Source organism: Fukomys damarensis, unplaced genomic scaffold (genome assembly GCF_012274545.1).
Source record: "Fukomys damarensis isolate Sample0158 unplaced genomic scaffold, DMR_v1.0_HiC HiC_scaffold_24, whole genome shotgun sequence".
NCBI classification, from domain to species: Eukaryota; Metazoa; Chordata; class Mammalia; order Rodentia; family Bathyergidae; genus Fukomys; species Fukomys damarensis.
In genome coordinates, this window is record NW_022900936.1 from 5,090,118 (window position 1) to 5,155,294 (window position 65,177).

The following is a 65,177-nucleotide window of genomic DNA, read 5'->3' on the forward strand; positions in this document are numbered from 1 at the left end:
AGCGGTTCAGTCAGCTCCCCTAACTGTGAGCAGTGATGGGCAGCGGCGCTGCTCTGAGCTCTGGGAACAGAGGTCGCGCTCCGAAAGAGGGGCCGCGATTTCTGACCAGTGAGCGGGCGCTCGGCACTGCTCCCGCCACCGTGGAGGGCGGCGCTACACTCACGAGGAAGGACACACTCATTTTCAGCTACACGTCAGAGGCAGTAAGTGTCATTGTTTTTCTTGAATTCTGTTCCCCAGAGTCTGTATGTTCCCGATTACCGGCCCTGGACTGAATGAAGTTGCCTGGCTGCCACAGCCGTGTTAAACTGTCCTTTCTTCTTTTCTTCCCCCTGTCCTCCCCACCTTCCTTCCCTCCTCCTTTTCTCTGTCCCTTTGTTTTGTTTTGTTTTGTTTTTTCCAGTACCAGGGATTGAACTCAGGACCTTGCACTCGGGAGGCAGGTGCGGTGCCACTGACTCTCTGTGTCTCTGCCACGTAAGCCCGACCTTGAGGCAGCATTTGCTATGCAGCAGCCCTTGACAAGTATTTCTTGAAGCAACAAATACAATCCTGCAGTCTTGGGCATGGTGGGCACCCTCCACTGTGGGTCCGGTCCTGTGCACCGTGTTGATAAAGAAGAATCCAGCCAATGCCCTCACCGTCTCAACCTGCTGGGGAGACCACCATACCTGTGCAAAGCAGGGCGGGGTGTGGGCCTCAGCACTTCCGGTGTCTCCCCTGTGGCTGTGCACTTTGGAGGGCTGTAGGGGGACACATGCCCTCTAGGCCGCAGGGCCTCCGTTCCATGCCCCGGGATGACCAGACACTCCCTACTGCACGGCCAAGTTCTCACTCCTCACTTTCCCTCCCCGGCTCGTGTTTCCTTTCTAAGCTTTGGGCCGGTCCACAAGCAGATGCAGGAAGGGATCTTTAGTTAGTTTCTTTAGTTAACTATGCCTTTCTTGCTTCCTGGACAAGGCCTAAGGTTTCGGGGTGCAGAAGGATGGGTCCTGGGTGGGCTTGGGCTGGCTCAACTCTTCCCCTTTTGCTTTCAGGTCTGAGAACTCAGCATACTTTTATTAGTCACTCTCCTTCACTGGGACAAAATAGCCCAACACACACAATTTAAGGAGGAAAGCTTCGTTCTGCTTATGGTTTCAGTTCACGGCTAGCTGGCTGCAATGGCAGAAAGGCACAGCGGAACACTGCACGACCCATGCATCCAGGAAGCTGAGAGGAGCGAGGATCTGCGGCCCCGACTGCGCCCTGCCAGGCCCCGTCCGAGCGACCACCTCCTCCAGCCCGGCCTCCCTTCCAGGAGCACATTCAGCTGGGAGACCTCAGTGGATTCATCCACCAGTGAGCACGGCGTCCGTGATCCAGTTGCTTTCCAAAGATTCTATCTCTGAGCACACGAGAGTCTTGGTGGACATTTTAGATCTAAACCTTCACAGTGCCGAGCTAGGGGAGCAACCTGGGCAGTGGGCCCCCCCTCCTAGAACAGACCGCTTTGCAGTGTTGAGCTCAGTGGACCGGGTGGTACCCAGGACCAACATTCCTAGGTCCTCTCAGCGGGTGGTGAGTAGGGCCCCTGCAGACAAGACACCATCTGCCCTGTGCTGTTTGCCTGAGCTACGGGGATCTTATGTAGATCAAGAATGTCCCCCAAAAGGCTTCATGTGCTCATAGATGGGACCTTTGGAAGGTGGTTGATTATTAGCTGTAGCTAATTTCCTGTCAGAAGGTGGGAAACGGTTCAGAAGAGGCAGTCACTGGGGGTGTGGCCTGAAAGGGTTTCTCCTCCTCCTGGCTCCTCCCTTCTCCCCCTGCTTCCTGTTCACCATGACCTAGGCAGCTTTCCCACCAGAGCCCTTTCTGCGCCACGCCTGGAAGCCATCCCTGAAAGCATGAGTCAAAGTAAACCTCTCTCTGCTCATTCAAGTCATGAGTATTAGATATTTTGTCCCAGCGAAGAAGAAAACGACTAAAACAGGGACTGTCTCACACTTTTGCATTCTCACGCCGTACTCTGAAAGCTTCTTTAGGGGCCTCGTTACAGGATGGAGGGAAGAGAAAAACTTGTGGTGAGGGGAGGCGGCCGTTTCTCAATGTCCACAGGAGTGCAGGTGGTTGACAGGCCCTTGGGATAAGTGCCGGAGGCTCTGGCTGTTCTGATGAGGGTCTATGGCTTGGCCTCAGCAGAATATCATGGGGGGGGCATCTTGGACTTGGTACCACCAGGTCTCCTGAGGTTTTTAAAGGAAGAAGAAAAATTTTGCATCCGTACCACATCTCCAGAACTTTAAATGTTGGCAACTGACTAAAATATATTTTATTATTTTTTTAACCATGGTAATCTTGAGCAGACCCAGATGAGCTGATCTCCCTTCTGAACACTCAGGAAATGTTAGTGTGTGTCAGCTTTCCATCTCTGTAACATATGCCCAAGATGATTAGTTTGTGAAGAGAGGAGACTTACTTGGCTGACAGATTCGGAGGTCTTAGTCCATGGTCCATTGGCCCAGCAGCTTTGGGCCTGTGGTGAGAACCAAAGGTAGAGCAGAAGAAGCTGGTGTCCCACAATCCTCCTGGAGGCCACGCCCCTAATAACCTAAACACCTCCCGCTAGGGTCCACCTCCCTGAAGTTCCACTACCTCTAATAGCTGGGGACCAAACCTTTAACACCTGGCCTTGTGGGGGACATTCTGGATGCAAACTGTAGCCATCATATTGGATTTCCTAGCCATCAGAGTGGAGGAGGAGGAGGAAGAGGGTTGTTGTCAAGGAGTGGGAGACTCCAAGCCTGAACTTCAAGGGCACATAGCACCCTGGGAAATTTAGATTTTCTAACAGTTAACTTTGTGAGTGACCATGGGAAAAATCGAATGCTGATTAAAAAAAAAAAAAAGACATAAAGGTCCAAACCACAGGACTCCAGCAAGAAGGATGGATTGGAACTGAGGGGGAGCTGTTGTTGTCACTGCCACCGGACCCCACTTTACCATAGTGCTTCCTGGTCACACATGGGTCAGTGGTGGCACCTGCCTAGGGGCTATGGGGCTTGGACAGTTTGCTGTAACGAGCTGTTTGGTGACTTGAGCTTTCTTTGAAATATAAACCTAAATGTTTTGGGATCTTATTGTAGTGTTGTACAATAAAGGCTCTATTCTCTGGGCTGGTATTTCTCGGAATTTGCTGCAGTTGGCAGCCCCCGAGGTGTTGCTATTTGTGTGCAGTGCTAGTAGACTCGATACTGTAACCTTTGCTTCCTGAGAGAACACGGGACTTTCTCAGGTACAAGCTTTGGGTACACGTTTTGCACAGGAGGCTGAGGGAACTCTTAGGGATGGAAAGAGGCAGTAGTTGGTACTTATGAGAGCCCCCTTTTTACATGTGATTGATTTAACCAGAATTGAATTATTGTGGTTAGGATTAATTTCATCTCTGTGTCTCCCCAGGAAATGAGTTAACTTCCCATTGCTTTCCGCACATAAAATATTTGGTGACTGGCTCTGCCTTGTGCTTCTACATCCCTGTCAACTCTCCTGTCCCTGTCAGTGGCTCCAAGATCCCCAAGGAGATCTTCCTGAAGGATGCTCCAGCTGTCTTCTGTCAAGCACACCAAGAATCCCACTCCTTGGGGTGTGTGCATGAGGGTGTGTTCATAACCATGTAAGTGAACCAAGAAGAGTTTAGTGAAATGGGTGCACACCTGCAGAAGATGAATGATGGAGAAATATAGAAAGTGTTTTAATTAAAAATGATTACAGTGAAACCACATTGCCGCGAATCATCCTTAATATATTTTCTCTCACCGTGAACACCCTCATCCCATCGTCCTCTCCTGCAGCAGCTCTGGAGCCCTCTTTCCTGAGTTTCTTTGGTTGCACTGTCCTGGCTGCCTTGATGTCCTGAATTGATTCAAAATATTTGTCTTTCACAGTCATTTTGGCTGTGGGGAAGAGCCAGAGGTTGCACAATGCCAGATCCGGTGAATGAGGTGGATGAGGACCCAGCACCATGTGTTTATGAGCTGCCTTTCCGTTGCGTGGCACCTGGCAACTGCATTTGTTAGGTAAGAGGTGGTGACCCAGTGAAAGAACACAGCGGGCCGGAAGGTGGCTGGGCCTCTCCCCCTTTCCCCCTGGCCCTGACCTCTGCCTGCCTCCAGTCTTTCCTCTTTGTAGCCAAATCCTCTGCCCTTCTGGGCTCCTCTGAGCAGGGTCCCCATGGGGCTTCCTCCACCTGGCTGGTTCGGTCCTTTCTGTGCCTGCAAGAGCGCAGGCGTGGGAAACCCTTTGGCTGACACGGTACTGTAGCTGGCCCGGGGAAGCCCCTGTGCCTGGATGGCAGGACAGCACATCCTCTGTCTCTCAGCCACCCTTGAGGCCGGGACTCTTGTCACCTTGCTTTACAGTTGAAGGCACTGCTTCCTCTATGAAGTGGCAGCCTGGTTCTGCAGCTGCTGGGGACAGCACAGCCTTGAGTCTCCTTTCCTGTGCTGCAGACCAGGGCTCAGGGCAGAGTTCGGATAACTGCTCTGGAGGAGGATGGTTCAGCGAGGTGCTGTGGAATTTCACTGTCAACTTGGCCCAAGTTTGGGGACTTTTCAGGATGTCATTAAATGTAAAAATCAATGTTATTTGGCTTCTTCAAAATGCCAGAAATGCTCAAGACCGTGGTGGCATTCCTGTATCGCTTGCTGTCCTCTTGTTTTCTTGCCTGTTCTCTTTGTCTCTGCATGTGGCAGGGGTGCTTGTGCTTATCTGACCAGTGGAAGGAGGTGTATAAGTGTGCTGGTGAGGTGTGGGCGTTTCTGAGGAATCAAAGCTCTCTTCTAGTCATCCACATTTACAGGTGGTGAGGTCTCCATTATTGGGTGTAACCAAGTGCACTTCACCAAGAAAACCTCCTGAATGTATCATTTTAAACACTCAGGCTGTAGTGAGGGACTTGCATACAGTAAGGGCTCACAGAGTACTCGCTGTGTGAGTGAGCTTTTGGGTTTTTCACTTTTGAGGAATCTCAGGCAGGGTGATTGTTAGTTAGGAAGAACAGTGAGGGGCTGGCCTGAGTTCTCACAGCTGCTCCCTCCCCAAAGCCCCCACACACTCCCGAGTCCGCAGAGCACAGCATGGGCCCTCACCCCAGAAACAGGTCCCTGCCTGTCACAGCTGCAACTCCCCAGATGCCCATGGGCGCTGTGCCAGCTCCCTCTGGGGCATATGGAAGAGGCTGTGTCCTCCTGGGCTGTCCAACGGTTGGGACTGGCATCCTGCAGCCCCGGGCCACATCTGGCCGCTTGATTTTGCAAGTGACCTTCTGCTGGAGCCCGATGGCCTTTATAGGACGTGTGTGGTTGACCCAAACCACACAGACAGAGCTGACAAGTTGCAACAGAGACCATCAGCCACGAGCCTGAAATGTTCACCGGCTCCTGTGAGCAAGGAACAGTTTTCTCGTTCTGTGCAGTATGAGTGAAAAATACCATGAGTGGATGAGGTTTAAATTTTAAAAAGGTGTCACATTTCCATTTTTTCATTTTGTCATATTTTTTTTCCTTTCCCTTATTCCCTTTCCCCTACCCTTCCCACTTTCCCTACACCATTAGCCCTTTTCTTCCTATTTCACATTGTCCATTATACCATTAGGATCTTATGTACTATTATAGTTTATTCACACCAGAGAAACTATTTGGTATTACACATGTGTAACTTATTTATTTCACTTAGGAGTATATCCTCAATACGTATCCATTTTCCTATGAATGAATCTACTTTCTCATTCTTTATGGCTGAGTAATATTCCATTTTATAGAAAAACCACATCTTCTTTATCCAATTTCCAACTGATGGGCACATGGGCTGTTTCCAAGTTTTAGCTATTACAAACTGTGCCGCTCTAAACACAGGTGCGCATATATCTCTGTGATATGATTCCTTTAATTCTTTTGTAAATGGGGAGGGGAGGAGGGGTGAAGGGAGGGCAGGGACAAGGGGAAAAAATGAGAACCAAGACCTGTCATGTAGAGGTACAAGATCCCATGATGAGTGTAACTGTACTGTATACCTAAAATTTACCAATAAACTCAATGAGGAAAAAAAAATGTGCCACAGTAAAAGACGCATTGCTACCAATCTCCCTTCAAATCCACCTGCTCATTTCCAACACCCTCCTCCCGTGGTCCCGGCCCCTTCCTGCAGCAGCTCTGGAGCCCTCTTTCCTGAGTGTCTTTAGCTGCGCTGTCCTGATTGGATTCAAAATGTTTCCCTTTCCTGGTCATTTTGACTTTCGGGAGGAGCCAGAAGTCGCACAGTGCCAGGTCCAGTGAGGAAGGTGGACGAGGACCTGGCGTCATGGTTTTAGGAGCTGCCTTTCTGTTGGGTGGCGTCGGCAGCGGCGGTCACCTCTTGCATCACTGATCACACCTCTGAAGACTCACATCAGAGGGCTCCAGAGCCGCTTCAGAAAGTGGCCATAACGATGGGATGAGTGTATGTGAAGCCAGAGGAAAGATTTTGAGGGTTATTGGCAGCAAAGTGGCTTCTCCTTGCAATACATTTGAAAGTGTTAAATATTCACTGTGTATCGATCAGCCCTCCTATGACCGAAAGGATTAGGAGAAAGCTTGAAATACGAGCAGATACTGCGATGTTCAGCGATGCTTTGCCTAGATTCAAATCCAGGAGACTGGAAACAAAGACCGAGCATGGGACTGTCCGCGAGGCTTTGCCGCAGTACTCTTCACAGAGCCGGGAAATGGGAACCACCCGGGCGCCCCTGGATGGGATAAACCACACGTTCGACTTCGACACTGCACTCTTACTCACACAGAAGTCGCTATGAAAGATGCCACACTGTGTGAGGCCACGGAGAGGAGACGTCCAGGACAGGGGACTCCAGAGCAACAGGAAGCAGACTGGTAGTGGCCAGAGGTGGGGTGGTGGCGAGGCAGGAGAGGGGACTGCTTGATGGGCACGGGGTTTTACTTTGGGGTGCTGAGAATGTTTTGGGACTGGACAGAGGCGGCGGGTATACAACATGGCGAATGTCCCAGATGCTGTTGAATTGTTCACTCAAATATGATTGCTTTTATATGACGTGAGTTTCAACTCCTTTTTAAAAAGTAGTGCCGATGCTAGCAGAGTGACAGCCTGCAGGGGTCACCTAGGGCCACAGGGGACTTCAGGTGCTGGCCTCTCACACCGGTGCCCATCTGCGGTCATCTGGGGCAGTCCGGGACTATTTTGATGGTGTTTGGAGAAAATCCCAATTCAATCCACAACTAGCAATGTAAATTCATCTGTAATTCAGAGGATTTGGGAGCCGGGTGTGGTGGAAAGTGGTTTCCCTCCGCCGTTCTTCCTTTCCTTCTGGCCCTTGCCACAGCTTTCCTGGGCTGAGTCTTCCTGTTGACCCCCAGGTCTCAGACGTGGCCACAGCCTTGCTTTGGCTGAAGGCTGGGGGGCTGATGTGACAGAGGCCACACCTATGCTGTGTGGTGGGCCCTCGGTGCCATGTATCCAAGAGGAGCATGCCAGGTAGTGGCTGGCAGGTTGGCCCGGTCCCAGAATAAGAGACATATGGAGCCCACCTGGGCCAAATCTGCAGTCCAAAGCAGAGCAGCCCCAGCCAGCCAACATGCAGAAATGGGCTGAGCAGGGGCTGGGGATTTAGCTCGGTGGTTCTGCCGCCTGCTTCACAGGCACAAGGTTCTGAGTTTGATCCCCAGTACCAAAAAAAAAAAAAAAAGAAAAAAAGAAATAGGCTGAGCAAGAAGTTATGTGTTTGCTGTTTTAAAGCCACAGAACTTGAGACTGTTTGTTATGAAGCATCATCCCCATAACTGCTGACAAATACAGTGCACTATGACTCAGTAGAAATGCCAGCTGTACTTTGTGGAATAACGAATGGTGATATCTCTGTAGACTCCTAGGAGATCATCATCTAATCAGCACTTAGCTTACAGATGAAGAAGCCAGGACACTTAGAGGTAAGTGACTAACCTGAAGCTGCGGAGAGTGGTAACCAGCCAGAATCCTGTCCTGTCCTTCAGAGGCTTTTAGTGTGGGGTGGTTATTTATTTATTTATTTATTTATTTTTAGTCTTTTTTTGAGACAGGGTCTCACTATGTAGTCGAGACTGACCTGGAACTCACTATGTAGCCCAGGCTGGTCTCGAACCCACAGCGATCCTCCTGCCTCAGCTTCCCGATTACAGGTGTGAGCCACCACGCCCGGCTGTGGGGTGGTTATTGATGAGGTCGGTGTAGAAGTGGAACTGAACTGGGAAACTAATCTGCAAAATCTCTTCCCTTCAGTGTTGGCTTCTGCACCCATAAAAAGGATGTTAAAAAGCAGCAATACGAGTGTGAATTTCACCTTTTGATTCTTCCCCAGAGGAAGATGGGAGGAAGAAATGGGACAGCTCGGGGCTCATGGAGCAACAGAAGGCTACAGACAGGGAGAGGACAGGGAAAGGGGCACCCGACACAGGCAGGAAAATTGAGAAGAAGAGGCTCAGAGGCAGGAAAAGAAAACTGTGCTCAAGAAAGGAGGAAAAAGTGGAGACTGGAAAAGAAATACAGCTGCTTGCAGAGACTGGTTCCACACAAACACAGCCTGGGAATCAGCTACTGGTCGGGGACCAAGTAGCCCCAGATCTATTCAAGGAGAGGCGCAGGAAAACCTCCTCCTGGCCTCCAAGTCATGGAGAGCAACAATTGTCCCCCAAACCACAGCTCCGTTGGAGCCAAAGACAGCAGATCCTACACTGGATGTTCCAAGGCCAAGTTGGAAGGAGGCTCAGACAGCAGCTCACAGCTCACAACAATCTTTTGAACCAGCCAGATGCTAATTAAACCAGAGCTGTGCTGCAGATGCCAGTGTGTGGCTGAGAAGGGGTTTCAGAGTGCAGCCATCTTACAGCGACTCAGCAAAGAGCACACCTAGGAGGGACCTGCTAGTTTTCCGTGACGAAAGCATTTTTCCTCGCAGCAGCTTTTGTGTGGCTGGGTACACCTGTGCTGGGGCCAGCTGCATCCTTTGTAGCACCTCATGCAAAAGAAAAATGCAGGGCTCCTTGCTCAAAAATGATTAAGAAGTTCAAGATGGCAACATCAGTGATTTGACTCAAACTTGGACTTCCTGAGTGCAGGCCCCTGTGTATCCTAGAAACGTGTCCTGTGTGTTCCAAACCGGCTCAGACGATGACACTATTTCAGGTGGCTGCAGGTGCATCTGGGTGCCCACTGCATTTGGAGCTATGATGTAAATATCACGCACACTGCAATAACAGAAATACTTCATCTGCCTAGAGAGAGCCAGAATCAGGGTTCCTCCTGGGGCAGTTCGGTTTCTCTTCCTCATTGTGGGCAGGACCAGCATTGCTCCAAGAACAGAAAATGAACTCTGCCTTTTGGCCCGGCCTCCTGGAGACTCTCCCAGCCCAGCTCGTGGCACCCAAGTGCTTTTTCCCGGAGTTTAACACACTCCAAACAGGCGCTCAGTCTAGGTTGCTAGGAAATGCGCAGAATGCCAGTTCAGGGTGAATTTCCGATATGTAACCAGCATTTTCAGTATGTCCTGTGCAACATTTGGGATATATTATCCTGGACAAAGGACGTGTTATGTATGTGAAATTCAAATTGGATTTGGTATCCTCCATTCTTATTTGCCAACTCTTGCATCTCGATACAAAATGCCTTCATAAGGTTCTGGGACTGGCAGTTGTGGCCACCAAATCTTGGACACAGATTGGGAGACCGAGCTGGGCTGCTTTGCTGGGGAGGTAGAAGTAGACCAAGGGTGGGACCCTTAGCGATTCAGGTCAGTGTAAGAGTCCTGGGGCTGCTGCAGTCAAGTGGCACAAGCGAGGGGGCTCCTAACAACAGAATTTTATTCTTTCTAAATTCTGGAGAACAGAGGTCTCCATCCAAGGTGCGGGTGGGACTGAGCCCCTGGGTGCTGTGCAGGATGCATCCCAGGTCTCTCCCTGGTTTCTGGCAGCTCCAAGTGCTCCTCGGCAGGGCCAGCATAATCCCAGTCTTCTCATGGGTTCTCTGTGCCACCCGGGTGATCGGTTCTCTGTGTGAGACTGGGACACCAGCCCACTGGCTTCAGCTCACCCCGAGGACCTCAGCCAAGACCCCGTCTCTAAACCAGGTCACGTTCTGAGGTGTTAGGAGTTAGGACTTGAACTTAGCTTCTCGGGGGACAAAATCCGAACCATCAACGCGGCTGCAGGACAGTCCGGGGTCTTTTTCGTTCTTCAGTTTTGTGGGACAACCTGTGTGTGCCCGGTCTTTGTGAGGTCAGCCCTGATGGTAACAACTTGGAGTGGCGACAGTCACCCCAAACCCGGAGACATCGGAGAACAAGGCGGGCGGCTCCTGAGGAGAGGCGCTGTGGGCGAAACCAGGGCCCTCCAAGGAGAGGTGACCATGTGTCTGTGTCTCCCTCCAGCCACTGAGTGGACGTGTGGAAACTTTCAAACAGCGGGCAGCACGCAGGCTCACTTCTGCAAAGCAAACATTCCTGGAATCGCTTGCTTCACGTGGGGGCGGACCGCGCGTTCTACACAAGCGTTACACAAGCAGCCTTCGCTTTGGAAATCGAGGGTGGAAAGTCTTTGCAAAAGCCTTTGGAGTCACCTAGCCAACGTTTGCCTCAGTTTTGCAACCCAAAACAAACACCCTTCTATTTCCAAAACTTCTGCTACGAGGAAAGATGTTTTCCGTCGGCAGGGGCAGAAAAAGGTAGAAAAAAAGAACAAAAAAGAGATATTGACTTTGTTATGTTGATCAGCAAGTGCAGCCTGAGGCCCTCAGCACATCTGATGCTTTTATCAGAAGCTGGGTAATAGCAGGACTTCGGACAATATTTTGTCAAATGGGCTCAAGAGTAATTGTAATAAGGATGACTGTTGGGCTCTTAGAAATCCAAAGCCACCACAATAATATTCAGAGGAACCCTTCATCTCCATATGGGACAGTTTGTGGCAAACACATACTTGGTTTCATAGAAATATGTACAGATATCTAAAGATATGGCTTTGATCACCACTTTTGCATGCTGCTTCCCAGGGCAGAGGGGAGGTTGACAGCCTCCCCTCTTGGCAGCCTGCTAAATTTATTTTCAAGGATGAGGCGAACTTCGGTACTATATTGTATCTAGCCCAGTACCTCCGAGCTCGTTCCATCCACCACACCCAGTACAGGAATGGTGGATGAGATAGTTTCCCTGCTCTGTTTCACCCCAAGTCCTCAGATCTGACATGTGTTGTGTGTATGTAGTGCATTGTGGTTGTGACTGGTCCTGGCCCAGGTGCCTGGAAGCCGAACGGTCAGTGGCCTGTGGGTTCGCTGGCCACTTCCACCGTCCTCTCCACCACTGGGTGCCGATGGTGTGAATTGGGGTCAGTGAGTCAGACCTTCAGCTTGGCTGTCTGTGGCCTGGATCTGGCGTGGTCAGAAGCTTGTCTCTGCCCTCCCGAAGAGCGCCGGTCCCGCAGGGTGCATCTCTGCCTCACAGGCTCCCTTTAGATTCCGCCTTCCGATCCCTGTGAACTGAAATTCCATCTTGCAAAGCTGACTGGAAAGTTGGTCCAAGAGCTGGGGCTTGAACCCACTGTCTCACTGATCCCGGAGTGGATGTGGTCCTGGTCCCCTGTGGGTTGGGGGCAGAGTGGGGAGAAGAGGAGGAAGGAGGAGAGGAAGATGAGGAGGATTGGGAGGGAGAGAGAGGAAGAAGAGCAGCAGTCCAGCTCCTAGACAGGGCCTCTTGGGGGCTCTGTTTGCCAGTGGATGAGCAGGACCTTCCAGAGACGGAGGGAGTTTGTTGAACCTGGCACAAACCTTGGAGGGAAGGAACGAGGCACGCACTCCGGGGATGCACACATGCGCAGATGCCATGCAGGGATGCTGGGTGATCACCTCCAAACAGGAACGCCAAGAAATTCCCAAGTTAACATTTTACCAGAAAGATCAAACCATCCTCAGGCAGAATAGCTAAAAGAGGAAAAACAAAGTCAAACAAAAAAACCGGGAAGAAATCCAAGAGATTATGAAGAAAAATATCCAGCCAGATTCTTCCAGGGTGTGTTCCATAGGGTTGGAGATGGTCTGACAAGGAGAACAGGCTTCCTGAATATTCTGGAACTTTCTAGACTGGTAGGTAGCATAAGCCTTGCTTATATCTCCATACACATTCCTTTTGTGTGGTTTTTAAAGCAAGGTTCCTAAGAAGGCAATGAATACAAATTCCTGGTACACAAACACTCCCCTGGAAACCAAGTCCCTTGCGTGAAGGAGGTGGTGGGCTCTGGCCTCTGAGGAAATACTTGTCAAGATAAGCTGGTGCATTGTGCAATGTTGAGGGGTGAAGTCTGCTTTCCCGTGGAGAAAAGGCACAAAAAGTGTGTAGACTCCTCAGTATCTTCACAAAACAAACAAAAAGAAATGCCTGTCATCTCATGAACAGAAGTTTCTAGAACAATGGGTGCCTATTAATGATCGCTGACCAGATTCTCTTCCTGCGGGAACAGCCAGGGAATCATATATGTGTCATCATTGGGCTTTTTCATTCTTCCGGTAATACTGAGTGGAACTCTGGAAGAATAACTAAATAAATACCATTGCCTTGTGTTGAAGACTGAAGGACATGCTCTCCACGTCACGATAGATGTCAGCTGTAAGAGCTAAGATGGCCCATGGGTGGCAGTAGTCCTCTGAGAGTTGGTCCCACACAGTGCTCCAGACTCAATGCTATTGTTTCAAATGATGCCTACTTCATCTACTCATAAAATTAGAATAAAGTCTGTTTCCCTTAGTTATCCAAGTTGGAAAATCAGAGTGTACCTGATAATACCACCTCCCAAAGTAGCTTCCTTGAACACATTGGCACAGGGCTTACTGAATTTGTGTGCATCTTGCTGAACTGCTATTTTTCTTGCTTTTTTCCTACTATTGTATCATAAGGATTTTCCCTGTCACTGAAAATTCTTTGTAGGCATGATTTTAAAAAACCTTTTATTATGGAAGTTTAAAAGCAAGCCAAATCAGAGAGTGGTTGTTTTTAGCATGAGCCTGATATGTTGGCCACTCAGCTTCCGTAATTATCGATATTGTATATGGCCAATCTTGTTTCTTTTTCATTTTATTGTAATTGTTAACACATGATAATTGTGCAAGTTAATGGCATTCACTGCCACATTTCCATACGTGCAAATATCCTACATCTTGTTTCTTTTACCCTTTTAGTCCCCACTCCTACCAAATACTATATTTGGAAACAGTTTCAATGACTCATATAGTTTTACCTTAAACCCTTCAGTATGTTGTATCTGAAAGATGAGGAAAAGACAAAGAACTTAGAAACAAGTACCTTGTGGGCTGGAGCTACAGCTCTTGGCCATCGTGCCCAGGCCTGGGGCTCGATCCCCAGCGCCAAGACACAGATCAAAGCCAAAAAACCACAGAACCATTTTGTCTTAGGGATTTTGTTTTTTGACAGCTTTTACTGCGATTCAAACAAGGTTGTTTCAGGTAGATTTGTTCACACATCTCTTTCATTGTACTGAACTTATTTATTGAGGAAGTCAGTGTATTCGCCCTGTAATGTCATGCACACGCAGGCCTGCAGTGATAAAGAGAAATAGTGAGTGTTTAAATTTAAAAAAACGTAGTCCAATAAAACACACATTGCCAAGAATGATGGGATAAGTGTGTTCAAAGTGAGTGGGAATTTTTAAGTTAAAAAATTCACTGTATTTTCTGACACCCTTCACCAAGCAAACATTTATGGCAATTTCTGGGGGGTGTCATTAAAGGCAATGTATCTTTCATTACAATAAATTTTAAAACTCGAATGTTCATCATATTTCATATATATAAATGGTATGCATGTGACACTAGGAGACGTGTATGTCACTGAGGTAACCCCCTGATTTCGTCTAACATATTTTTCCATCCTTTGTTTTTCCTGTACTTTAGTAGTTCAATCAAGAAGTCTAATCCTATTGAATCTCAACCATGACGGATGTCCACGTGTCCTAGATGTCACGGGGCCCTTCGATCGGGCAGTGCTTGGTGCCAGGGTCTCTTTCCTCGTGGTTACTCCAGCCTCGGCCCACTGGTTCATCAGGAGCTTCAGAATCTGACCCCAGCTCATTTCTTCTTTGCTAATTAACTGGGCTCTTTTCTGCATCAAGCCCTTTGTTAACCCGTAGCTCACACTCCGAAGGCAAAGCAGTAGAAGCCTGAACCTGTTTCTCTCAGTTTGAGAGAGTGATGTGGTGCATTACTGTCTTCCATTTTCAGCCATGAGCTTTTGAATATCATTAGGAACCTTCGGGTTTAACATGTTGTGGTGCCTAGTCTTATACATTTTATTGGGTAAGCGCTTATTCTGATGGGCTCTTGGTTCCTTTGGCCAGGTCCCCAGGACTTCCTCTTGTCCCACCATCCGGCGGGGCTGCCCCATGTCCCGAGATCAGAGCTCAGAGCCATCCCAGGAGGACTCTGCCCCTCATCACCGCCACTGGTTCTTAGTTCTGTGGACCAGGTTTGTGTTTGTTTTCCTGGTACTGGGGATTGAACCCAGTGGGCCTTCAGAATGAGCTACGTTGTCACCCACCTTCACCTTTTTATTCTATTTTGAGACAGGCCTCGCTAAGTTGCCAAGTTGTCCAGGCTGGGCTTGAACCTGGGATCCTCCTGCCTCAGCCTTCCAGAGGGCTGGGATGACACGTGCGCCACCAGGCCCTATGGCGAGCCATCATGGTGAGCCTTGACACAGGCCTAGCCATGATTGAACTTTGCGTCACCTGGCTGGCACGGAGGTGCTCTCGCCCATAGCCACCGGCGAGTTCAGCTAGTAGCAGATGTAACCCATAATGGTCGTTATTGTTTCCCTCTGGAATGTGTGGGCGGTACTCTCGCTCCCGTGTAGCCCTCGCTCCCATGCAGCTGGAGAGTATAAAAGGAAGAGGTTCTGTACTAAAGCAAGCAACATAAGAAGAAAGGTGCCTCCCGTCTCTCTGTCCTCATCCTTTCAGGTTTAGGACCTGCTGGCAGGATCCTGACGTCTCGGCTTGCGACAAGGCCCGACTTTGTGGTAAGTATGCGAAACTCCCCACCAGTCCTAACATCCGTGGTGCCCCACTTTCTGGATCCATTTAAATGATATTTTCAGCTGCCTCTAACGAGCCAGAGATAGAAAACACATGTGTGTTGTCAGCTGCAGAGGCTGCTTTCCCTCCTGCACCCACGTCCCTACCTCGGGTGTCACACTGGGGCCTTTCTGACCAGCTCCGGGCTGCGGCTGTTGCCGTATGATCACGGCACCCTGAAGCTTCACCGGGGCTGCTGATGGTGCAGAGCACATCCGTGGGGAGGGAGGAGAGGAGAGGGACGGGCCGTGCCTCACCTAGCACAGCTGTCACGGGAGGACCGAGGGACAGCACTGGGCAGCGGGTGTGGGGGATGGAGCACAAGCCCCCCAGGTCCAACGTCTGCAGAGCCAGGATCGGAGGCACACGGGGAAGGAGTCTGTGCTGTGTGTGGCTGTGGCCCTGCCACTGGGATGGGCGAAGGGAGGCCAGGACCAGGGCATATGGAGGCCAGGCGCTGGGGCAGGGCGACAACCACGTTCCTGGAGAGCAGGAAGACTGTCCAACGTGGGACCGCGCCCCTCCGAGTTCCTGGGGACGATTTGTGCAGTCTCTTCCCATCCACAAAGTTGCGTCTCGTTCCCAGGAGTTCCATGGAAAAACCTGGTTTAAATAAACACCAAGTCTTCCCCGGCTACTGATGGGTGTGTCCAAAGCTTCCAAGGACCCGCACCTGTTGGCATCTCGATTTTGGCCCACTCTTCCCCAGGTCAGATTTCTGACCCCCGCAGCTGTAAGATAAAAAGTGTGTGTTGTTTTGAGCCATTAGGGGTGCGTCGGTGTGTTACCATGGTAACAAGAACCCAACCATCCGGTAAGGAGAGACGGGTTTCCCCACCAGGATCCCACGCTAACCAGAGGTGACCGGATAGAGCTGCCAGCAGGGGCCACAGTCTCGGGGAGTCTTATTTGTCGGAGGCACACAGAATAGGGGAGTAGGGGTCGGGCGTGGGTGCAGAGTCTCTCTTGATTTCTGGGCGAGGCTAGGAAGAGCCGGAAGGAAGGCTGCGGCTTTCTCGCCACGCTGCGGAGAGTCTGTGTTGGCACGAAAGGGGCCGTCGGGGAAGGGAAGAGGGGTGCAATCATCCGACCGCTGCCGGCAGCTCCACGCAGCCAAGAGCTGTGGCGAGGGAAGGGGTTTTCTTTCCTCCCCGGGCCTTGCGTCTGTGCTGAGGGGCTCAGGAAGCTGCAGGATCCCCTGCCCTCCTTGTGCTGGCGGCTGTGTGAGCAGCGTTTCCTCTCTCCACCCCCTTTCTAGCATTTTTTCCCTCTCCCACTTGCTTCTTCCTCTTGGTTTTCCATTAAACTTTGGGACTTGGTGAAGAGCGGAAAAAAAAAAAAGAAAAGAAAAGGTTGATGAGATTTCCGGGTGGGCAACCTAGGAACTTCATGAGGCCCTATTTCAAAACGCAAAATACAAAGCGGCCGCAGGCCCCGGGTTTAATTCTGAGTAACACACATGCACGCACTCACATGATGCGAGTTTCTAAATGGAGAATATGGAAAAAGGGGGGGGGGAAGCCCAACAGGCATCTAAAAAAGGAGGAAAGAGAGAAAGAAAAGAGTTAAAAATGAGACTGGGCACTATCTCCAGGGACGGATGGGAAGTGAAGGGGGAAAGCCGCGGCCCCCACGCTCAGCGTCCCATCTCCCACGGCCCTGCAGCGAGGGTGGACGGGTGGAAACCGCGGGGCAGGAAGGGGCAGGAAGGGCGGGTGCCCCCACGCACCCGGGATGGCCCAAAAGGGACACGCGCGGCCCAAACACGCCGGAGGGATGGATCCCATCTTCTGTCTCCTAGTAGATACCTGCTCGCACAGCTCTATCTCGTTAAGAGAACAAATGGCTTTAGGAATCAGGCACATCCTCGTAATTTTGTTGGCGTGGAGGGCGGAGCCTCGGAGCGCGGCCCGTTTTCTGGCACAGTGCGGCACCCTGGTGCTGTTTCGCTCGCCCCACATTTGAGCTCTGACATTTCCCACCCGACGCCACGTACAGGTGATCCTGGCGGTCGAAGGAGAGCGAGAAGCTCTGTGCGCTCATCTGTCTGGGAAAAATGCAGACCGTTTTGTCTCGGCACCCAACATTATGGAACGTGTAGGTATTTGCTCGGGGGCTTTGCGGATCGTTCAGGAAGCCGTGCGGTGTTCTGAGGTTGGAGCGTGGCCTGCGCTCCTGAGTGGACGAACTGTGTCCACGCAGAGACACCAGCGTGCGCCCAGGATCTCCAGGCTGCTCCCCGCTTGTTCTTGAGGCCTTTTACCTGCAGCTGCCACTTATCATTTTGCTTCACTAGTTTTGTATTTACTGTCATGTGTCATCATAACACGGTAATGACAGCCAATAATTTGTAGGTGACGGCAGATGGTGAACACCCAAACCGGTGCCAAAAAAGAGATGAGTGTATAGATCATATCACAATATTTTCCCTCCTCAAAATTGCTTCCTTTTTCTCTCACAGTTTGATGCACGTGTGTGCATGTGGGGTGTGTGTGTCTTGGAACCGTGAGCCTTTGAAGCAATTTCTTCCCCCAGGAAGTTTCTGTGATGCTCCATGACAACTGGTGGAAACGCACTAAGATGTTTTCTAAAAAAAAACAAAAAATCAAAGCAACAGCAGTAATAAAATCACTGGAAGCCAGGGCCGAGAGCAGCCAGGGAAGTGACAATGTTTCTGAGGAGCAGCGCAGTCATTTCTGAGTCCCCATCACGTTAGAAACCCTCACTGTCGGGTTCCCTGTGATGAGAACGCTCTTCGGGGCCTAGTAGCCCCTGGTAAGAGTTTCTTGGGAAAACAAGTATCGTTTCCGGTTTCCCTCGGGCACCGGAAGATGGAACATTTTTCCTGCCCCCGAGAGTGTCCCCCTTGCCAGATTCCCTTGCCTGAGGGTTTGGAGCAGCCGACATCAAGGCGACCAATGGCCCAGGGCCCCACAAATAATTGGAAATTCTGGGAAATTTCTCTTGGGTTGGCAGAACGGTGGTTGCTATCATTTCCCAAAGAAGTGAATACTTGGAGGTGGATGTGGTCCCCACCATGGACTCCAGGATTTGCTGACCGTCGCCCACCTGGAGTAGGTGCTGGGAATGTTGGGCCATCTCTCCCTGCAGGGGGCTGAGCTCCCCTTCTAAGGCCTGTCCTTGAGAACGTGGGTCTGCCACACTCGGGACGTCCACTCCTGCCGCACTGGGGTGCCGTCCCGTGAGGGCTTCCGGGGGCGCCCACTCCGATCGCCACCTGGAGAGCACAGCCCCTCCTTGGGGAGATGATGACCCTGCTGGGTCTTCGGCTCCTGTAGCTCAGAGTTTGTGGCTCCTTGTGTGAGTTAACCGTGCCCATGGACCAGGCTTCGGAGAGACATCGCCTAGCCTGGCCTAGCATCCCGGGTGTCTGCAGATGGGGGCGGAATAGCGTCCTTCCCTTTCCTCCTCAAGTGCGTGGGCTCTTTTCCTGTGCTGTGATCACCCAGCTCCACCTCCACCACCCTCAAGCCCCGTGACATAGTCACATGTTCCAGGTCTCCCACCTGATTTCCTGAGTCCCAAAGCCCTTAAGAGAAATCCTCTCATTCAGTGCCTCCATTCCTCTAAGGTTTTACTTATTTATTTTATTTTATTTTATGTGTGTGTGTGTGTGTGTGTGATCCTCAAGGAAATAAGGAACTGAGTCATCAGTTAAGCTCCATACTTGCAGAGAGGTTAGACACGTTGTAGTGCACCTGATCTGAGAGTGCCTGGGCTCTGCTCTGCAGGTTGGCAAACTTTCGCCATAAAGAGTAGTGCAACAGATATTTTAGGCTTTGGGGCCATCTGAGTAATTACTCAGCTCTGCCTTTAAAGCCTGAGATTAGCTACAGGCAATGTGTAAACCAACAGATGTGGCTGTGTTTCAATAAAACTTTATTTACACGAACAGGCGGTGGGCCAGATTTGGCCTACAGGCTTCAGTTTGCTAATTCTTGATTCAGGGAAGTGCTGGCCTGGTGTTGTGGGGAGGGACTATGTAGACATGGTGAAAACTTGAACCAGTGGACTGTAGGCAGCAGAGATGAGCCTCCTTAGCCTGGTTGATGCATCTAAGTGGTAGAAGGCCTCTGGAGTGAAACTGAGGTTCAGTGGAGGAAGGTATTAGCTCTTGCCTAAGGGTCTCCAGCTTCCACCCTGCCCTTCAGACTTCGAATGGCAGATCCACTGGAGTATGCACCAGGTCCTCGAAATCTCCCTCTCTCCCCCTGTCTGTCTCTATCTAATCTTGACACACATGTATCATTTTAGCATACATTTTATATATAAATTTAATATATTTATAAGATCACATATTTATGAGGTGAGATTGGAAAATACAGTGAATGTTTAAAAATGTATCATAGCAAAAGACTCATTGCCTTGAACCCCCCTTAGCACTTGCGCTCGCTTCATACACATCCATCCCTTGTTCTGGCCACTTCCTGCAGCAGCTCTGGAGTCCGCTTTCTTAAGTGTCTTTAGCGGCTGCCTCAGGGTCCTGAGTTGATTCAAAATGTTGACCTTTCGTGGTCATTCTGACTTCGAGGAAGCGTCAGAAGTCACACGGTGTCAGAGCTGGTGACTAAGGTGGGTGAGGACGCAGCGTCGTGTCTCACGAGCTGCCTTTCCGCTGGGTGGCGCTCGCCGGCACTCACCCTATTTTTCATCACATCTCATAAAGACACTCAGGAAAGAGGACTCCAGAGCTGCCACAGAAAGCGGCATGAACAATGGGATACGTGCGTTCTAAGCAAGGAGGAATACAGCGGTACCTCAGCTCACAAACTTAATTCACTCCACGATTCTGGAAAAGATGGCCATGTTCGTGTTCATGTAGGAAAGATGGCCATGGTTGTGTTTGTCACCCAGTGCAGAGTTCACAAACGAAACCAAAATTTTGGCAAATGCTTCTGCTTGTGAACCAAATCGTTCCCGAACAAGAGTTTGTGAACCAAGGTACCACTGTATTTTGAGGGGGATTAATGGCAATGTGTCTTTTGCTGTAATAAAGTTTTCAGAATTAAACATTCGCTGTACATTTTGATAACCCCTTGTAGTGTGTGTGTGTGTGTGTGTGTGCGCATCACAGGTTCTATTTTGCTGGGAGACTTCTGGCTGATGCACATGTTAAGGGTATTTCACTGATTGTGCAAAAGTGTACTGGCCTGTTTTCCATTGTGACTATAGAAAAAACAGTTGGTCTTTAACAGAGAAGGTGGATCTGCTCTTGGTTCTTCTGCCTCCGCCTGACCCAGCAGATGTGGAGACTCAGTTAACCCAGGCCCTGGGGAAGTGGGTTCATTCCTGTCCCCGGTGTCGCCCAGGCAGCTTTGGCAGGGGCAGTCATCCTTCCCGGCTGTGAATCAAGAGACCCAAAGGCTTCACAGAGGCTCGCCTAACCCCAAGTCGGCAGGCGCATTCTTTGCCCCTTGTCATCCATGCCCGGCTGGCTGGGGGGAAAATCCACTGGTGTGTTGAGGGTGTTATTCACCCTTGCTGACGGGACAGTCATCGTGTGGGGATGGTGGAGCTGCTCCGGGGAAGTGACTTCATACACTCAGAAGAAAGTGGTGAGCCACGTTGAGTCTGCGCCTCATTGCCCTGCTGGCTCTGGGGTGACAAGCCAGGCAGGGCAGTGTTGGGGGCTGGGGAGAGGGGTCTCCTCACAGAGAGCAGCCCTGCACAGCAGCCTCAACCCCAGCTCATCGGAGCTCAGCCATCTCGAATTTCCCTAATGGAATCCACTGGGCATGTGGCTGATGGCCCAGTGGTTACCGAGGCAGCAGTGGGTAGGGCAGTGGCATGGTGCAGAGGGCTTGGGAGAGGAGAAGAGCCTCCGAGGCTGCCATCTTGGTCAAGTCCACTGGGGGATGGAGGAAGTTCAGGAGGCCTGGGCAGGGCCTTGGTCACCGTGAGAAGGAAGACTCATGAATTTCGGTTGCTGTTTCAAGGCATAGAGCTTCCAGCTAGGAGTGGAAGGGAGGATTAGTGCACATAATGGGATCCTAGCCATGAGTTAGCTCCACAGGGCCACATGGGCTTTGCGGGGTCAGCAATGGCAGCACTGGCATCTAGTGTACAGGGGGCTGACTCGGTGGGCTCTGCTCTCGGTCCTCAAGGGCTGTGGGAATGAGAGGAAGGAGGGAAGGAGTAGCACTGTGCAAAGGGTCACCCTCAAACTCCTGAGAATTAAGGAGGCCCACTCTTCATTCCCGCTGCTGAACCTCTTCCTAGGGTGCCAGATTCAGCCAATAAAAGCAGAGGATGCCTGAAAAAATGGTGCTGGGGCCACCGGATACCCAGGCTGAAGAATGAATTTGGAGGGCCGGGGATTTAGCTCAGTGGTGTTGCCGTCTGCCTCGTAAGCACAAGGTCCTGAGTTCGATCCCCAGTAACCCTCAAAAGAATTCGTGACTATTGGCTATGCGAAGCCTTCTTGCATATGACAAGGGAAGTACAGGCAACAGCAGCAAAATGTAGTCAAACTGGATTTCATAGTCGTAAAAAAGTGTTGTGTGTCACAGGTCTGGCATGTACAAGGTCCTGGGTTCTATCTCTAGCACTCGAAAAAGACTATCAGAAAGTGAAAAGACAACCTATAGAAGGGGGGAAACTTGTAAGTCATATGTTTGAGAAAGGCCTAGGGTCCAGAATGAGTAAAAAGAACTCTCACAAGTCAATAATAAAAATCTAATGAAATACAGCTAAAGGACCCGAATAGCTATTTCTTCAAAGGAGATACACAGATGATGAATAAATATAAGAAAGGCTAGTCATTACCCACTAGGAAAATGTAAATGAAAACTATAATGAGATAATATCTCATATCTCTAGGCTGGCTGTCATTAAAAACAAACAAGCAAAGAGAAATCAGAAGTACAAGGAAGATGTGAAGAAATGGAAACACTTGTACATTACTGGCAAGAATTTTAAAAAATAGTACAGCTGCTGTGAGAAAGATGTTGACCATCTCTCCCGGCGTTAAACATCGAGTTAGCATAGGACTGGCTGTTCTCCCAGGCATATATCCAAACGGAAACGTGTACACAATCTTGTACACAACGATTTACAGCAGCACTATTCAGAGTAGCCAGAAAATGGAAACAACACTAACTGGACGTGGTGTCTCCCGCCTGGAATCCCAGCACTCTGGGAGGCTGGGGCAGGAGGATCGCAAGCTCAAGCCCAGGCCAGGGAGTTTAGTGACTTAGTAACACCTGTCTCAAGAAAAAAAAGAGAGAGAGAGAGAGAGAGAGAGAGAGAAAAGAAGATACTCAAAACTGCATCAGTTTGATAAAACAAGCTATCTCCATACGATGGAATGTTACTTGATGATAAAAAGGAATGAAATATTGATACCAATTGTAACATAGATGAACCTTAAAAATTACAGTAAATCAAAGACCACACGTTTTGTGCTTCTGACTTAGGCAAAATGCCCAGAATAGGCAAATCTATAGTGTCAGAAAGCAGATTAGTGGAAGTGGGGCTGAGGAGAGGCTGGATTTAGGGAAGGAAAAGCAGCTAATGAGCACGGGGTTCCTTCTGGGGTGATGACAAGGTCCTAAAGTTGTGATGATGATTGCACAGCTTGGTGACCGTACTAAATAAAAACCACTGGACCCTGTACTTTAAATGGGTAAATTATATAGTATATAAATGGTTACTCAATAAAGCTGTCGGGAATATATGCTGCCTAGTTAAATCTGAACGTCAGAAAGCCAACAATTGATTTTTAAATATAGGTATATCTCTTGCACTATTGGGGACATACTATACTCAAATTTATTTAAATTTTAACTGGGTTATCTGACATTCAAATTTAACAAGGCGTCCTGCATTTTGTTAGCAAGTGTGTGTGTGAGGACAGTCATTCATAAGAGAATAACTTTTATTTATTTGGTGCTGGAGACTGAACCCAGGGCCTTCACACTGAGCTACATCCCAGCCCTTTTTCCCATGTTTTTTGATTTTGCTAAGTTGCCTAGGCTGAGGTTGAACTTCCCATCTTCCTGCCTCCGCCTCCTGGAGTGCTGGGACTATAGGCTTGTACCACCATGTCAGTAAGGGTTACTTTAAAACTCATTCAAGTTGAGGTTCATTGTCTTTTGATCCCCCCAGGCTACCCAGAGTCGTAGGCAAAATCAGCCTGGATGTGCCATTCCCCAAGTGCCCAGCCTGGGTTATCTATGGTTACCTCCAGTCAGCTCATTGACCGTTGACCGTCCCCATGAGCCAGGAGGGCTCCCTAGTTGGTGGCTGGCTGTTTCCAGGCGGATTCTGTTTCCCTGGGAGCCGCCCGGTGGTGCCCTAGACGAGCTCTCCTTCCATAACCGCCCTGACTGAAATCAGGGCAGGTCCCGCACCTTCTGGTTACTTTCAGATCATCGTTCTCTGGGTACCTGATTCCCCTCAGAGTCTCAAGTCAGCAATTGGTGTGTCCAGCCCAGGCAGGGGACTCTGTAAAATCCTCACTTAGTGAGTCTGAGCTTCTCTGCTCCCCAGGGCTGGTACAGGTGCTCAGTCTGCCGTGGTACAGGAGGGTTGGTTTTTCCCTTTGGTTTGGTGGCTTCTTTTCCTCCATCTGCACCTCACATCCAGGGTGGAGGAAGGGCTGGGTAGGGTGCAAAAGGAGCTGGGCAGGTCTGCTTTTGGGGTTCCAATATGGCAATGGCCATGGTGGTGCTTTAACCACTCTTTCTCACACAGGCACAAACTCAGGGGGGATCCTGGGTTCCTCTTCCTAGCTTGGCTGTTTGCTTGCTGCAACAGTGTGTGAAACATGTGGCCACCCTGACACAAACTCAGGGTAGATGGGAGTTGGCCAGTAGGAGCAGCCTTGAACGCAGGCGCAGGACACGCGGTCCCTACAGGGCTGTCTTTGCAGTCTGGAGGACCAGACTTGCGCAGAGTGACACTTTCTCTGTATTCATAGCTGATTTCCATCACTGTCTCACTGTCTGAGCTCCATTTCCTGTCAGATTCTCACAGGAACTTGAGCGCTGCTGTGAACTACGAGTTTGAGGAATCTGGCATGAGGATTCCTTTGAATCATTCCCAAACACTCCCACCCCTGGTCCATGAAAATCATCTTTCATGAAACTGGCCCTTGGTGGCACAAATATTGGGGACCACTACTCTGGAGAATTGTTCCGGAACTTCCTCTGGCATAGTCACTTCCTCCACTGAGTAAGGGAGTGGAAGAACGGCATGAAGTCCCATTGCTGTTACTGAGATGGAAGGGGAAGATGTCCTGCATCGGCATCCTTAGGAACCCTCATGGGAACAGGGAGCCTCCAGGCAGGGGCCAGATGAGGCTCTATAAGGAATGCGTGGTCGCAGACAGCTCTCTGCCTGGCATGGAGTGGAATGCATGAGCCATCAGCAGCTGCTTCCTGGGTCCTCCTGCCTGGTAGACAGCACCAGCATCAGGCCTGTCTGTGAGTCCCAAGAGCCACACACAGGAAGGCACGAGGCCATGCCAAATCCCACCCGTGTATTTCACAATTCCCTCTGTGAGCATGGGAAACACAGAACAATGATTTCCAGTCTGCAGGGGAATAGAAAGTATTACAGGAAGATTATATCTTTCACCATAGGGAGCAAATCTTATTTTTCTCTTGTTCCTGCCTTTCGTTGATTTTCCAGCTCTGTGCTCTTTTGGGGACTGTGTTAAACCTACAGTGTTCTGAGCAAGGTCCAGATCTGTTGGGTAGCTGAGCCCAGCTGGTTACTGACCCATGCCCACAAAGCTAAATGGCAGAGGGTTCTTCCAAATGTATCTGTTCCCATCCTTCTGATGGTCACTGAAACGAAGAATCTGCTCAAGGAAAGGAGATGTAGGTCATGTGCCGGGGGGAGGAAACATCTGTATTTTCTACAACCAACAGGATCGAAAGAGAGCTGCAACTACACAGTGATTTGAAGAAGTGGAGATTTATCGTGTTAATTTGTGTTCTTGTTTTTGATTGTTTCTATTATCTGTTTTTCATAAATATGGAAGAAAAGAGTTTAATGAAAAAGTTTAGGATGCTGTGATTGAAAATATTAAAAATGTTAGCATGACTTTTCCCTCTAATTGATACAGTAAGGTAGCATAATAAGGGTGAAAGACCCTGTTTTGGATTGGATACATTTATCCCCGCAAATTCACTTACTGGAACCCTGAGTGTAGTTGTCTTTGGAGATGAGGGGAGGGGGTGCACTTTCTGTCACTGTGACAAAATGCCTGGCAAAGTCAACTTAAAGAAGGAAGGGTTCACTTTGGCTCACGGTTTTAGGAGGCTCAGTCCATGGTCAGCTGCCTCCATTGCATGTAGGTGAGGCAGGAGAATCATGGTGGAAGGGACCTGGCAGAGGACGGGACAGCTGCTCACTGCATGGCTGGTTGGAAGCAGACGGAGCTAGACAGAGCCAGAGAGGAAGGGGGAAGGGGCAAGATCCGTCCCCAAGAGCTTCCGTGACCCAGTCCTTCATCTTGGCCCCATCTCCTAGGTCTCCATTGCTCTCCAGTTATTACCATCAAACACTAAATCCACCAACGCATTAATCCGTGGATGAAGTGGGAGTCCTCATGATCTAATCACCTTCCAAAACCCCACTTCTGAACCCACGTGCCTCTTGGGGGACAGTTCAGATCCAAACCTCTAAAGAGGTAATTAAGGTCACACGAGAATATGAGCTTTGTGTCCCTAATCAATGAGTAGAATCCTCATATGAAGGCTACCATTGTGAGTATTCACGATAGCCAAGATGTGGAAACAATCTAAGTGTCTATCGATGGATATGGAAACTGTGGTGCATATATATATAGTGGAATATTATTCAACAAAAAAGATTTTGTTCTTGCCACAGCATGAATGAACCTGAAGATCACTATTTTTTTTTGTTGTTGTTGTTTTCTGGTACAGGGATCAAATATGGGTCCTTGTGCTTGTGAGGCAGGTGGCAGAACCACTGAGCTAAATCCCCTGCCCTGGAGATCACTATGTTAAGTACAATAAGCCAGACATAGAAAGAAAATTATGCACGGTTTACTTGTATGTGGAATATTTTTTAAAAATTAAAGTATATGGAAATAGAGAACAAAACAGTAGCAACCAGGAAGCGGGAGACGTGGAGAGGTGGAGATTAGAAGACAGAAAGCATTGGATGGGAAAGGTGTTCATTGAGAATAGGAACGTACAACATGGGAACTTTGGATGATAGCATTGTGCTGTATATAGGATTCATGCCAAGTAAATAGATTTTAGGTGTTCTTGTTATAAAAATATAAACAAAAAATAGCTCTATGAAATGATGGCTATGTTAATTGGCCTCGTTAGAGTAAACTTTTTGTTATCTGTTCATAGTCCATAAAATTATGTTGCATACCTTAAAGAGACACAGTGGAATTTATTTAAGAAGAGAACAAGAGATAGCAGTGTCTGCTTTTCTCTGTGGGACCAAAGAAAGAGCCTGTGAGGACACAGCAAGAAGGTGGCCATCTACGAGTCAGGGACAGAGCCGGCACCAGACACCAGCCCTCCTGACACTTGATCAGGGCACTTCAATGAAATTGCTTTGTACAAGCCCCTGGTTTTTAATTATTTTGTTACAGCAACCCAGACAGACTAAGTTCCACCAATAGTTTAGGGTCAAGGAAAGTGAGATTGAGCCTCGTCTGCTTGCCGAGTGGCATGTTTTGTAGGATTTATATATTTTGCTGGTAATGTTTCTGACAGGGACATGTGTCATTGGGATCGACTGGGAGAAGATCCTCTTCCAAACTCAACACATTTCTGTACTTACTTTGTGCACTGCAAGGCGCTGGCAAGAATCGTCTTGGGAAGAAACCAGTTTCCTCTCCTTTGAGGCCTCACAGGCAGGCAGTCCTTGCCCAGGAGTCAGACTTCCCAGGGAGGCTCCGGAAGCTCACGACAGAGTCCACCCCTTCCCCTCCTCCCAGCCAAGGGAAATTCATTTTTTATTCAAGGGGAGAAGCTTTTAAAAGGGCTGGAGTGTTTGCTTGCATGTTGTATGCACCTCTGTCCTAGACCCACACAACCTGCATTCACCTAGACCAGGGGTCCACCCCTAGCGCCTGCCCCCAGAGCAGCAGGTGACAGTGAAGGCGTAAAGCTTCACCTGTATTTACAAACGCTTCCCATGGGTCGGATCCCCACCTGCTGTCCTATCCAGGCCAGCATTAGATTCTCACAGGAGCACAAACCCCGCTGTGATGTGAGGGACCCTGGGTGTGCCCCTTTGAGTCGTCCTGAGCCCTCACTCCACCCCATTCATGGAAAAAGTACCTGCACAAAACTGGCCCCAGGTGCCGAAAAGGTTGGGGACCGCTGACCTAGATACCCAACAGGGGGACGAACTTTAGCAGAGGTGCCAAGAACGCGGCGACAAAGCCTACACTTCCATGTGGATGGCCTGTGGCTTTTGTGTGGCTGGGGTGGCGCGGGGCAGAAAGTCTGCCGAAACTTAAATTTATCAATGGCAGGTCTTGAAGCTGCTTCTGCAAAGCAGGGAGGACTGTCACTTGAGATTCTGAACAATGTTGGGCGGGGCGTCTGTTGAGCCTGGGCTTCCGTTTGTCTGGTAGCGGAGTCCACGCACACACGGCGCCATATTCCAAGGTCCTCATCCTCCACTCGACAGAGATAGGACTCATAGAGAGATTCCTGAGATTCCTTGGTGACTTTGCAGTTTGGGGTCCCAAGGAGGGGGGATGCTAAGCTGAGTTTCTATTAGTCTTTTACGCTGCAGTTTAAATAGTGCAGACTTTTGAGACATCAAAACCTTTGCACACCAGTAACCCCACTTTGAAGCTAAGGATAAATTCCATTCCTTCCCTTCCTGGTGAGGACAGGGCCCTGCTCTGGATTCTGCCTGTCCTCTCAGAGGTGGAGCCTTTTGTTAGTGCTAGAGCAGCAGGCTCATCCACATTCCTGAGGAGGCAGGTTGGTTGGGCAGTGTCCTGACCCCATGGCCTCTGAGGATGCCAAATTCACCGTGTCATGTTCACGTCCATGGGCTTCCCAGCCCCCGCTCCAGTTGACACACTTCATGGGGAATTAAATTGGGCGTGGAAAGGGTGAGCAGTAGGAAGATGGCCCAAGGGATCAAAAACATTCATCAGCCGCTGAAGGGAACCGCCTAGTCATTGAAAAAGCTTTGGTCTTGGGCAGACTGCAGACAGCCTGGCCTATAGCCCTTCTGAAAGTCTGGTAATGCTGCTCATCCTGTGAAAATACGAGGGCTAGGAAGGACCTAAGAGGCACCTGGCGTTCCGTGGGAAGTGACTGAAACTCCACTCAAAGGTCCCCACTGGAAAGCTAGCCCAGGAAAATAAAATTTTTTTTTTTTTGGAAGAGTAGATTCCTTCTGGAATTGAGACCTAATGCCAAAAGATAGAATCTCAGATGTCAGGATCCTGAATGTTGAAATCCCAAAAGATCAAAGTCCTTCAAGTCTAAGGTCTCACATATTCAATTAATTCTGGAAAAAAAAAATCCTTAAGTAAGTTATTTACTTACATTTTAAGAGGGGGTTTATTTGAGAAATATAAAACATGACAAGAGTTCATAGGCCACGTCGTACAATAAAATAGCAATAACAACACATGTATCGTTTCAGTGTGAGCACTCAGCTGGGCTAATGAGTCACGTGAGTGTAAGAGCTATGAGCAGATGAATCATATTCACAAAAAATGAGGTCAAGAAGTGCAATGTATAGATGTTTGTCACTGTAGTTGGTGACCCAGATTTGTAACTAGTCATGATGATGCCAAGGAGGACACCCAAGGTCGCTTGAGATTGATCAAAACCGCCACGGCTCAGTAACACCTAACACAGTCACCCAAAAATCCAAGGTCTTGAGAAGTTTTGCGTCCTAGAAATGCAGATGCACGATTGGGACGTCTTCACGTACTGAGGATACGGCAACATTTTTCAGGACCTGCGCAGTGCCTACAGTAAGTGAAGCCAGCTTTTGTGGAGTCGGATTTGCAGAGATGTACATCTGGTGAATGAAAGCCAGCTCTGCAAAAGCCCTCATGCAATCTATACCTTTGGGGTTAGTAATGATGTAGTGATGAAGTACTTAGCATAGTGAAAGGTAAAAAGATAATGCTGACAATTTAAAACAGTGGGAAGAAAGCTTCAGAGAAAGTCCCACACCACAAACAAAATGAAATCAAAAAACAAAACGCTAATGATTTGAAATATGACAAAGTGTATTATGGGGTGGTTATGAGCGATTGTGCCTGTTCGCTTTCATGATTGTTAGCTGAATTTTTTTTTCTTTTTATTGAGTTTATTGATACAATCTAGGTATACAGTACATTTACATTCATCATTGGGATTCTGTACCTTTACATAATAGGTCTTGATTCTCATTTTTTCCCCTTGTCCCTGCCCTCCCTTCCCCCCTCCCCTCCCCATTTACACTTTATTTCCATTTTTTCAGTTTCTCATATTTTTTTCCACTCCCTTATTACCTTTCCCCCATCCTTCCCACTTTCCCTACACCTTTAGCCCTTTACTTCCTATTTCACATTATTAATCATATCATTAGGATCCTGTGTGCTACTATAGTTTTTCACACCAAAGAAACTATTCGGTATTTCAGTAAAAGAAATCTCTGTATGAACATTAAAAATAGGGAATCCTAAAATAAAACTAAAAAGGAAAGTAAAAGAGAAAAGGCAATGATGTAACATTAAAATAATCCTTAATTCTGGAGATGAAAATGGTCCCTGAACATATTTAAATTGCTTCTCGCTCTTGTAGTATTATCTTATGTTTTTTTTTCATTATTTAGAGAATACTTTATTAGTTTCTGTAATCAAACCCACGTAGATATGACCTTACATATTTAGTACGATGTGTTACCCCTGTACACATGGAAAAAAAAATTAACATTTCTAGACCAATATGGTTGTCCATTTCTGTACAATGCCAAGTTAACACAGTAAATTGGGATGACTTTTTCCAAAGTTGGCAGCACCGTTAAAGTTTCCCAAAATTCAATTTATATATATATATATATATATAAAGACTAATAATAGTATGTTATGCATCGATAGCAGCAACAGCTTTTCCAGGTTCTGCAGTCATCTGAACAAAATTATAGACATTCAGCACATTCCATTAAAAACAAAAAAAAAAAAAAAAAAAAACAAAGAAAAGAATAATATCCAGACAACAGCAAAGTTCTGTTGCTGTTGTGGTACCTGGCACCATTTTTTCTATTAGCCTCTTAATCATCATCTGGAAAGAGAACATTCTAGAGTAATATCATTAAATGTAGCTCTGATAAAGCACGGTCCCTACTATGTATCATAAAGCAGGTACTAGATATTTTACATTCATAGAGGTATGATACAGTACTGTCCTACATCAATAATACTAGATTCAGTTTTGGTTTGAAATTTACTTTGTCTGCAAATAAGATTGCTACCCCTGTTTTTTTCTGGGCTCCTGTCACATGGAGAATTGTTTTCTATCTTTTCACTTTCACTCTGTGGGCTTCTTTTTGCACTAGGTGTGTTTCTTGTATACAACATATTGTTGGATTTTGCTTCTTATTCCATTTTGCCAGTCTATTTCTCTTGATTGGTGAGTTGAGGCCATTGACATTGCTGGTTATAACTGATATGTACTGACTTATTATTGACATGTTATTGGCCTTTTGCTGACTCTTTTTACTTTTTCACCTTCTCCTTTTAATTTCTTGCCTTGCCTATTTGATTTGCTCTGTTGGGCCTCATGGTGTTGTTGCCTTCATTGTCTTTTTCTAGGATCTTGTTTAGAATTGCTTGTAGTGCTGGTTTGGTATTCATGTAGTTTCTCAGGTGTTCTTTGTCATGGAAGTGTCTTATTTCCCCATCCATTTTGAAAGAGAGTTTTGCTGGATACATCAGTCTAGGTTGGAGGTTGTTCTCTTTTAGTACTTGGAATATCTCATTCCAGGCTCTCCTTGCCCCAAGGGTTTGTGTTGAAAAGTCTGCTGTGATTCTGATGGGCTTCCTTTGTATGTGATTTGTTTCTTTTGTCTTACTGCTTGTAGAATTTTGTTCTTCTGTTGGGTTTCTGGGATCTTGATTATTAGATGTCTAGGTGTAGATTTTTTTTTATTGTAGCTAGTTGGGGTCCTATATGCCTCAAATTATCTTAATGTCAAATTCTCCCCCTCTGTTTGGGAAGTTTTCTGTCATTAATTCTGCAAACAGCTTTTTGAACTCATTTGTATTTTCTCCTGCTACTTCATGTATTCCTATCAGTCTTATGTTATTCTTCTTTGTATCATCTAGGAGTTGTTGGATTGATTTCTCATGATCTCTTACTGTTTTTAAGAGACCTCTCTTTTCATGGTCACTGATTGCAATCTTATCTTCTATATCTAAGAGTCTATCTTCGCATTCTTTTATTCTGTTGCGTACACTTTCAATAGAGTGTTTAATCTCCTGGATATCTGTTTGAATCTGTTTTATGGATTCCATTTCTTTCCTATGTTGGGTGTTTATTTTTTCCATTTCTTTCTTATGCTGGGCCTTCATGGCTTCTATCATGGTCCTGAGCTCATCTATTTTTTTGTCAGTTTCTGCTCTAGAGTCTCGAATCATGACTTCCATTTTGCTCACTATCTCTATGGTTATCTGGGAAATTATTTCTGTTTTGAATTTTTCTAGAGCCTGATTGATCTGTTTTGTTACTTCCTGTGCTTTGAGTTCAGGGTGTCCTGGTGGTTCACTATCAGCCTTTTCATCCTCATTTGCCCTACTGTTTGCCATTGGTGAATTGGAAGTCTGTCCTTGTGTCTTGCTTAAGTGTTTTCTCATTTTAATTTTTGTTGTCAGACTGTCCTTGGTTTAATCTCTGGATTATCACCCAAATCTTCCTGATATAGTTGCGCCCTGGCTTCTGTGTCTCTAACGACCCACAGACATTCTTATTTTCATAACATCAGAGAAAACAGCTCATCAAATCAACGGCAATGCTTTACCCCAACTGATACAATCAGCAACACATTAAGATCAAGCACAACTTTGACACTGACCACCGGTAGTAGTCACTAGTCTATCACCCTTAAATCATTTGAATTAAATTGAAATCAAGAAGCAGTCCAGAACATGTCTACAGTGAACAAAATTTCAATATAGTGTATTTACCATTTAATGGCTCAGACAGAACGAGGATGCAAGACCCCTGATCTCATTTAGCTGATGGCTGAACCCCATGACGCTGACTGACCTTGGGCTGCAAGGCCCAGATTGAGTTCCCCAACCTTCTGAATGGTGGAACTCCGCAACGTTCCATTACAGGTTTCCCATGCCCTTTCTTTAAAGATGTTCAAAGTTGGGAACTCAGAAAAATACCCTTGATGACCACCTCTGCCTCTGCAGAGTGGGTCCAAAGACTGGGACAGTCAGGAGGTCTGAGAGTGCAGGGGTGGGGGAGTTATGGGGGTTCAGGGGCGACCGTGCAGCTACCTTCCTGGCGCTTGAGCGATGGCGTCTGGGTTGGGAGCAGGCGTGGCTCTCCTTCCCACGGTGGATTGGGGCCCAGGCTGCCTCCCAGCACTTGAGCGATGGCTGATGCTGTTAGCTGAATTTTGAAGTCTTGCATGTCAATGGACAGGTGCTATTTTTCCTTTAGGGCAGGGTTCTCCTTAGAGAAGTTTTCACATTCATTTCTACAGAGTGTAGTTCTTTTGAGTTTGTAGTTTTGGGGATTTGGACTTTCAGGATTTCAATGTTCAGGATTTTAATCTTTCGGGTTTCTGATTTTCAGGATCTTAGGCTCTGGGGGCTTTTGATCTTTTGGGATTTCAATACTTGGGATTATGGTGTTCATGATTTTGTCTTTTGGGACTATGAGAGGCACTGATTCTTTCTTACTACATAAAGAGATTTGAAAAAGACCATGATCTAATGAACAGGTATCAGAAATCTTCCCAAGAAGGAAACCACCATGGGTTTTGGAAAACATCCTGAGATGATTTTGGGGTAGTAAAGCCTGAAAGAAGCTGTGTATGGTGAGGATTCCCACAGCTCATGAGGTGACTGCATTGCCAAAGACAGGAAGAGAAGGACGAGACAGGAGAGAGAGAAGAGAGATGTTGGGACAGAAACAGGAAGCCAGTGTTGGGTGCTTGGGGGCAGCAGGGCAGGAGCAGAAAGGGTTGCACAGAACAGAAATACCTGGCTCTGCTCTTCCTCTAAAGTTCTCTTCATCTCCCTCTGGCCACCAGACTTCGGCACAGCCGGTCACCTTGAAAGATGCTCAGTGTGGCTCAGCTTAGCAGGGGAGGCCTGCACGCCTCTTCATGAACACGTGTGTGCTGACCTGTGCAAACTCATTCATGCGCACACCTTTACAGATGCATGAGTACCCATATGTGCTGGTGCCTGGGAGTGCACGGGTCTCTGTGTCCAGTGCGGACATATACATGTGTTTGTGAGCACACGGGTATTTCTGTACAAGCCAGAGGAATGGGCTTCGCTTTCCAGCAGAATCTACACAGACTTGGAAGAGACAGCACACACTGTAGCACGTGTCCCTTGAGACCGGAAACCCAGGACCCATGAGAAGGAAGGGGACATGTCTGGTGCCATGGTGGCCTGGGTGGACTTGGGGATTGGCTTACTTCATCCAGATCCAAGGGGAAGGTGGAACTCAGCCCACATCCAGGTTTGACTTCAACAGTGGGGGTTGCTCACAGTGGATCTGCATTTGCCTCAGTTGGATTTAAGAAGCTCAGCTGGCATCAAAGCCTTTCAGGCAAAGGCTCAGCTCAAAAGATGGCCCGGATGTTAGCGGTTTCTGGAAGCACCGCTGGTGGTCTGGCTAGAGACTGGAGAGTTTCCTGGTGCGGAACGTGCTGCTCCCTGGTCCCCGGTGGGAGCCAGCCAATGAGTTTTCACCAGCCGTGTCTCAACACCTCCTGGAGGGTTTCCACTGCTGCACAGATGAGAATCTTACCCGATCGGCAAGATGGTGGATAGAGTGCGTAAGAGCTCACAGGGCAGCCGGCACGCACTGGTGTCGGCCTTTGAACACGTTTCAGATGCTCATCTGATGACACCATGCCTGCCACATTCGTACCACAAATTAATTTTTTTTGGAAACTATACACCAAAAAAATCCATTAAGAGTTTGCTCTTCGTCAGCCGCTGAAATTTTGAATTTACCTGCTACAGGGTTTGCCAGGGAAGCAGAACCTGTATCACATATGACATATGTGGTATACAAATTCAAAAACATATGCTGAAAGATTAAATTTTTAAAAATTATTGAATTAAACCATTTCCATTAATCCCCTTCAAAGTTCTCCGCCTTGCTTCCGACACACTCATCCCATCCTCCTCGCCACTCTCCGAAGCAGCTCTGGAGTCCTCTTTCCTGTGTGTCTTCAGTTGCCCTGTTGTGGCTGCTCCGATATCCTGAATGGATTCAGAATATTTAAATTCATTGTCATTTTGACTTTGGGCCCGAGCCAGATCACCAGGCCAGATCTGGGGGGCCCAGTGGGCGAGGACACAGCGCCGTGTTTTTATGAGCTGCCTCTCTGTTGGTGGCACTGGGCAGCAGCACTCGCTGAGATTTCGCTCGTATCTTGTGAGACACTCAGAAAGAGGACTCTGGAATTGCTTCGGAAAGCATCAAGAGCGATGAGGCAGAGTATGTGGAGGGGCCTCCACGGCGACGTGGCTTTTACTGGCCTACGTTTTAAAAAAGTAGGCATCCTCTGTGTATTTTGATGACACCGCATGACGTTGTCCAGTGTGCTCCTCAGATGAAGAGATTTGTACAAGAAATTGGCTCACAGAGCAGGGTCACGGAGGTGGAGAAATCTTAAGATCTGCAGCTGGTGAGCTGGAACTGAGGGCAGCAGTGGTGCAGGCCCAGTTCTCACGTGAAGCAGGGAAAGACAGACAGGCCAGGTGCAGACAAGCGGAGCCGAGTCCCTCCTCATAGCCGAGCTCAGCCTTTTAGTTCAGTTGTGGGCTTTAGCTGATGGCACGAGGCCCACATCTGCGAGGGGAACTTGCTCTCGAAGCCCAACAGTTCAAATGTTGGTTCGATCCCAAAACAATTTCATGGGCACCTTGTGAATAACGTTTTAACCGAACATCTGGACTCTGACCCATGACCCCAGCGAGTTGATGCAGGAAATGGGCCACTGTGGCTGCTGAGCCGGTCCCATGACCCACATTGGGTCTCTGACTGCAGCAGCTGCTGAGGAAACGCCTGGTTTCTACGTGTCAGCCACTGCACCGTTCATTTTGTAATTGAAAAACCCCGCCCCATCAGCCTGACTCTGGCTGGCCTCAAGGAAGGTGAAGGCACAACTTGCGCAGAAGAAAATGTAGGCTGGGGTGTTTGGCTTCAGGGGTGCAAAAGGACTTGGGTGCAAAACACGTGTTATTAGTAAAAAAGTCGATAAGTCCGTGTGGACTCCAGGGATAAAATTACAGAAAGAAGAGTGTCAGGTTGCAAGAAGCTACGTCCAGAAATTTACCGGAGAGGCAGCCGCCAAAGATACCCCCGTGCGTGAGGACTCGCCTCGGGCATGAAAGAGATGCCAGGCCAGCATCAGCTCTGGTCGGCAGAACCAGGAAGCATTCAGATGCAGAGCAAGGGTGGGTGAGTGGGTGCAGGAGGCCCCAGGCAGGCTTTGCGGGTCCGGGGGCGGGGAGACGGGTGCCCCACGGGGCAGCAAGGTGGTGGCACCCTGTCTGAGATGGACAGACCGCTTTCTTATCCATGATGGCACCGCCAGGCCAGGGTGCGGGTGCTTTCTCCTCAGAAGCACAGGGGCATGGGCAGGGTGATGCCGGGTGGGGGACACCGGACACACCTGCGTGTCTGTACCGGGGGCGGTGGACGGAGACGGGGAGGGGCGGTCCTTGTGAACGCGATTCAGCCGGCAGTGGGCCGGGCCAGTCCTTCTGGGCCCTGTATCTTTGGACTGTATGTGCTGCTCCTCCCTTTTAACGGGGATTTCCACCCTCGACCTTCACTGCGTGCTTCCCTTAAGGAAATTCGATTTCCTGGTGCTGGGACAAAAGTCCTGACAAACAAACGTCGAGGAGGAAGTGGCTTACTTGGCTCAGGGCTTTGGAGGTTTAGTCCACGGTCGGCCGGCTCCACGTAACCCGCGACCACATCCTCCACCTGGGCTCCACCCAACTATGAGCACTAGTGGGTTAATCCGCTGATGAGTACAGCACCCCAAAGGTCCAGCCGCCTCCAGGTGTTCTCCTGATGCAGACAGTTAAGATGCAGGCGTGGAGCGATTCACCCGAATGCCTTTTGCCATGTTTCCTTGGAGACCTTGCTCTGTTTAACTTAGGCGTGGGGTTGGTTACACGCCTCCTGTCCCCCTTCCTCCACCGCTCCTCCCCAGACACGCAGACCGGGCGTTGTGTGCTGGGGATGAGACCTGAAGAGAGAGCTACCGAGTAGGTCTCTGCCCCTGGCCTCTAGAACCTCCTCCTGTTGTGAAATGGGGATCAGCATGGCTGTTTCTTCACGGGCCAGCCGTCCCCCAAAGCTTTGGTTTGAAGACGCCTTAAAAAAAAATCTTATAAATCCTTGCAAACCCTAAAGAACCTCGGTTTTTGTGGGTTATGCTGAACCTATCATTTAAAAATTACATTATAAGGCAAAACTAAGCAATTAAGAACGTTTAATTCTCTGAAAAACAGTAGTAATAAAGTTAGGATGTGTTGACAAAATAACGTTTCTATTAACAAACCCTCCGTGCTGGTCTTTCCGGTAGGTGAGGCGATTTTCTGATTCCGGTAGTGGGCAGGGCTGGTCTAGGCACACTGCTCGTGAGCCCAGGGATGGGAAAGGGAGGCCCCAGGGCCTTAGCCTGGCAGATGGGGGCCAGGGAAACTCTGGGGTGGTGGGAGTCGATCCTCACTCGAGGGGTATTTGCATTTTTTGCATTTTTGTCAGTGCTCACCTCATTGACTGCAGGAAGCAGGCTCTGGTGGCCTCATTGATCTTTGGCTCTTTATTACTGAGCACGTTCAGGGGACAGGCACTTCGTCAGCTGCTTTTCATGCTGGAATTGATGTCTCCCTTGCAAGCTGCTGCCTCTTGATGTAATGGTGTTCAGGAAAAAGGCCAAAATGCCAGTGGAGGCTCGGGTGCTGGTGCCCTTGCACGGTCACCACAGCTGTAATGCTGGCCTCACCCGTGCCATTCATCGACCCTTGTCCATGAGGAGTAAGGCAGCTCTGTGGCTTTAGATGGCAGAAGCATTCTCAGAGAATGTTCTGGAAGAATTCAAGTGAGAAGAGAAAAATCTTCAGTGTCTGTGGAGTGAAAATGTTTCTGTGGCTACCTGGTGGAACGTCACTTTCCACCTCTGAGACTTGTTCTTCAAGGGTCTGTGTGCAATTTATTTATTCCTTTGATGCCTCTGTAGACATTGGTTTATAGTAGCACAATTAATAATAGCTAAGTCTCGAGAACAACTTTTATGCCCATCAAAAGAAGAATGGGTAGGGTTGGGGATTTAGCTCAGTGGTGCCGCTGCCTGACTCACAAGTGCAAGGCCCCGAGTTCGATCCCTGGTTAAAAAAAAAAAAGAATGGATAAAGAAAATGATTTTATACACAATGGAGTACTACTGTGCCACGAAAAGGATACATTGGAATCATTTGTAGGAAAATGGATGCACCTTGAGACAATCATACTAAGTGAAATAAATCAGATACACAAGCTTGAATATCACACGGTTCCTCTTATATGGGAAACTCAAAGTGTAAATACATTAAAGAACAAAATAGAAGATAGGTAACAGGAAACAGTGGAGATGTTTACGCCCGTGTACCGACGTGCCACGATGAATGTGCTAACTCGCTGCACACTGCAAACACGTACCAAAGATCAGGAGACGCAGATCTGGGAGATTTTGTAATCGCAGAATGTTGGTAACAACGACACTGTTGTCCCCCAGGACTTTAGTTATGTGCACGAAGGGGCTTCCGCAGAGGGGAACAGAACGGGGCTGGGCCCAAGCAGGGATGTGCTTTTCGCACAGCACAAGGCCAGATTCTCAGGAAGTACTGCTGAATAAAGAGGAGAGGTTGGTAGCGATCTACACGAAAACCGCAGTGACGGCTCTGTCGTCTGCTTGTATTTGTACGATCACCTTTGAAGAGGACAGAGCCATCCACAGGAAGTGGCAATGAACCGGTGGAGAGGGGGTGGGCCTGGCCAGGCTGGGGGCGGGAGGGGCCTTCTCACACCGCGCCTTCTCACCCTGTCCGAGGCCATGTGCCTGTGTCACCCACGCCGCACTCACTGCGGTTAGAGAACGGTGGAAAGCAGACGGCGTCCCGGGGACAGCAGCCCAAGTCCTTTGCACCAACGCCCCTCACTTTGCCAGACAGGAAGCCGCTTTCCAAGGCCTTCCCGCTGCTGTCTTAACTTCTTAGTTTTAAGGAACACCGGACAGTGACTGCACAGCCGTGACTTGCACGGGGCAGCACAGAGCGGGTCCTCTCCTTCTGGTGCGGACAAGCAAACCTCACCGATCTGAGTTTAGTTTCTTTGGCTTGGGTTTCTAGAGGCAGAACCTGGAGACCAAGTGTTCTGAGCCATTGGACGGAGATGGAATTTTAGTAGTTTTCTTTGGAGAGGTTTCATGTGTGGTGAGCATGCCTTTCATGTATTTGTATACTTTTTGATGTACTAGGGATTGAACTCAAGGCCTTTGCACTGAGCTGTAGCTACAGCCCTTTTTTATTTTTCATTTGATGCAGTGGCTAAACTGCCCAGGCCGGGCTTAAACTTGCAATCCTCCTGCCTCAGCCTCCAGAGTGCTGGGATTAGAGGTATGCGTCACCGCACTCAGCCATGAGCATCCCTCGAGAGAATATTTGAGTGTGGGACCCCAGGAACCCCTAGTTGAGTCCTCACCCCCAGAGAGAAGGTGCTGCTGACTTGGTTCTGCGAACTCGGGCCTGCACCTTGGGCTGTGCTGCTCTGAAGGAGCCGCAGGTTGACGAAGGCTGAAGGAAGCGGTGCCTCTGGAGGCACAGATATGCAACGGGGAAGGGTTTTGGAGACACCTAAAACTGAGAGGAAAGAAGAGGGTTGATCAAAGGCACGGTTTCAAAACGTTAAGAAACTGTACACTTCTTATACAGGCAGAGTGAAAACACGTGGGACTTTTAGTTTAATTCATGCGGTGACAGATTCCCGCGCGCTGTTCGGGTTCCTCCAACGGGACTGCTGACCCAGCAGCCGCGTGGCCTCTGCAAACTTGAGCTACCGCACGGGGGCGTCCTGGAGCGGCTGCCTCCATGTCGCGCTCCTCCAGGCCCCCGTCCTCAGAAGGGCCGGGTCCTGGGCCTCTGGCTGTGCTGTTCCTGACCCCAAGTTCTAAATGACTGTGGTTTGGTTTGTAACGGGCCATGAATTGTGTAGCTGTGCCTCGTTGTGTCCGGAATCACAATTCTCCCATGGCTTATTTTAAATTTTTATTAGTATGTATTTTCAGTACATAATGGTTGTATTCCTCACGGGGAGCTGGTACACGGTGATAACACATTTTAATTCTTATTTCCCCTCCTTCACCCCTCCCTCCATCTCTCAGTCTCGGCTTCCCTTTTGTTAAAGCTCTATGTCCTGTCTCCTACCATCCGACTTTTATTTTTCTCTTTAATTTATTTAGACTTTGGGTTTCTCATACATGAGAATTCAACGGGCATGTCTGATTTGTTTCACTAAAAATCATGGTTTCAAGGTGCATCCATTTTTTCTACAAATGACTCACACTGATCACTATAGTGGCACAAAATCGAACCTATCAGGTTGAATAAGTTTTAAACAGAAGTCCACTATTTTTGAATTTTTATTTCATTCCCCAAAACGCTCTGTAATTTTTTTTTTATGAAGGTGCAGGAGTAGTTCCATGAAAGAGCCCCAGTAATCGTATCAGAATCATGGTGACTTGGAAAGAGACGTTTGTCCTTCACAGAGGGTATGCAGGACAGCCAGAGAAGCAGGGCGGGGCCCAGGACAGGAGCCAAACGCGGATTAAACACCAAGGACTGCGCGTGGGTTCTGTGCTGGGCCTGACTGGAAGTAGGACCCGCAGTGCAGCCTGCAGCGTTCCCAGGAAAAGGATCCTTTTATTTTTCTTGGGATGCGTAAAGAGCTTACATTTCACAGAATATGTGGGCAAGCACTTACTCATTTGCCCCAGGGCAGTTTGTATTTTGAGTACGCAATCTTGCTTTCTACGGAAAGATTGGCCCTTGGTTTATCCAAAGACACCAACCCCTGATGTGTCTGTTGTAGCAGAAATACGCTGAAGGACCAGCAGGACGCTGCCTGGGCCAGGCCCAGGTTAGACTCTGGACTTCACTACGGTGGTTGGAGATATCTGTGCAGTTAAGTTTGGCTTCAACTCAAACTGTCAGTTACATTTTTTGTTTTCCAATGTATTTTTCTTTGTTTTGTTCCACGAAGCATTTTTGCTGGACCTGTCTGTACACGTGGGACGATGAATAACCTTCCTTCATCTATGCTGGCGATCCCAGTGCAGACAACCACAGTCTGGGTCTTGAATCGCTCATTCTCAGGGCATAGCCATGGGTATCCCAGGGCCAAACTGAGCGGGGACGTGGGGGATTGAGACCATTAATTTAAACACACAGAACACTATTGAGTGAGTGCTGTACAGCCTGGGGTAGATTGTATCGTGTTTTACTATGTATATGTGATTGGTTTAGATGGGACGCGTTCCCTGAAGACTCACGTATTGAGAACTTGATGTCCAGTGTCACACGGTTGGACTCAGGAAGCACGTTCAGGGGTCGGGCCTGAAGAGGTGACCGGGTCAGGAGGGCCCTGTCCTCATCAGTGGGGTCATCCAGTGGTGGATTTATCCATTACTGGGTTCTTCATCCGTGGGGTTCAGAGGTGAAAGGGCTGTTAGGCAGGGCCCAACTTGCAGAAGTGGGTTATTGGGCCCGTGTCTTTGAAGGGTGTGTCTCATCTGTGGCTCCTTCCTCTCTCCTCTCTCTGCTTCTCAGATGCCCCACGATGAGCCGCTCTCCTCCGCCACCCCCATGGGGTCCCATTCTGCCGCAGGCCCGGCACCACGGAACTGAGCGACCACAGGCTGCCGCCCATGAGACCAGGGGCCCAAACAAATGCTCCTGTAAGTTGCTGTTCCCAGGTACTTTGTCACAATGACAAAAAGCTGCCTAGTACAATGTGCATTCACATTAGACTTCATTATTTGTAGCAGTTTTAGATTTACAAGGAAATTGCATAGAAAACAGAATTCTAAGGCATCTGCCTTATTCTTTCCCAGTCCTTCCAGTGTTCCTTGTTAGGAGGACCTTACGCAGTGGTGCCTTTGTTCCAACCGATGGGCCAGTATTGCTCTGTTACCTCCATGGAAGGCCGGGTTCACGTTGGGTTTATCTTCTGTTTGAACACCGGGGTGAAGTGCTCCGGGTCTGCCAAGTGTGTAGCGCCACGTGACTGCCAGTGCAGTGTTGTACAAGCTGATACCAGTCCCGTGAGTGTCCTCTGAGCCTACCTACCCATCCCCCCTCTTCCTCCCTGCCTCCCCCAAACCTGAAGCAATCACTGAGTGTTTGTCCCTCTCCATATTTCCTTTTCTCGAGTGTCGTACGGCTGGACCCAGATGGCGTGCACTTTCCAGACTGACCTCTTTCATCTAGGCATTTAAACTTTCTGCATGTGTGCGCGTGTGTGTGTGTGTTTTGGTGGCCTGACAGCTCATTTGTTTTTAATCACTGAATAATATTCCATTGCTTGTATTTACTAGGTATCTGCTCATTTGCCTATTGAAGAGCATGTGCGTCGCTTCCAAGCTTTGGCAAATATGAATTAAGCTGCCACAAATGCATTCGCGTACATCTTGTGGAGGCTTTCAGCTCAGTTGTGTAACTCTCTGTTGTAGGTGAATTACAAGGGAGCAGCAATATATACAGTGGATATTTAAATAAAGAAATTCTTATAGTAAAAGACATGAATCCCTCTCAATATCTTCCCCCTCTTTTTGAACTTATCCCTCTGTTCTTGTCACTTTCTGAAGCAGTTCTGAAAGTCCTCCTTCTTGAGTGTCTTTACAAGATGTGATGAAAATACAGAATACAGCGATCATTGCTGCTGAGCGTCACTTGACAGCTCGTGAGAACAGGACGCCGCGTCCTCATCCACCTCATTCACTGGATCTGATGCTGTGTGACTTCCGGCTCTTCCCCAAAGTCAGAATGACCATGAAAGGGAAACATTTTGAATCCACTCAGGACATCGAGGCAGATAGGACAGCACAGCTAAAGACACTCAGGAAAGAGTAATCCAGAGCTGCTGCAGGAAGGGGCAGGAACGATGGGAAAAGTGTGTTCAGAGAGCGGGTAAAGAGAGAGGATTCATGGCAGTGTGTCTTTTACTGTTATACAATTTTGAAATGTAATCATTTGTGGTGTGTTTTGAACACGTCTCATGTTTTGCATACTGAGAAAGTAAGCTGAAAGTGGATGAATGATCGTGGACTATTCTGGTCTGAACATCTAGCAGGGACAGAGGGGACTGAACAGACCCCAAGTGGAGATTCTGCGTGGGCCCAGCCCCGTCCCTGCAGGTCGTAAGAGGGCACTGCCAAGTCCCCAGCTGACTCCCGGTCCGGTGGCGCTCACATTCTCTTGGCCTCCAAGGGCAGCTTGACGATCTAACTATGGCTACTCCAGCCCCGTGTTCCCTCTCCTCCACCTCGTAAGGGTGCCAGCAGGTCCTAATCCCGTGTCTTGTTTTAATTAGGACCTGACCTCCCGCCTGGCCCCAGTCCCTGGCCTGGGAGCCAGGCTGTGACGGGCCTTGGCGAGCGTTGCCCTCTCTCTCACCTGCTGGAGGCCTCACCTCCCTGCCATCCTCCAGGTGACTGTTGGCTGAACACTGCAAGGACTCCATGGCCGAAGCCGACGGCCTCCACCCTCCACCCTCCCACCCACACGCTCTGACTGCCCGTTTGTGCTTCCTCTTCCCGTTAGCTTCTTCATCCTGCTTTGCTGTGACTCCGTCACATCCACCTCCATCCCAGATCACACCGCGAGTGTTCTTTGTGTCAAAATGTCAGTGTTACTTTTCTTAGAAACGTATCTTCTTGGGGTTAGAACAGACACACGGTGGAATAATAGTTTGCAATCGCTGCCTGCTTTGTTTTTTATTTTCTGTGGGTGCAGAGGCCTCTGTTTCCTGTAGGAAAGCACAGACGTCACCAAGAATAGCTTGGCGTCTAGGTGCCGAACTGCTTTCAGGGGCACAGCCCTGGATCTCCAGGGCTCGGCTTCCCCCGACTGATACACCCGGGAGCCTTCTCCCGCTTTATTCTTCGTGTTAGCGCTTCCTGCCCCTGGCTGCCAGGCTGGGCTCTGGAGAGCGTGGGGGGACCCAGGCAGGACAGCTGTGTTTAGGGTTTCCCAGCCCAGGGCACTTTGAAGATCTTTTTCCCACCAACGATCTCAGCTGCCCTGGGAGCGATCGGTTTTGGAGATGAGGCTGATCAAAAGCTTGTAGCAATGGACGTGACCCCCAGTCGCCCCTCAGCTGCTGCAGCTGTGATCCCGCGCTGGCCCCCATCAAGCTGGGCGGGCCAATTCCATCCCATGGCCGGCAAAGGATGATGAGAAATAGAAGCAAAGGTGGGAGGTGTAGTGAAAACCTACGGCCAGTGGTTAAAAGTTTTTAAAAAGTGTTAAAGTCCAAGTCACACGGCCATGAAAGTGAGGGGAGTTTGAGGGGGCTCATGGCCGTGTGTTTTACTGTAATAAACTTAAACATTCACTGTTTGTCATTATGATCACGCGGCCTGTCCTAGCTGATCTCAGGGATGTTTGGGAGCGAGTTGGGGGCCGGGACTGATGGGCTTCAGGCTGATGAACAGGCCTGACACTGATTAAAAAAAAACAAAACTGGGATGGAAGTCACATGCAGTGAAATGTCCTATTGCAGTTACCTTGAAGTACACAACGCCATGGCTCCTACGTGGCAGCCACTGTTACTCTGATCCCAGAACACCTGCCTCTCCCTCCCCCAGCCTCTGGGACCACAGGTCGAACTCCATCTTCTGGGGTTTTTGCGCTCTGGGTCTTTCATAGACACAGAGCCATACGATGTGTGTGTGGTCTCCTTGGCTTCTTTCCCCTAGCGGAATGTTTCCCAGGTTCACCTCACGAAGCATGAGTCCTCCTCACACTTTTTCCTGGCTGAATAGCACTCTCCTGCACAGAGAAACCACACTGCCCCTGTCCATCCAGCGGGGATGGACTCTTGGTGTCCTAGCACGTTTACTTTGTAAGAGAGCCTGGGGGGCCCTGTGGGGACTGGCAAGGGCAGGACAGGGCAGGGAGCCTGCTAGGAAGCTGCGAGAGTCCCGGGGACTGGATGGTGAGGGCTGAAGGTGGCCTTCACAGGAGAGGCACTGGGGCTGGGTGAGCTAGCGCTTCCCCCATGGTCACCTGTGTACGGCCTTCAGGAGCTGGGCATGGCCTCCTGGGGCTGAGTGAAGTGGGTGTCTCTGTTCCCCATCTCCTTCGCCTGTGCACAGTAGTGCTCTGTGCTCTCCCTTTGGGACCAGGTGCTCTACCTCTCCCATTGCTGGGACCCAACACCTGACACCACAAATGGGACGAGGAAAGGTTTGCTCGGCTCACGGTTCAGAGGGTCCAGTCTGTGGTCACTGGCTCATGGCAGGAGGGCGTGGTGGAGGACAGCTGCTCCAGCCGTGGAGGACAGGAAGCAGAGCAGGGACACGCTGGCCCCTGTCCTCTGTGGGGTGCAGCTTCAGCACGTCGGGGGTGGCCCCAGCCGGGGACGATGCAGCCACCGTGAGATGCAGCTGCGAGGGCATCGCTTTATCCGTGAAGATAGTGCTGGCGGGTTCGGAGATGGAGTGCCATCCTCTGGGGTATTTTCAACCAGAGAGCGAGAAAGGCCACCTTGGACAGAGAGAGGAGAGGATGAGGGTCTGATTGTAGCAGCCCACGAGGACTTCCCATCAGCGTCCTGTCCGCAAAGTGCCCTGTGCCTCGTTAGCGAGGCTGCCTGATTCCAAAGCAGAAGAAGCCGTTCTGAGCTTTGTGGGTGAGATGCCTTTGCCCACGCCAGCCCTGGGGTGTGGGCCAGCGCTGCCCTCAGTATCCCCTTTACCCACTTTCTTCCCTTGCCTTTTCGGTTTCAATCTTAGAAGACTGTTTTTTTAATTTCAGGTGGAGCACAAACTTATATAACACTCAAAGTCACTGAGCAGACCAGTGAAATGTTAGGGTCCTTTATAGTTCGAACGCCAAGGGGCCCTGGCTTCACGTACACATTTCTGCCTGACTGCTGGCTCTGGGCTCCCTAATTATGGCTCGCTAGCTGGGCTTCCCTTTTCTTTCCTTCTTTTTGAGGCAGGACTTACTGTTGTAGCCCAGGCTGGTCCCTGGTCCTAAACTCTTCAGCCTTCTGCTTCAGCCTCCCAAGGGCTGGGATTACACACGCGTGCCACTGGGCTGAACTCTATAGCTGGCTTTCTAGAGCTGGCTTTCTAGCTGATGGTATAACCTAGGGGTGCATGGGGCCAGTCTTGAACTCCTCACGTGGCCGCCTCCAGCCACCCTGCTCCCGGGGCGGAGGGGACAGGCACCAGGGGACAATGAGACATCACCCTGGCCTCCTCCATTGTACCAGGAACCTCTGCTGGGTGTTCGTTGTGCCCAAGTGGGGCTCCGGCTCTGCCTGACCAGCAGAAGAAACCAGCCTGGCCCCACCTTAGGCAGCAGGGTGTGGGCGCCCTCCCTGTCCAGCCATAGGCAAGAGCTGGTCTGACTTTAAGGGTGCGAATCTTCCCATGGGAGCCTGGAGTGGGTGGGGGCCCTGGCTCCCAGCCCCAGTGACCCTCCCACCTCTACTTCATCGTCTGTGGTGTTTGAAGACTTTGCGTATCATGTAGCTTCGCATCTGGGGTAACCTTTTATCTGTACACCGAGCAGAATGTGGGGCATGGTGACCCCGCTCTGTGTTGTCTGGTGCTCCAGGGGTCTTCCCTGGGAGGCTGAGAGGCTGGGGACATGGGATAAGCTGGCGGCAGAGGGTGGGTGTGGGGGAGCCACACCTGCTGGGTCTTGCTTTGTGCAGCAAATGCTTGCAGGTGGCTCTGTGGTGACTTCTGGTGTTTCTTTCTTGGCTATTTGAAAAAATTTTTGTTAACACACATTTGCAATCCATTGTGGTTGCATTCATTGTGGGGAGTTGGTGCAATTACATAGCATTTCTGTTTTGTTTTTTACCAGCATCCGGTTTATTTATTTATTTTATCTTTAATTACCATAATTACCATAAACGCAGATTAATAGCTAGAGTAACAGCCCCAAAACATAGAAAACACCTAAAACAATGATAGTAAGTAAGGTACACTTTTAGATACATTGGCTTGCTGGATGACAACAGCTTTTCTGTCGCGTCCTTTTTTCCCTATTGTCTGTTTTTTATTTTGCACTTAATTTGTATATTGGGTTTCTCATATAAGAGAAACCAAGCAATAGTTAAGCTTCTGTGTCTGATTTATTTCACTTCACATTATGGTCCCAAGGTGCATCCATTTTCCTGCATATAACTCAAGTCTTCCTTCTTCAGGGCAGAGTAGTACTCAACAGTGTATAAACGGCACATTTTCTTTATCCATTCTTCTGCTGATGGACAAGTGGGCTGCTTCCAAGCCTTAGCTGTTAGGGCTCATGCTGCTAGAAATATGGATATGCTTGGGTCACTGTAAAATGATGTCTTAACTCTTTCAGGAAGATACCTAGAAGGGGAATAGCCAGACTGGATGGAAATTTGGGGTGTAGCTTTTTGAGGAATTTCCATAGTGGCTGAATTGGTTTACAGCCCCATCAACAGTGCAGATAGGCTCCTTTTCCCCAGCAAGCTCTCCAGCACCTATTATGTGACTTCTGGAACATAACCACTCTTTCTGGAGTGAGGTGGAATCACAGCGCTGTTTTATTTTGCGTTTCTCTAATGGCCATGATGTTGAGCGCTTGTCCCATATTTATTGACCATTCACATTTCTTCATCTGCCTGTTCATATCACATGCCCATTTTTGATTGGATTTTTAAATTAGGGGGGTGCTCTAATTTTTAAAAGTTTTTTATATATTCTAGATAGGAGTCCTCTGCCTGAGGAGCAGCTGGCAAAGCATGTTTCCATTCTGGAGGTCGTCTCTTCACTCTGGTGACTGGATCCTTTGCCGTGCAGAAGCTTTTGAATTTGATGTCATCCCATTTATTGATTCTTGGGGTTTATTTGTCATGTAACAGGGGTGTGGTTCCGAAAGTCTGTCCGTGCCCATGTCTTTAAAAGTTTTACCTATTTTTGTCTTCCAGCTGATGAAACAGTTTTGTTTTAATTCTTAGATCTCTGATTCATTTTGTTTCAGTTTAGTGCACTGTGAGAGATATGGGTCTAGATTCAACTTCTGGCACGTGGATAGCCAGTTTCCCCAGCACCATTTGTAAAAGAGACTTTCCTCCCATGAAATTACCTGGACCCTTTGTCAAAGATAAGGGGCTGAGTGTGTCTGGAGTTTTTTTTTTCCCCATCCTCTCTTCTGTCTGTTCCATTGATCCACAAGATTTTTCCCCCAATACCATGCTGTTTTAATCACTGTAGTTTTGGAAATTCCTCAAAAAGCTAACCCTATAATTTGAGGTCTAGGATTGTGATGGTCCCTGCTTTGTCCTTGCTGCCCAGAAGTTCTTTTGCTATTCTAGGGCTCTTATGGTTCCATATAAATTTTAGGATCATTCTGTGTGGAATGTTACTGATATTTTCATTGGAATTATTTTGGAAGTATGGCCATTTTCACCATCTTGGCTCTGCCTATCCAAGAATGGGATCTTTCCACTTGCTGATATCCTCTTTGATATTTTCCCAGAGTTCTGTAGTTTTCATTGTAGAGGTCTTAACTTTCTTGGTTAGGTTAATTCTTACTATTTCAATTTTTTGGGAGCCATTGTGACATGTTTTGTTTCCTTATTTCTCTCTTGGTGGGTGAATTTGTTATTAGTACACAAAATGCTATTGCTTTTTTTGTGTGTTGACTTTGTATCCTGCTATGCTACTGAATTTGGTTGTTAGTTCTAGGAGTCTTTTGGTGGAGTTTTTGGGGTCTTCTGTGTAGAGGATCCTGTCACCTACAAATAATGATAATTTAACTTCTTTTCCTATCTATATCCCTCTTATTTCTTTCTCTTGTGCTCTGGCTAATGTTTCAGGAGCCAAATTAAATAAAAATGGTGATAGCGGATACCCTTGTCTTGTTCCTAATTTCAGAGGAAAAGATTTTAGCTTCTCTCCATTTAGCATGATGCTGGCCATTGGTTTGTCATAGATGGCTTTTATTAGACTGAGATAAAGACCCTCTATTCCTTTTTCTTCAGGGTTTTTGATTTTTTAAAATCACGAATTGTTGTTGCATTTTGTCAAAGGCTTTTTCTACTGTCTATGGAGATGATTTGTGTGATGTGTTACATTTATAGATTTGTGTATGTTGAACCATCTCTGCTTTCCTGGGATGAATCCTTCTCGGTCAGGGTGTATGAACTTTTTGATGAATTGCTGTATTCTGTTTGCCAGTATCTTCCTGAGAATTTTTGCGTCTATGTTCATGAAGAGATGGGGCTGCAGTTGTCCGTTTTGGTTGAGTCCCTTTCTGGTTTTGGAATCACTTTGATGACTTCCAACAAACCAGGAAATGGAGGAGGCTGGATGCCTGTCACAGTGTGGTAAGCGCCAGGGCAGGGTGCGCTGGCTCCGGGTCTCCTGAATTCCCAACCCAGTGCCTTGTCCTTGTCTCAGGGATCACCCCTCCACCTGCCCAGGAGCGACGCTGCCGTGGGTGTTGTCCCTGAGGAAGTAAGCAAGCCTGGCTGGCTGGGTGGGCGGATGTGGCTTTGCCTCTTTGTAGCAGGGGTGGGTAAGAGCGAAGGGACCATGCATGGGGCCACCAGTTTGGGGGTGTGGAGCTTGGGATGGGGTCCTTTTGGGCCACTGCTGCCAGAATTCAGCCCCAGTGCCATCTGCCTTGGTGGAGATGGCTCTGGTGGATCCCAGGGAGGAGCCTTGGCTGCCGGTATTGCTTTGAGAGACAGGAGGATCATGTGGAGGAAAAGTAGGGTCAACAGGTTGGGGAGGGCTCCACGGCAGCAGCAATCAGGGACATTTCGTCCCCTGAGGGCTGGCCGGGGGATCGCCACCACCCTGCTGCCCTTCTGCCGGCCCCCACTGACCCACCCAGCCTCCCTCAGGCCTCACAGCCTCGGGGTTGCAGGAACATTGCCCTGTTCTTCCTCCTGCGCTGGATGGAGGGGACAGGGACACGACCTGGGACTGGGTTCCTTGGGGGAAAAGCCACAGATCAGCAGGAGCAGGGCCAGAGCAGGTGTCCAGGTCCTCTGAGGTCCCCGTGTCCAGAGGTGCAAATCGCTTTTGCCTGGCTTCCAGCAGAGTGAAACGCCAAGGGCAAGGCGAGACCACTGCCGTTGTCCCATGCACAGCACCGCCTCCATTCCCGCCGGTGCAGCGACATCCCCGGGACAGTCTGTGCAGCCAGCTTGAGCAAAGCACCCCAGGCGGCCGTCCCTGTGCCCAGCTGGGGCTGCCAGTCCTAGGCCTCTGGGCCAGAGCCACAGGCGGCCATGGCAGGGAGGGGTCTTTCCTGCAGAGCCGTGTGGGCTGCAGTTTGCTGGGGGACAGATGCCCACAAGAACAGGAAGTAGGGTCGGGCTGACTACACCTCGGGCCAGTGGCCGGCAGGATGTCGCAGGAAGTTGCTGTCTTTGATGTTGTGCTGAGTCCTCCAGCTCCCTGCTCACCTGACCCCTCGGAGGGCCGGGAGGGTGGGGGCAATGCGGGTCATCCCCAGGGAAGGAGTGGCCAGCGCAGGTCACTGTGAGCCGGGACTGCAGGAGCCCCCAGCCCTTCCTGAGCGGTGCCTCTCCGAGACCCGGGGCTGGCCCCCCACCACAGCTCCAGACCCGAGTGGACACTTCCCGGGTCCCTGGGGCAAATTCCAGCCAGCTGCCACCGACAGCCACTGCTGGGGTCGTGCTACGGCTCCAACACCAGCAAAGGTGACCGGAATCAATTACGGAACAGGGTCAAGAGCACAGGCTGTGCGTGTGCTTACAGGAGCCTGATTCAAACAGGCAATGGGGAACTCTTTTGTTTTTTAATCTTTATTTTAAAATGAAAGACATTTTTGAGAGCTGAGAGTGGTGGCATACATCTGTAACTGCAGCAATCAGAAGGCTGAGGCAGGAGGATCACAGTGAGTTCAAGGCCAGCCTGAACTACATAAACAAGCTGTCCCCAAAACATAACAAAACAAAACATAAAAATGTTTATTTTTATTCTTATTATAAAAAAGCAAGTCAAGTGTGGTAGCACACACCTGATATCCCAGCACTCTGACAGGCTGAGGCAGGAGGGTCACAAGTACAAGGCCAGCCTGGACAGTTGAATGAGGCTCTGTCTCAAAATATGGCATTTTTTTTTTTTTTTAAAGAAGGGCCGAAGCCTGGGTTAAATCCCTCACACCAAAATAAAAAGATGAAGTGTGAATTGTACAGAAATGTAATGGAAAAGCTGAGAATTGAATTCCACCAGGAAGCAACAATTCTCACTACCTTACCATGCACAGATGGAAACCACTGGGCAAACACAATGTGTCCCTGTTATTTTCATTTAAAATTCCCTAATAGACATCTCCCCGCATCTTTGGAAACATGAGTTCTAGCAGCTGCCTACCATCCCTTGGAAAGGTTAAACAATCTACTTACCTAATCCTTTATGGCTGCTGTATAAAGTCTCTTCAGGGCCGGGGATTTAGCTCACAGTGATCTCGCAAGTGCAAGGACCCGAGTTCGATCCCCGGTACCAAAAAAAGAAAGAAAATAAAATCTCATTCAGGCTGGACTTGGTGGTGCACACTTGGAATACCAGCCACTGAGGAGGCTGAGGCAGGAGGATCGTGAGTTCTAGGCCAGCTCAGCTACCTTCACCAGACTCTGTCTCGAAATAAAATTTAGAAAATTTGGTGAGGCATTTGTACGAGGCCCTAGGTTAAATCTCCAGGAACCACCCTGTCGCCCCATGTCATTTAGACCAATTAAAATGTGCGAGTCTGTCTTAGGACACAGAATAAGAGTCACGCCTCTCTCTGCCTCAGTGCTCCCATCTGTACAGTGGGAGAGCCCCGCCCTGGCTCAGGTGGCCTTTAATTAACAGAGGCAGAGCCTCAGGATCACTGGGGAGGGGCTGCTGCCTAAGACAGAGGTTTTGCGCAACTGATCTTAATTATTATAATCTGCTCATGCTGGGCAGTTAGTGTTCAGGGGGACAACAGGGAGGAGTTCATCTGGTCTCAGTAATGGGCCATGGGCATGGCAGACCCCAGGGACCCAGAAGGTGGGGAGCAGAAGGGCCATGTGAGCTGGGAAAGGCACCACCGGGCTCCCCTCTGTGCCAGCTCTCTGTTTCCCTTTGCATTCCTGATTTTAATCTCCTCCAGTAAGTAGTTCGCTAAGATTTTCATCTTAACCCTTTCCAGGCCCCCAGAACACGGGTTCATTCAGAGTTTCCACGAGTTTCAGGAACGCACCAGGAGTCCTGGGAGAGCCAGAGATGTGGTTGTGTTCCTGGTCCGTGAGCCCGCCACGGGAGGGACGGACAGCAGGGGGCGCCACACGTTTCCTGTGTCCTTGGTGGAGACCCTCAGGCCTCTGTTTGGCTTCTCCAGGGTTCGGCATCTTGCAGACTGCTGGTGACACTTACACAAGCACCTGAGACCCTTAGGGCTGCAGAGATGGTTTGCCAGGCTTCACCTCCCTACCTTCTTGTCTCCCCACCCCCGGGATGACTTTAGGGCCGTGGGAGACAGCGAGTGGTGGGCGAAGAATTGGTTGGCCCATTCTTTTTTTTGTGTGTGTGCCAGGGATTTAACTCCGGTCCTTGTGCTTGTGAGGCAGACAGCGGAACCACTGAGCTAAATCCCTGGCCCTGGTTGGCCCATTCTTGAGTCAACCCCTCGTTCAGATCTTGCTTGGGGGCAGACTTAGATCCCAGGCATTCAGGTTGTTGACTGCTCCAGATTTAGCCTGGGAGCCAGGCTACAGAAGGCATTAAGGGGGACCCCCCACACAGATGGGAGTGGCTGTGCAGTCTGGGAATGGCTCATCCCAAGGCCACACTGACCCACTGAGCTCACTACTGAACTGTGCAAAAGCAGTTGGGACAGTTAAATCCTACAGAGTACCTCCTGGTCCTCCTCCATGGCCCAGGCCCTTGGCTTTCTGTCTGGTGGCACAGGTTGAACTGGCCTGGGGCTAAGCAAAGAGCTCCTGCCACTCTGACCCCCGGGGGCCCAGGGCATGGCAGGGATGAGCTGGATGTCAATGTGTGTGCTCTTCCGGTCCCCTTGTTGCTTGGTTGAGCAGTTTTCCCCCACGCATGGTTCAGAGTCTCTGCATATTGTTAGGCAAGAGTATTACCAGCTGCAGTCCAGAGGCCTTATCCAGCCTGGCACTTGTTTCTGTGTGGCTCCCCCCGGCTAATAGTGGCTTTTATATTTTTAAATGAAATGGTTGGGGAAAAAAAATCAAAAGAAAATTTTGTGACACACAAAAATGATGTGAAACTTAAACAGTTTTGTTGGAACACACTTGTTTATTTACACAGTATCTGTGGCTTTCTTTTGGTACTGGGGTTGGAATCCAGGGCCACCCCTAAACCCTTGCCCCTTTTATTGTTTTTAAATTTTGAGGCAAGTGAACCAGGCTGGCATCAAACTTTTGACCCTCCTGCCTCAGCCTCCCCAGTAGTGTGGATTATAGGTGTGCACGCCTGTGTCAGCTCCTGTGACTGATATGCACTACAGTAGTGGAGTTGTTGACCACCAAAAAGACTTAGTGGTCTACAGAGCTGAAAATACTCACAATCTTGCCCCCCTGGAAGGAGTTTGCTAGCCAGCCCTGCTACATCTTTGATTCACTTTTATGGAAAGATATTAGCTAAATCGCTAAGTTATCTGGGTAAGGTTCAAACTTTTGATCCTCCTGCCTCAGCCTCCCGGAGTGCTGGGTTACAGGCGTGCACCCCTGAGCCCGGCTCCAGATAGTATCATAAAGCTTGGGGTGGCCCCTGCTTCCATAACCCACACATGTAGGGGGCAACCCCCGCAAGTCACCTTGCCTGGGAACCCATGGGAGGCGTGTGGAAGAGCAGGAGCCACGGAAAGGGCCAGCGGGATGACCCAGGACAGTGTTCAAGGCCAGACCGGTCCCTCCAACTCATCTCTGTCTTCCCCAGGTGCTTAAGCAGGAGTTGCCTGTGGCTGGAGCCGGCACCTCCTGTGTTAATAATCGTGCTGCCCGTGCTGTATTTACCGAGCTTCCTTCCCCAGGAACTCAGGGCCCTGTGTCAGCGCTTGTTTCTTCCGGTAACGCTCCAGGCGCAGGTGCTTCTGCCGGCTGCGATCCCTTGTGCCTGGGCGACCTCTCTTTGTAGGAATGAAGGGCGGGTAAACCCTCCTCACAAATGAGAGTCTCAGCTGGGTGCAGTGATGGCACCTGTGAGCTCTGCACTCTGGGAGGCTGAGCCAGGAGGGTTGCAAGTTTGAGCCCAGCCGGGGTGACTTGGCAGGATCCTGTTTTGAAGTAAAAATAGATAGATGATAGATAGATAGATAGATAGATAGATCGATCTGGGGGTGGGGTATAGCTTCGTATGAAAGCCCTGGGTTCAATTCCCAGTACCATTAAAAAAAGAAAAAGAAAAAGAAAAAAGAACAAGGAGAACCCCAGGTAACCAGTCCTGGTATTTGCTGTTTTCGAGCTGGGGAACGACAGTGAACCACTGGGTGTGCTCTGTGCGCCATCCTGGATCCAGACGGTGGACTTGCTGCCTGGCTCCTGGTGACCAGATGCTCGCCCACGTCCCGTGGGAAATGTCAGAGCCCGGGGACCCTGGTTACAGCTTTGGACGAGCACAACAGCAAGCCTTCTGCTGTTGGGGAAGTGTGTGTGCATGTGCGTGTGTGCCCGTGTTCATCTTAACACATGCTTGTGTGTGTTCAAAAACCAAGCTCTGGTGAACCCAGGGTAGAGGTGGATGTGGTTTAGGAAACTACCTTGTCTCCCAGGATGAGCCCCAGTGAACCCCAGAAAGATAGCGGCCCAAGCAGGAAGTAGCTTGTTCTGGATGCGGCAAGGGAACGGAAGTGGTGGGACCCACAAAGGCACTGGGGCAGTAACTGGGAGCGCAGGGCGCTGCAGGAACGGAGCTAGGACCCGAGCAGCAGCCTGCAGAAGATGGAAAGTTCTCTCCGGCGGAACGGGCGGGCTTAGACACCCTCAGGACCGCGGTACCAGCAGCCCTGCGGTTCCAAGGAAACCTGGGTGTCACCGAGGGACTTCAGCCCGAGGACAGGCCAAGCCCACTCTCAGAAGAGCAAAACCACAGCCAAGGCCGGAGCCCACCTCCCTTTCGTTTGCAGTCCTGGCTGCCCATGCGATTCCTTCTCAGGCTGGCGCTGCCCGGCCGCCGGTGTCCAGGCAGAGATCCTGGGCGCTGGAAGTTTCGTTTCCTTGGAGGACACACTGGTGACTGGGTGGGAGGAGTGGACCCCTCCAGCCATGGATCTGGGTCTCCAGGACGCATGCTGTGTTCCGTGGGTCCCTCCCACTCAGGGCTCAGCTGTGGACACCGGGAGCCTGTCCTGAGGCCACCAGAAAAGGCTCACATTCCTCCCTTTCTTAAAGCTTCTGAAATGCGAAGCCATAGCATTAGGAAATGCGCTGGAAACCCCGAACCCACCGCTGCGATGCGATTCTTTTCACTTTTTTAATATTCGTGTCCATGTGTGTCAGGCCTTAGTCGTGGCCCACATGTGGCTTTCTGCACGTGGACCTCCTTGAGACCGGCATGATGAGCCACTCTCCCCGCAGTGGCTGCGTCTGGGCTGTGGCTTCTTGGACCCCGGTTTCTCTCTCCGTGGGTCTCCTCCCGTCTCCGGGGTGACATCTGTCCCTGCACATGGCACACCACGCTGGGCACCGACAGCCGGGCCGTCCCCGCCCGAAGTCACAGCAGCTCTCCCCGGGTGTGTGCAGGAGAGTTTGTACCCAGTGAGGAGTGTGCACAAGGGCTCAGTGTGAGCACGAGTGAGTGTGAGCAAGGCAGTGGATGTGTGCAAGGGGAGCGGCTGCAGGGAGCGCCTCCTCACACACCAGCCTCACCCGCACAGTGCAGGACCGGGCTGCTTTGGGGACCTGGCACTGGAAAGGAGGACTCTGCTGCGACCTCCGCCCTGCCAACAGGGCCTGTGTCCAAGGCCGTCCTGGGCTGCAGGCCGGGAGTCACACCCTGGTACTCGCTGCGGGGAGGTCTCCCACTGACCCTGGACTGTGGTGCTTCTCACCCCTGCCAGCAGCCAGCTGTTGCTCATAAGTCTCTTTACCTCTGGGTCTCTTTGGCCCCGAGAAGGACCCACGGACCCACTGCCTGTTCGCCTCCACTGCACTTGGTTCCGCCCACAACTTCCCCCAGGACGGGACAGGGCCACCCCTCCCTTACCTGGAGGCTGTAAAGAATGCCCACCTGTCCTCCAGGTGCCCATCCTTGGCTCCTTCCCGCCTGTGCTCAGTGCCTGCCCAGTACTGGATGCCCGAGTGGCATTCAGATCGGAGGACACCCTTGGCTGCTGGGTGGCAGAACCGTACGAAAGAGGAAGAGCAAGTGGGCAGGCGCCAGCCAGGAAGCCTCTGGTGGCCTGCGGCTGTTGATCCGGGTCTGTTGGCTTCACCGGGTCGGGTCTCCTAGCGGATTGGTAGAGTGGCTCCTGGGTGTGCCCGGGAGGTTGGATGTGCTCTGGAACTGGTCCCTGGTCCCTTCCTCGTTGGCACTGTTCCCTGCACTGCTTTTTGGCTGCCATGAACTGAGCATCTTTGTTTCCACCGTGATGTTCCTGGCTTGGAGCTGCTCACCGTGGACGGAATCTCAGAAACTGTGAGCCCGCTCGCCCGCTCCTCCTCGAAGCTGTGGACATCATGTTTTTGTCTCAGTGACGGGAGAGCTGACTGATACAGCTCTGTCCTATCAGAGCTGTCCTGGCAGCCCTGACTGCCATCCTCTAGGTCTCAGTATGAGTAAGAATCATTCTTTTTTGGGGGCGGCCCCTCAACACTGTTCTCATCCGGGAAGTCAGCAGCCTGGTCATGCTATTTTATGTAAATAAAGCAGTTCCATGAGGACAAGAAGGCCCCCAGACCCCAGCACAGCAGCATGTCATTGTTTGTGCAAATAGAAGCGTGTCTGTTGGCGTTTTGGGGTGATTCAGCTTCCTTTCCACCCTGAAACGGGAGGTCCCCAGAGCGGGTGGGGGCAGCGGCTGTGGTCTGGCCCTTGAGGGGGATGGCGCGTGATACACCCACGTTGTTGGCAGTGACCCCACAGTGGGGTCAGGGTGGCCCCACTCTCGGTGACAGCTATGCTGGTGTCACACAACGACACTCGCTCATGCAGCAGGCTGAGGTGTGGTAGAGATGTGAGGCGGGCGAGGTGTGACAAAAATTCAGAGAACGCCCAAATTAAAACAAAACTGTTACAATATAGGATGTATCGCCATTAATGCCTCTCAGAACACTCCCACTTTGTTCCAGTGCACTCACCCCACCGTCCTGGCTGCTTTCTGAAGTTCTCTTTCCTGAGGGTGTTTAGTCGCGCTGTCCCGGCTGCCGCGCTGTCCCGGCTGCCCCGCTGTCCTGAATCGATTCGAAACATTTCCCTCCCGTGGTCATCTTGACCTTGGGGAAGAGCTGGACGTTACACGGTGCCAGATCCGGTGAACAAGGCGAGGGGACGCTGAGGACACGGCGTCAGGTTTTCGGGAGCTGCCTTTCCACTGGAAGGCACTCAGCAGCATTCACAAAATTTCTGATCACATCTTGTGAAGACCCTCAGGAAAGAGGGCTCCAGCGCCGCTTCAGAAAGTGGCCGGGAGGACAGGAGTATGGTAAAGGGGACTCTGGGAAATGTGTCTTTTACTGTAATAATGTCTGAAGGTTTATGCCTCTGCCATAGATGTTAAGCATCCCTCGTGAGGCCAGTTACTCCGGTGTGCGTCTCACTGAGGAAAGACAGGCTGTGCACACTGTGGACCTAGAGCCTGCGGGTTGGGTGAAGCCACGTGTGAATGTTCCAGAAGGAAAAGGTGGAAACTTGCTCTGCGTGAAAACAGACAGCACCTGAGAAGGGGTGACAGGGTGACTGCAGGGTGGGAAACAAAGAGGAGCTTTTCACGGGAGCGGCTGGAGGGCGCCACCCTGTTCCTCCTCACAGAGAGTCAGAAGTGCTTCCGGTCCCTGAGTTTAGACTCCAGTTCTTGCCTCTGGGGAAACCGGGGACGATTTAGAAGCGGAAAGAATTGCTCTAGGTCCCTGGCCCGATCCCTGGCGCCTGTGTGTCCCCCAGACCTGAGTTTTTCCCAGTAATGGGAGAGGTCTGTGCTGCCTCTACTGACCCCAACATCCTGTTGTGAGAGGAAGGGATTGGCCCGGCCCCGCCCAGGCCCTTGCGGTGTGGTTCCGATCCTCTCCCAAGGAGCCTCGCCTGGGGCTGTCCCTGAGGAGTCGGTGTCTGGGGGCCCTGGGACCGAACAGAAGGACCATGGCGCACACAAGCAGCCCGGAGACCCTGGGCAAGCTGCTCCCCTCTCTGGGCTTCGGCCCTGTCCTCTGCGGAGCTGCAGTCGGGAGCCGGCCTCGGGCTGGCTGGTTTATTCTAGGTGGTGAGGGGGTCACGCGAACCTGCATGGTGACATCCTGAAGAAGTGACAGGCCTGCAGGAGGCCTCCCGGGACCAGGCCTCTCCTCTGGGTGTTGAGGGACCAGGCCAGAGCGAATCAGCGGCAGGTGAAACCATGCAGCAACGCCCGGGGTCCGAGGAGAAGTGTTGGGATGCTGGGCTCCTCGGAGCGGCCCACCCAGAGCTGGGGGTCTGCGCGCCGCAATTCACCGCCCTGGTGACGCCCAGGGACGGCAGACTGCAGGTTAGATGTGAAGGCCACTTCCCTTGCGAATCTGAGTGGGGCTTAGACGGAAAGGAAAGGAGAGAAAAACAGACCCCCCCACCAAGACAAAGATTTGCTCTCCCGACTAAAGCACAGAGTTGCTTGAGGGCCGTGAAATCATCTCCCAACTGCTGAGTGTATGGGAGTAGAATAACTTTTACAGTTGCATCATCCCTGGGGTGCAGATATAAAATTCAAAACCTGTCCTGAGCACCTAGCCTGACGAGGGCACTCGGTTCCAGGACAGGGACGTTTGCGGCCTTCATGGGAAGCCCTGCGGGTGTGGGGAGCTGGGCAGGGAGGAGGGCTGGATTTGAATCTTGCACCCTGCGGGACTTGGGTCCCCCTGGCGTGGCCGTGGGCTGCATGGGGTCCCCCGGCCTTGGCTCCTTAAGCATAAAGAGTGCTCGGGGTGCACCCCGCACACTCCCAGACTCTGCCGCCTGCTCTCTGGGGACCTAGAGCTTTCTCCGGCCAGCCAGGCAGCCTAATGGTCTGCGCTGCGGGAGGAGGTGGAGGAGCGGACGGAAGGAGGCAGGCGGGATGGGTGGGTGGCTCCCGGGATTGGTGAAGTTCCTGTTATTCTACTCCACCAGCTTGCTCCTAAATTTAGTATAGGTTAAAAAAAGACGGGTTTCCGGGCCAGAGCCAGGTGAGAGTTCCCCTGGGGACGGCACACTGCTTGGCCAGACTGTGTCCTTGGGGAGGAGGAGAAGAGAGAGACCAGCTCTTTGTCTAAACAGGTGGAAAAGCAGGGTTTTTTTGGGCAGTGGGTACGGGGGTTGAACTCTGAGCCTTCACACTGGACTACATCCCCAGCCCTTTGTTCTTAATTTTTAATTTTAAAACAGAGTCTGCTAAATTGCCCAGGCTGCGAATTTGGGATCTTCCTGCCTCAGCCTCCCAGAAAGCTGGGATTATGACCTGCTCCATCCCACCCCATAGGAATGTTTTCTCCAGTTTACCTGGATCCTGGCTATGTCCCCCAAAGCCCCTCATCCTTATCCCTGGGAGATTTTAGGGTTCCAGACACTTCTGAAGTAGCGTCGGCATCCTCCCTGGGGCGGCTGCACTGAGTCCTGTGGCAGTGGCAGCCGCTGATTTGACCCGAAGGGAGGGTGTCAGCTTCATGCACTAGAGGTTTGGGCTGAAGGGAGGGGTGGAGGAAAAAGGGACTGAGGCCCCACCCCAGTCTCCTTACAGAGTCCTGGAAGGAGTACGGCAGCATCCTGTCCTGTGTGGGCTCACTGAGAAGTCCCAGGCCAGCGTCTCCCTGAGGACACTGAGATCTGCCGTGTGTATGAGAGATTTCGAAGGCTGTGCAGAGGAGCCTGAGCCTGCACTGACCAACTTGAGTTACAACCGCCCTTGGGAACAAATTGAGTTCCTAAGTCAAGGGTCCACTATAAGTTGCCAGGCTGGGCTTGGGCTTGCAATCCTCCTGCCTCAGCCTCCCAGAGTGCTGGGATTATAGGTGTGGGCCACCTTGTCTGGCTCAGTGTCCCTCTAGTCCACATAGACCACAGCCCCAGAATGTGACCTACTGTGGAATCTGGGTCTTTGTAGATAGGTCAAGATGAGGTCCCGGGCAGAGGGTGGTCCCCGAGTCTAGTGACCAGTGGCCCAAGGGGAAGAGGCCGTGTGGAGGCAGAGGCAGAGTGTGCTCATGCAACCTCAGGGTGAGGGCCTGGCAGTGGAGGACCCTTCTCCAGAGCCTTCGGGGGAGCCTGGCCCCAACAACATTTGGGTTCTAGACTGCTGGCCTCCAGCACTGCACTGTGAGACAAGGAAGAACAGAATCACAGATTGGTTTGTGGTAGGTTATTTCTTCCATGTTTGGGGCTGGGATTGAACCCAGGATCTCTGCACTGAGCTATATACATTCCCAGCCCTTTTAAATTTTTTATTTTGAGACAGGGTCTCGCTAAGTTACTAAGTTGTCCAGGCTGGGCTCAAACTTGTGATCCTCCTGCCTCAGCCTCTCAGAGTGCTGGGATTACACGTGTACACCATTGCACCCGCCGGTTTGTGGTAATTTATATGGCAGCCCCTAAGCAGTGAGCAGGGCCGGAAGCTCTGTTTCCAGGCCCATGGGCCTGAAGAAGAAGCCATGCTCCGGGCTGGCTGGGAAGTGGCCCAGGCCCCGAGCTCCTTGGCCCTTATCTCCCCTTTGCTGGCTTGGGGGCAGGGCCTCACAGCTGCATCCAGGCCTCCGAGGCCAGGAATTCCAGAGGAGGCCTGGCCCAGGCCCACGTCCCATGCTAGATAGAAATCTGGGCTGCAGCCCGGATCTGGCCCTGGACAGCCTTGGAGAAGCGGCCCCAGCGGGTGCTCAGGGCGTTTGCCCATGGTCAGCCTTTTACAGAGGGGACCGGACGGAGTTCCAGGCCTGTGTGGTCACAGCTCTGCCCATTACCCATGACGCCACATGAGCAGGGCACAGTTCCCAGCTGCCTCAGTTTCCTCAACCTGCATCTTGAGCAGAGCTGTTTCGGGGAAGCCGGCAGTGAGGGGCTGAGGATGCTGTCTCAAAGCGCCAGCTCCGGGGCTACGGCCTTAACCGAGTTTCCTTGGTAATGGAGGTCACAGTTGGGAGATTGCCACAGCCAACAGCCAAGCTTGGGGTACTTCTTGCCGGCCCTGGATTCCTTCTCTCTCTCCATGGGTCATGTGTAGAAAGCACACAGTTGTGCCTCGGAGCAGGCAGGGCACCCTTACTCCTACCCTGTGCATCTTTTGCTTCTCTGATGTGAAGGCAAAGACAGGACCGTGTCACAGTCCCCACCCTGCAGGGGCCACTAGGACCTCGGACCAGGATTGTAGGAAGATGCCAAGGGTCTCATGGGCTTAGCACTTTCTGGAAAGGCCTCCTCCTCCTCCTGCGTAAGGGCTTAATCTAGACGGTTCAGAGGGACACGGGGCAGGGAGAGCTATATCATAGCATCTCCCTTACAAAGACCAGAAACAGGGCAACGCCCAGAAGTCAGGGCTCCCTGCGAGGCAGACTCCAAGGATGGGCTGGGTGCAGACTCCCTGTTCCCTAGGGAACGCTGCTTAGCAGCTGGGCACTTTCTGACCCCAAGGTTGGCCATATAGGTAGCAGCCTTTGTTTAAGATGAGGGAAACCGGCAGAGAGGAAAACCAGCCAGGGGCTGGGCAGACCCTGCGGTTCTGCCCCCAGTGGGGCTGGAGGACGTCCCCCAGGGGGCCTGGGCTGGCCCACCTGCTGAGGAGGTGGCAGTAGGTTCACTGACCTGGGTCACAGGAAAAGCATTTCAGGACAGGTCTTGGAGGGCAGAAGAGATTTATCAGCAGGGGTCGGGTTTGGATGAAAAGCATTTGTGTGTGTGAGGTTTAAGGATTTGGGGCCCAAGTCTCGTGGCTTTTTCCTTCAGGGTGGAAGTCTGGGATTGGTGAATCCATAGCATTAGAGGAAAAGCCAGGCTCCATTTACAGCTTTATTATATCTTTAAGACGCCGCCCCCCTTTTTCAGCATGAATTTCTAGAAAGCAAAAAAGTACTGTAACCTGGGTAACTTTGATTGTGTCCCAGAGCTGCAGTTTTCTTAAAAGTACAAATTTAAATTTACAAAGTTCCTTGTGTCTTTTCTGCCACTCTTTGTCTCTTCTACCCCACTGCAGTTCCAGCTCCCCGCTGTCCCCCACACCCAGTCACACTGCCTGGCTGCCTGGTGCTCCCCGCCAGAAGGACCCCGGGACATCACTAGATCTGACCCCAGATGAACTGCTGAGCTGCTGACTGCAGATTTAACTTCCCCAAGACTCAGTATTTCTTTCTGTAAAATGGGCAGCTTCCCCATCGGCTTCAGGAGAGCTTAGCTGCTTGATATGCGTGGCACCTGTTAAGTTCTGGCCCTGGGAAGACCGTTCCTCCTTCTCCCTGGCCAGAGACGCCTGGCTCCCCTTTGCAGTGCTGTACTTGGCCCCAAGAGCAAGCACCCCTCTTCCAGAGCCAGAGGCGGGAGGCCCGAGGCCAGGCCATTCTGGAAGGGCGAGGACCCACGCATCTGGTCTTATCACCCTGGCTCCTCTCTACCCGTCACTCTGTTTCCTGAGGCCTGACCCCAGGTGGCTGGCATCGGGTGACACGCAGTCAGGTGACAGGGTCACGTCACACACCTGGCCAGGCTGGTTCGGGCTGGGCCATCAGAGGCTATGTCTGGGACCCGGACTTGAGACCGGCAGTGTCCCGGCCTGCGGGTGTGGTCAGGCAGGGCGGCCTCCTCCCCAGGGACGCAGAGGCAGGAGGAGTGAAACCAACGCTGCTCCATGGGTGCACAGAGGTGCGCAGGCGTGCGTCTCATCCTCAGAACCTCTGTGACAGCAGCAAGAATTATGCACACATGTAAACATGCACACACGCACACACGTACACGCAGCACGCTGCATCTGTACCAATGCAAATTACGATCGGACAGTCCTGGCAGTCAGCACGTAATCGAGGACTTGGGGTTCATGCCTTTCGAAGGCTGTTCTCTTGTGCTTTCCAGCTTATGGTGACCCCTTGGCTGTGACTCCCCCTCCTCGTGGAGCCCTCTTTGGTCTCTTCGTGACCACGGCTGGGGAAGTCTGTCCACTGCTGAAGCCTCCTGGGCTCAGGCTCACGGGAAGGGCTGGTATCACTTCCCTCTCTCAGGCTCGATCGGATCTCTGAAGTCCTTTTTAGCTGGGAAAGGGACACATTTACCCACTCCAGGAAGTGGGACCCAGACGGATGGGGGCATCATTCTGTCTGCCGCAGGTCCACAAACAGTTCATAGCAACGACCCGATACACACTTGCGCGCATGTGTTCTAGACAGTGGCGGCCACCACACGTATACATTAGCAGGTCCAGGTTGGCCGGAGCACTGCCGGCAGAGGTCTTGCCTGCAGGTGCGAGGGGCAGGAGGAGGGTCAGTGCCTCCACAAGAGGATAAAGGGTGGCCTACGTCTCCCCGCCCCGACATCTGGCATCGGTCTGCCTGTTAAGGCTTCGAGGACAGAGGAGGACGGAGGGGTTTCTTAGGCTCAGCAACGGAAGGTCTGGGAGGGGGAGGAAGGTCCCCAGGGCCGGGGTTGGGCCTGTGAGGCTGGGAGGGTTTCACTGACTGTATCAGTCGCTTTTTGTTTTGCTCATCAGCTGTCACCAGTAACAAGCACTGCAGGACCACCTGTGTGGCGCCTGCTCTCCGTCCCCTTGTGTAGATGACCCAGAATGGACGTGCTGGGTCATGTGGTGGATGCTGTGTAGTTTCTCGAGGAACCACCATGCTGTCTCCCACAGCTGCTGCACCCCCTTTGTCTCGCCACCAGCCCTGCCCAGGGTTCCGATCTCCCCAAGTCCTCCTTGACCCTTGTTCCTTTCCTCTTTTGTTTTGGTCTCCTCCTGGGTGTGACTGACGTGGTATTGCGCTGTGGTTTTGACCCACCCTTCCCGATGACTGGTGACCTCGAGGGCCTTTTGCAGTGGTTCTTGGCTGTCTGTATGTTTTCTTTGGAGAAATACCTCCAAAAGGCCGCTGTCTGCTTTGAATCTGGCCTCTGTTTTAGAACCAGGCAGCATGCTGAGCCATTACATCTCTTTGAACATTTTTTTTTTTTTCTCTGAGTGGAAGCTACTCGTTTCTGTCACTGGCTGTCCGACGTTACACTTAGAGGCAATGTTTCGCAGTGTTGGTGAGAGGCAGCTGGTCTCGGCTCTGCCGCTGTGGGCTGTGGGGACCTCAGCTCCTGCTGTCTCATCGCCTCTCGGATGCACCCACAGAGGCCTGGTTTTCTTACGCCTAAGTTCCCTCCTGCAAGTGGGGCAAAGAGAACATGCCTGTCAGACCTGGAAAGCAGGTGGCCAGACTGTGATGTGCACTGCTGTGGTCACCGGGACAGCATGGCCACGGCTGGCTCCCAGGACTTTTGGACAAAGGCTTTCCGTCTTTGGATTCTGGCTCCTTCCCAGTAATGCTATATATATATATTTTTTTGTTGTTGTTAAAAAAAAGAGTTTGGGGGAAACTATGGTTGTCAAAATAGAAGACATGTATGAAAAATGGAATTGTGCTTTGTGATATGGACATTGGGGAGGCTGGGGGGGCAGGGGCTTACAGAAGCTTTTGTGCTTTAATATTAACATTAAGCTTTGTTTTAATGTTTATTGAGAAGCCATAAGTTCTAGGAGATGCACATCTTTATCGATTGGATAGTCCAGAACTGTAGGTCCCCATACGTCTGTGCGGGCATGTGCGCGCGCACACACACACACACACACTCACGTCCACGCACATGTGTGTCTGGCAGGCAGGAATGGGGGATTCTGGATGCTTCAAGGCCTTAGACACTCATTGGAGTGCACTGTGCACTGCGGAAGAGAGGGACTGTTGGTGTGTGCTCTGACCGTGGAACTCGCCCCTCTTCTCCTTAACCGGAAAGGTTTCCTTGGCCTTATAAAAACATATTTTATCATGCATATTAATTTTGTAAAATATTGAGTTTCAATGTGGTATTTTCATACACGCAAATAACATATTTTGATCATATCCACCTCCCATTACCTTCCCTCCCCTCCTCCCCTCTCCTGATTCCCTTCCTTTTGTCTATTTATAGTCTTTCTACTTTCTTGCTGTCCCCCTTTCTTAAAAGAAATTCCACCTATTAGGGACAACCTACAATACTTGTACTTCTGAGTCTGGCTTATTTTGCTTAACATAATGATCTTTGTTCTACCCATTTTCCTATAAATGATGTAACTTCATTGTTTATGGCTGAAGCATATTCAGGAAGATGGAGCCAGGAGAGGCTGAGGGGGTGTGGAGGCTGAGTCAGACACTTTGTGCAGAGAGAGAGGAAGAAGAAGGAGGG

The 65,177-nt window shown here is 50.4% G+C and overlaps 1 long non-coding RNA gene across 2 annotated transcripts; it reads left to right on the forward strand.

Moving 5' to 3' along the window:
- Window positions 1–15,003: 15,003 nt before the first annotated feature.
- On the forward strand, window positions 15,004–43,952 carry LOC104870778. Of its 2 annotated transcripts, XR_782616.1 has the most exons (4): window positions 15,004–15,097; window positions 41,215–41,342; window positions 41,499–41,708; window positions 42,977–43,952. It is a non-coding gene; the product is annotated as an uncharacterized LOC104870778 (long non-coding RNA). The 2 variants fall into 2 exon arrangements; XR_782615.1 differs by lacking the exon at window positions 41,499–41,708.
- Window positions 43,953–65,177: the final 21,225 nt, after the last annotated feature.